This window comes from Oncorhynchus keta, unplaced genomic scaffold (genome assembly GCF_023373465.1).
Source record: "Oncorhynchus keta strain PuntledgeMale-10-30-2019 unplaced genomic scaffold, Oket_V2 Un_contig_28667_pilon_pilon, whole genome shotgun sequence".
NCBI lineage: Eukaryota > Metazoa > Chordata > Actinopteri > Salmoniformes > Salmonidae > Oncorhynchus > Oncorhynchus keta.
In genome coordinates this window covers 1-57,899 of record NW_026286158.1, presented here as the reverse complement: position 1 = coordinate 57,899, position 57,899 = coordinate 1, and the positions used below count along the sequence as shown (strand labels likewise).

Here is a 57,899-nt window from a genome sequence, read left to right as displayed (position 1 = left end):
GAGAAAAGAAGCAATGTTGTGTGAAGACCTAGTAATATTTTACATCAATAGCAGTCAATATTAATCGTCACCTTAATTCAGTCTCATCTGAAAGTTGTAAATTCTTGGTTATCTTCACGAACCCTTGCAAACAAATTGAATCAGCAATACAAAATTGGGTTTAATTATTAATTTACTAAATACATAACTGAACACACAGAATTACATACACATAATTAATCATACCTTGATTACAAATTACATCATGAAGGAAAACGTCCCTAGCGGGCGGAACAGATGTGACAGCTGGTTACACAAAAGAAAAGGGCTGGATTTGAGTGAAAGATCGGGAAGACAGAGACAAAGGGAGAAGCTGTGCTATCGTATATACAGTATTTCATGCATTCTAAATTACCGCCCATTTGGAAAAGGAAAATGCAATAAATATTTACTCTGAGCTGCGCTTCGCTAGGTTGGTGGTACATGTAAGGCCGTGTTGCCAAACCGAGTCCTTTGAAGAATGTCTTTGGTGGTCAATTGGATACGTTGTAGTAACGTCGTTGTGTGATAGACGGGATACTCTGTCTGTTCCTTCCTAACCCTCGTTTGCAGCTGCTGTTGATAACTCAACGGCTAGGAGGTATCACTTTTGTAGTGAATAAGAGTTCTAAGTTCTTTTTTTCCACCTTTATTTAACCAGGTAGGCTAGTTGAGAACAAGTTCTTATTTGCAACTGCGACCTGGCCAAGATAAAGCATAGCAGTGTGAACAGACAACACAGAGTTACACATGGAGTAAACAATTAACAAGTCAATTCCATTCGCAACCAAAGCTCACGCTGATGTTGGCTTCGTTCTGTGGCTTCATTCTATGAACCATTCTGACATCGGACCGTCGTCCTCACATCCTCGGAACAGGAGGTTACATTTTGTCATCAAGGCTTTAGATAGGAAGGGAGAGGAGGGCGTGTTTTAAAGGTTTTATAGCCATGTCCCTTCACAGGGGGGGGGGGGCAATGATTGAGCAGAGCCCTTATGAAAACCCCAGTCTCTCATTTGGAAGCTAAAAGTACATGTAATCTCTTCACCAATAATTGTTATAGTCAAACATTTAAATTGAACAACAATTCCATGTGAATCCGATAACTACAATGTGTAGACTTTCCACTGTAGAGTTTATGTCATCTTATCATTGATGAGAATGTCTCAGATGACAACCGAACTGACATCATATTCATTAAGTACCACTGCATATGTTCAATTGGTCAGATTACCAGAATATAGTTCATTTCCCCCCACCTTCTGATGTTCCCAGAATCTCTATGTTAACCAATGGGTTTTCAAATTTCACATCAGTAGGGTAGAGAGAGGAAAAAGGGGGGAAGAGGTATTTATGACTGTCATAAACCTACCCACAGGCCAACGTCATGACACCAGTAACTAATGGGAACTGTGTAATCCTGTTCTATACACCAGGTCATATTGTTTACCCAAACAAACCCATTGTGTTACCTCTCACCCAACCTACCCAGACATACCCATTGGGTTACCTCTCACCATTCTACCCAGACATACCCATTGGGTTACCTCCCACCATTCTACCCAGACATACCCATTGGGTTACCTCTCACCATTCTACCATTCTAGACATATACCCATTGACATCCCCATTGGTTACCTCTCACCATTCTACCCAGACCTGGGTTACTCACCATTCTATCCCAGACATTCTACCCATTTGGGTTACCTCTCACCATTCTACCCAGACATACCCATTGGGTTACCTCTCACCATTCTACCCAGACATACCCATTGGGTTACCTCTCACCATTCTACCCAGACATACCCATTGGGTTACCTCTCATTCTACCCCATTGGGTTACTCCATTCTAGACATACCCATTGACATACCCATTGGGTTACCTCTCACCATTCTACCCAGACATACCCATTGGGTTACCTCTCACCATTCTACCATTCTACCCAGACATACCCATTGGGTTACCTCTCACCATTCTACCCAGACATACCCATTGGGTTACCTCTCACCATTCTACCCAGACATCCCCATTGGGTTACCTCTCACCATTCTACCCAGACATACCCATTGGGTTACCTCTCACCATTCTACCCAGACATACCCATTGGGTTACCTCTCACCATTCTACCCAGACATACCCATTGGGTTACCTCTCACCATTCTACCCAGACATACCCATTGGGTTACCTCTCACCATTCTACCCAGACATCCCCATTGGGTTACCTCTCACCATTCTATCCCCATTGGGTTACCTCTCACCATTCTACCCAGACATACCCATTGGGTTACCTCTCACCATTCTACCCATTCTACCCAGACATCCCATTGACATTCTACCCAGACATCCCCATTGGGTTACCCATTGACATACCCATTGGGTTACCTCTCACCATTCTACCCAGACATCCCCATTGGGTTACCTCTCACCATTCTACCCAGACATCCCCATTGGGTTACCTCTCACCATTCTACCCAGACATCCCCATTGGGTTACCTCTCACCATTCTACCCAGACATCCCCATTGGGTTACCTCTCACCATTCTACCCAGACATCCCCATTGGGTTACCTCTCACCATTCTACCCAGACATCCCCATTGGGTTACCTCTCACCATTCTACCCAGACATACCCATTGGGTTACCTTAATGTCTCAAGATGAAAAAAACTCAAATAGGCCTATTTTTTTTTTTTTTTAAGGAAGTTTTCATATAAACTATTTGGTTTCAGGTGGCATAAACAAAAACCAAAATTCTCAGTCAAAAACAGAACACAGGCTCTATTCTCTCGTGTGGAGAGTGGTAGTGCTCCTCTTCTCTAACTGGTTAAAACATGTTCCACAGGAGGACCAGTGGTAGTGCTCCTCTTCTCTAACTGGTTAAAACATGTTCCACAGGGGGACCAGTGGTAGTGCTCCTCTTCTCTAACTGGTTAAAACATGTTCCACAGGGGGACCAGTGGTAGTGCTCCTCTTCTCTAACTGGTTAAAACATGTTCCACAGGGGGACCAGTGGTAGTGCTCCTCTTCTCTAACTGGTTAAAACATGTTCCACAGGGGACCAGTGGTAGTGCTCCTCTTCTCTGGTTAAAACATGTTCCACAGGGGGTGGTAAAACATGTTCCACAGGGGGACCAGTGGTAGTGCTCCTCTTCTCTAACTGGTTAAAACATGTTCCACAGGGGGACCAGTGGTAGTGCTCCTCTTCTCTAACTGGTTAAAACATGTTCCACAGCTGGACCAGTGGTAGTGCTCCTCTTCTCTAACTGGTTAAAACATGTTCCACAGCAGGACCAGTGGTAGTGCTCCTCTTCTCTAACTGGTTAAAACATGTTCCACAGCAGGACCAGTGGTAGTGCTCCTCTTCTCTAACTGGTTAAAACATGTTCCACAGGGGGACCAGTGGTAGTGCTCCTCTTCTCTAACTGGTTAAAACATGTTCCACAGCGGGACCAGTGGTAGTGCTCCTCTTCTCTAACTGGTTAAAACATGTTCCACAGCGGGACCAGTGGTAGTGCTCCTCTTCTCTAACTGGTTAAAACATGTTCCACAGGGGGACCAGTGGTAGTGCTCCTCTTCTCTAACTGGTTAAAACATGTTCCACAGGGGGACCAGTGGTAGTGCTCCTCTTCTCTAACTGGTTACCAGTGGTAGTGCTCCTCTTCTCTAACTGGTTAAAACATGTTCCACAGGGGGGGGACCAGTGGTAGTGCTCCTCTTCTCTAACTGGTTAAAACATGTTCCACAGCTGGACCAGTGGTAGTGCCACCCAGTGGTAGTGCTTCTTCTAACTGGTTAAAACATGTTCCACAGCTGGACCAGTGGTCCTCTTCTCTAACTGTGCTCCTCTTCTTCTAACTGGTTAAAACATGTTCCACAGGGGGACCAGTGGTAGTGCTCCTCTTCTCTAACTGGTTAAAACATGTTCCACAGCAGGACCAGTGGTAGTGCTCCTCTTCTCTAACTGGTTAAAACATGTTCCACAGGGGGACTGGGGGACCAGTGGTAGTGCTCCTCTTCTCTAACTGGTTAAAACATGTTCCACAGGGGACCAGTGGTAGTGCTCAACTGGTTACTCCCTAACTCTGGTTAAAACATGTTCCAAGGGGGACCAGTGGTAGTGCTCCTCTTCTCTAACTGGTTAAAACATGTTCCACAGGAGCAGTGGACCAGTGGTAGTGCTCCTCTTCTCTAACTGGTTAAAACATGTTCCAGACCAGTGGTAGTGCTCCTCTTCTCTAACTGGTTAAAACATGTTCCACAGCTGGACCAGTGGTAGTGCTCCTCTTCTCTAACTGGTTAAAACATGTTCCAAGGGGACCAGTGGTAACTGGTTAAAACATGTTCCTCCACTGTAGGGACCAGTGGTAGTGCTCCTCTTCTCTAACTGGTTAAATAAAACATGTTCCACAGCAGGACCAGTGGTAGTGCTCCTCTTCTCGAACTGGTTAAAACATGTTCCACAGGAGGACCAGTGGTAGTGCTCCTCTTCTCTAACTGGTTAAAACATGTTCCACAGCTGGACCAGTGGTAGTGCTCCTCATCTCTAACTGGTTAAAACATGTTCCACAGGAGGACCAGTGGTAGTGCCCCTCTTCTCTAACTGGTTGTAGTGCTCCTGTTATCTGTGAGTCCACTCATGTGACTCCAGACTCCCTAACCTGGCAAAAGTATTTTCATATTAGGAGCAGTGGAAAGGCTTTTCTCCAGAGTGTATTATTATATGTATTTTCAGGTTAACTAACATGGTAACACACTCTCCACTGTAGGGACATAAAGGCTTTGTTCTCAACTATCTTTCATACCATCTATTTGAGAGATCCCGTCACCACACTAAGAACATTGGGTAAGCTTTTCCCCTCTGTGTATTCTCTTATGGTTTTTTAGGTACCGTGACTTAACATAACTCTTTCCACATTGGGAACAGTGGTAAGGTTTTTCTCCTATGTGTGTTGTCTCGTGAGTTTTTAGGTCCCCTGATCGTGAAAATCTCTTTCCACAGTGGGAACAGTGATAAGGCTTTTCTTCTGTATGTGTCCACTCGTGCTTTTTTAAATGCCCCAATTGAGTAAAACTCTTTCCACAATGGGAACATTGGTAAGGCTTTTCTCCAGTGTGTATTCTCTCATGCCTTTTCAGGTTAGCTACCACGGTAAAACTCTTTCCACACTGGGAACAGTGATAAGGCTTTTCTCCAGTGTGTATTCTCTCATGAGCTTTTAGGTCCACTGACCGTGAAAATCTATTTTCACATTGGAAGCAGTGGTAAGGTTTTTCTCCTGTGTGCGTCCACTCATGCTGTTTTAGGTTCCCTAACTGAGTAAAACTCTTTCCACATTGGGAACAGTGATAAGGCTTTTCTCCAGTGTGTATTCTCTCATGTCTTTTCAGGTTAGCTAACACGGTAAAACTCTTTCCACACTGGGAACATTGGAAAGGCTTTTCTCCTGTGTGTGTCCTCTCATGCCGTTTTAGGTCCACTGACCAGGTAAAACTCTTTCCACACTGGGAGCAGTGATGTTTTCTTGCTGGTTTGGGCGTCTCTGGGTCTGGTTCCCCTGAAGGACTCTTCCCGCTGTCAGAGTGGGAGTCTGGTCTCTCTCCTGCCAAAAACAGACAGAGTATCTTGTTAAACAGAGACCCGAATGAAACCTTCATATGATAAAACTTCGTCTTCCTATGGAGGTTTAATCCAGACTAGATCCCTCAATAAAAGAGAGCGTGTAGTGACAAAGTGGTTGTAGGGTAAATCCAAATCATTTTTGAAAGCATCCCTTTCGATATATATATATATATATATCTAGAACTCAAACGGTAAGATGTGTTGGGATACATTTTGCCCTCACTATCCATTAGAAGCAGACTTAAACTGACCCTAAAATATGTATTTTTATTCTGTTAATGACTTATGCATTTTCTTTATTTTTTTAAATTAAATTTCCATACATGTTTGCCAATGGAAGTAGTGCTCAGAAAGTGACTTGTTGGACTGCCATTACAACAGCGTTTTGCCTACAACAAAATCCCCTCTTTTGCATACTAATAAGTCTTGTAAAAATGTGTTTTGTTTCGTTGCATTCAAAGTTGTTCATATCCACACCCCAGGAAGAATGTGACACTTTTTGTTTTACAATTTCTGACAAGCGAACACTTAGATATGGTCATTTTCACATTTTTTTATATAAATTCTTAGAATGTTTGGGAATTACCTAATTAACTAAGGCATGTGAACATTCTATAGCAAAACAGAATGTTTGGGAACTAAGGCATGTGAACATTCTATAGCAAAACAGAATGTTTGGGAACTAAGGCATGTGAACATTCTACAGCAAAACAGAATGTTTGGGAACTAAGGCATGTGAACATTCTATAGCAAAACAGAATGTTTGGGAACTAAGGCATGTGAACATTCTATAGCAAAACAGAATGTTTGGGAACTAAGGCATGTGAACATTCTATAGCAAAACAGAATGTTTGGGAACTAAGGCGTGTGAACATTCTACAGCAAAACAGAATGTTTGGGAACTAAGGCATGTGAACATTCTACAGCAAAACAGAATGTTTGGGAACTAAGGCATGTGAACATTCTATAGCAAAACAGAATGTTTGGGAACTAAGGCATGTGAACATTCTACAGCAAAACAGAATGTTTGGGAACTAAGGCATGTGAACATTCTATAGCAAAACAGAGTGGGAAAGGGGCCGTGTGTTAATAGACTCTGCAGTAAATAAAAACCTAATAAAAACACCTGTCTCGTCCAGGACCCAGAGTCTACGCGGTGCGCTATAGCCAATCAGAGCTACAGTAGATCTTTACACAGAGTCTACACGGTGCGCTATAGCCAATCAGAGCTACAGTAGATCTTTACACAGAGTCTACACGGTGCGCTATAGCCAATCAGAGCTACAGTAGATCTTTACACAGAGTCTACACGGTGCGCTATAGCCAATCAGAGCTACAGTAGATCTTTACACAGAGTCTACGCGGTGCGCTATAGCCAATCAGAGCTACAGTAGATCTTTACACAGAGTCTACACGGTGCGCTATAGCCAATCAGAGCTACAGTAGATCTTTACACAGAGTCTACACGGTGCGCTATAGCCAATCAGAGCTACAGTAGATCTTTACACAGAGTCTACACGGTGCGCTATAGCCAATCAGAGCTACAGTAGATCTTTACACAGAGTCTACACGGTGCGCTATAGCCAATCAGAGCTACAGTAGATCTTTACACAGAGTCTACACGGTGCGCTATAGCCAATCAGAGCTACAGTAGATCTTTACACAGAGTCTACACGGTGCGCTATAGCCAATCAGAGCTACAGTAGATCTTTACACAGAGTCTACACGGTGCGCTATAGCCAATCAGAGCTACAGTAGATCTTTACACAGAGTCTACACGGTGCGCTATAGCCAATCAGAGCTACAGTAGATCTTTACACAGAGTCTACACGGTGCGCTATAGCCAATCAGAGCTACAGTAGATCTTTACACAGAGTCTACGCGGTGCGCTATAGCCAATCAGAGCTACAGTAGATCTTTACACAGAGTCTACACGGTGCGCTATAGCCAATCAGAGCTACAGTAGATCTTTACACAGAGTCTACACGGTGCGCTATAGCCAATCAGAGCTACAGTAGATCTTTACACAGAGTCTACACGGTGCGCTATAGCCAATCAGAGCTACAGTAGATCTTTACACAGAGTCTACGCGGTGCGCTATAGCCAATCAGAGCTACAGTAGATCTTTACACAGAGTCTACACGGTGCGCTATAGCCAATCAGAGCTACAGTAGATCTTTACACAACACAATAGAGCCATTTGCTACACGGGCCCTGACATCATTCACTTTGAACTGGACTGTGTGTTTACAGGTAGGACCCAGAGTCTACACGGTGCGCTATAGCCAATCAGAGCTACAGTAGATCTTTATACAAACGAGCCATTTGCCCACACGGGCCCTGACATCATTCACTTTGAACTGGACTGTGTGTTTACAACTGTAGATCATTAGAACACATTTAGGCAAAAAGCCACAAAATGCAACTGAATGGATTTCTGTAACTATGGAAACACCACGGGAGTCCTCTTTACATTTGGGAACTTTTACAGTCCTGTTGATCAAACAACCATGAAAATGTAGGCTTATATTTCCCTATATAATAATAATAATAATATATGCCATTTAGCAGACGCTTTTATCCAAAGCGACTTACAGTCATGTGTGCATACATTCTACGCACAACAACAAGATCAACGACTAATTCTAGCCAGACCAAGGATGAGCTAAAAATCTAACGAAGAAACATGAGATAAAACTGACTGATATTATGATTGACTGTTTGCTTCATATCTGCAAAATAGTTTTTAAAAACATAAACAGTTCCATTTCAAAGTGGCAGAAAAAAAGATATATAAGTATAACACAATATAAGTGTTGATATCAGTTGGCCGTTACTTCAATATTGTGTTTTGATGTATTTCTGATACCTTCTATGGGGTCTCAGAGGTCCTCTAGGGTTCTCTAAGGTCCTCCAAGGTCCTCCAAGGTTCTCTATGGTTCTCTATGGTTCCCCTTTTCATCTGTTTGACAATAAGTCACTGCCTTTACTTATTCCTAATTTATAGGGAGGGAAAATGGTTGAAATGTATATAGGCCTTAATAACAAAATACAATATTTTAGCTTTCATTTGATACCCAATTTCACATGAACTTCTCGTTGGTGCTCACAGGTCCTCTCACAGGTCCTCTCACACGTCCTCTCACAGGTCCTCTCACAGGTCCTCTCACAGGTCCTCTCACAGGTCCTCTCACAGGTCCTCTCACAGGTCCTCTCACAGGTCCTCTCACACGTCCTCTCACACGTCCTCTCACAGGTCCTCTCACACGTCCTCTCACAGGTCCTCTCACACGTCCTCTCACACGTCCTCTCACACGTCCTCTCACAGGTCCTCTCACACGTCCTCTCACAGGTCCTCTCACAGGTCCTCTCACAGGTCCTCTCACACGTCCTCTCACACGTCCTCTCACACGTCCTCTCACAGGTCCTCTCACATGGAAATGACCATATCGGTTTTACCATTTAGAAATTAAATCACGATGTGCATCTAGTCTCCGCCATTTAAAAGGTGTCATGAGTACTTGGACAAATTCACTTAGGCCTGTACGTGTATTAAAGTAGTCAAACGTGTAGTGTTTGGTCCCATATTCATAGCACGCAAACATCCTCGTCAAGTTTGTGACTCAACAAACTTGTCGGATGCAAATTAGTTGTGCTTGTGTTTTAGATTATGTTGTGCCTAATATAAATGAATGTTAAATAATGCATTGGGTCATTTTGGAGTCACTTTAATTGTAAACAAGAATGGTATATGTTTCTGAACACTTCTACAATTCATGTGGATGCTACTATGGTTAAGGATCATCACGAATGAATCATGAATAACGATGAGTGAGAAAGTTAGAGGCATGAATATCATACCACACAAAAATACTAATTTCCCCTGTTATTGGTAATGGTGAGAGGTTAGCATGTCTGAGGAGTCTGAGGTTTATCCCTCTGTAATGGTGAGAGGTTAGCATGTCTTAGGGGGTCTGAGGTTTATTCCTCTGTAATGGTGAGAGGTTAGCATGTCTTAGGGGGTCTGAGGTTTATCCCTCTGTAATGGTGAGAGGTTAGCATGTCTTAGGGGGTCTGAGGTTTATTCCTCTGTAATGGTGAGAGGTTAGCATGTCTTAGGGGGTCTGAGGTTTATTCCTCTGTAATGGTGAGAGGTTAGCATGTCTGAGGGGTCTGAGGTTTATCCCTCTGTAATGGTGAGAGGTTAGCATGTCTTAGGGGGTCTGAGGTTTATGCCTCTGTAATGTTGAGAGGTTTATTCCTCTGTAATAGTGAGAGGTTAGCATGTCTTAGGGAGTCTGAGGTTTATTCCTCTGTAATGGTGAGAGGTTAGCATGTCTTAGGGAGTCTGAGGTTTATTCCTCTGTAATGGTGAGAGGTTAGCATGTCTTAGGGAGTCTGAGGTTTATTCCTCTGTAATGGTGAGAGGTTAGCATGTCTGAGGGAGTCTGAGGTTTATGCCTCTGTAATGGTGAGAGGTTAGCATGTCTGAGGGAGTATGAGGTTTATGCCTCTAACTTTCTTAGTCGTCAATATTCACAATTCATTTTTATGATAATCTGTAATCCTGGTAGAATCCACATTCATGTAGAAACACGATGTATTCTTGTTCAAGAATAAATACCCTGCAACAAAAGGTTGGAGGGTATTCTGTACTGTCATCTCATGAAACAGCTCAAATCCAAAATGGTGGAGTATCGAGGCTAAATTAAACGTTTTAGCGTCACTGAGCAGTAGTGAAATGTATGTAAGTAAAAAATACTTTAAAGTACTACTTAAGTAAAAATACTTTAAAGTACTACTTAAGTACTTTTGGGGGCTATCTGTACTTTACTAATTTTACTCCACTACATTCCTAAAGAAAATAACGTACTTTTTTACTCCTGATGCTTAAATGAACATGTTACATTTCGAATGCTTAGCAGGACAGGAAATTGGTTCAATTCACGCACTTATCATACTGCTTCTGATCTGGTGGACTCACTAAAACACAAATGCTTCGTTTGTTGGAGTGTGCCCCTGGTTATCAAAAAATGTATTAATTAAATTGACAATTGTGCCGTGGTGGTTTGCTTAATATTAGGAATGTGAAATGATTTAAATTTTTACTTTTTTTACTTACGTATATTTTATCAATGACATTTACTTTTGATACTTAAATTATTTGGTTTTTATATTTACTTAAGACTCTTATTCAAGTAGTATTTTACTGGGTTACTTTCACTTTTACTTGAGTAATTTTCTATTAAGGTATCTTCTCTTTTACTCAAGTATGACAATGGGTACTTTTTCCCACCACTGTCACTGACAGATGAGCAGAAAGGAAACCACCTCTCAAATTCATAGACAGAGCCATGGATGCAAGGACTGACCACGCCTGAGATCAAAATGACCATTTCAACCACGTTTTGAGGCTATACAGTGTTAGTTTACAATTACATTGTTTACACACAATGGAGTACACCAAGTTTGGGTTCTGGTGAGGTAGAACAGTTGAACTAAGCTCATTTGGGTATTTCTAAGTTATATTCTCTAAGAATCAATGGCTAGGCCTCTATATGGGGCGGCAGGGTAGCCTAGTGGTTAGAGTGTTGGACTAGTAACCGGAAGGTTGCAAGTACCCCCGAGCTGACAAGGTACATCTGTCGTTCTGCCTCTGAACAGGCAGTTAACCCACTGTTCCTAGGCGTCATTGAAAATAAGAATTTGTTCTTAACTGACTTGCCTAGTTAAATAAAGGTCAAATAAATAAAAAAAAGATATCATTAATTTAAAAGTCCAAACATGTAAGTACCAATCGCAGATTTCCTATTTATCACTTCCTACAGTACTGAACAACATATTTCATTGTAAAACTATGGTGGAAGGCCCCCTTGGCTTTAGAACCATACATTAATTCAACAACTGAGTTGTGTCCGTGTTTAAGACAATACTCACTAGTGTCAATCAGATCTCCAGTCTCCACTTCCTCTCTTTCCTCCTCATCCCTTTTCACTCCCAAAACATCTTCCTCCTCTTCTTTTATTGAGATAGCCTCATCTTCCTCTTTGGTGGCAAAAGGTCCTCATCTCTCCCAACGTGGTCTTTCTCTGTTTTATCCCCTTACCCATCTGTCTATTGCTCTCTTCCTTTCTAATTCCAATGTTCAGACCCAGAGCTTACTCAGCCCTTTCAAGGATTGGACATCTTTGTGAGTTCATTTATGGGCTACCTAAAGGTTCCCTTGGCTCAGTTAATCAATGAACAAATGATGCCAATTTTAACAAGCTCCTTTCACCGAGATCAATCACCAAAAATGGTCACAGTTCTGTTCCGATTTTAACCTCCCCGACGTCTACCTTTGACTCATTCCTCTCTGCCTCCTTCTTTCCACTCCTCTCCTCTTTTGAACCTCACCCAATAAATGTCACCTTCCCCCACTCACAAGGCAGGCAATAACTCCTTATACCTCATCTTTACTAGATGCTGTTCTTCCACTAACCTCAATGCAAACTCCCTCAAGTCTCCGACCACTACCTTTTATCCTTTTCCCTCTCGCTCTCAGGCCAACAGCCTTCCCATCACTGCCACCTCTCTGATGGTATCTCGCCGTCCCAAATACCTTCTGCAGCTCTCTCCCCCCGCTGTTCTCTCCTCTTCCATCCTATCTTCTCTTCCCATCTGCTGTAACTTTCTCCAACCTATCTCCTGATTCTGCCTCTCTTAACCCTCCTCTCTCCCTTACTTTGTTTTATCCTTTGACTCCTGTACATATGTCCCCTATCCTCCAGGACCGAAAAGAGCTTCTGGACCTCCCCTCCCACCTCCGTGGCTCGAAGAGTTTTTCATTGCGAGCTCACAGAAACAGGCCTCGGGCATCATTCGAGAAGGAAATGGATTTTTCGGAAAGAGATCCCGCCTTGTGGAGGACCTGGCATCCTTTCACTCCCTCCTCTCCATTTTGCTCCTCTGTCTCTGCTGGGGGAAAATAAAGCCACTTTCTAAAAACTGTATTCTAAGTTCCAAGCATCTGCCTCTAACCCAGGAAGCTCTTTGCCACCTTCTCCTCCCTCCCTCCTGAATCCTCCCCCCTCCCTCCTCCCCTCTCTGCAGATGACTTCGTCAACCATTTTGAAAAGACACAGGGCGATGACATCATCCTCGTTTGAACTAAGCCTCAAACGACACCGCTATGTTCTGCTCATCACTGCCCTACCCTATGCTCTGACCTCTTTCTCCCCTCTCTCTCCAGATGAAATCAGCCTCTTGTGAAGACACAGGGCGGGGGACCCAACAACCTGCCCAGCCTCTGGTAAGACCCTATCCCCTCCTCTCTTCTCCAGACCATTTGGAGACCTTCTCCTATGTTACCTCACCTATCGCTCATCAACTCATCCCTGACCACAGGGCTGGGGACTACGTCCCTCCCAGGATCTTCAAAGACACAGGGCGAGGGACTATGTTGCACCCTCTTCTGAAAAAACCTAGCAGCCTCTGGTAAAGACCCTCCGGGACTGTCATACAACTACAGACCAGTATCCACAGGGCTCTATTTTACTCTCCAAAACTCTTGAGCGTGCCGTCCTTGGCCAGCTCTACAGCAGCTCTCTCAGAATGACCTTCTTGATCCAAACCAGTCAGGTTTCAAGACTAGTCATTCAACTGAGACTGTCTTCACTGTATCACAGGAGAACAGCGCTCCGCACTGCTAACTATGTTAACTCTCTCTCCTCTGCTCTCATCCTTCTAGACCTATCGGCTGCCTTCGACACTGTGAACCATCAGATCCTCCTCTCCAGCACCCTCTCCGAGTTGGGCATCTCCGGCGCGCAGCCCACGCTTGGACACAGCGTATGTACCTGACAGGTAGAACAGCTCTGGTAAAGACCAGGTGGCGGGCGAGAATACTGTCTCCTCACCACAGCTCTCTCACACACTGGTGTCCCCCAGGGCTCTGTTCACAGGCCCTCTCTTATTCTATCGCTATAGAACAGCAGCCTCTGGTAAGTCACAGGGCGGCTCTGTCATAACCTCACATGGTCTCTCCTATCATTGCTATGCAGACCTCTGACACACAACTTAATCTTCACTTTCCCCAGCCTCTGATGACCAGGTGGGGGACTATGTTATACACTCTCTGCATGTCTGGCAGACATATCAGTGTGGATGACGGATCACCACCTCAAGCTGAACCTCAGCAAGACGGAGCTCCTCTTCCTCCCGGGGGACTATGTTACTGCCCACTCCATGATCAGCAGCCATCACGGTTGACAACTCCACTATGTGTCCTCCTCCCAGATAGCGCTCTGGTAAGAACCTATGGCGTGATCCTGGGCAACACAACAGCGTTCTCTGGTAACACAGGGCGGGGGACTGTCCCTTCCTGGATAGGTTCATGCTCTGGTAAACATCCGGGCAGGGGACCCTGCACTCACACAGGATAGAACAGCAGCCTCTGGTAATCACAGGCACTTGTCATCTCTCTATCGTCTTGATTACAGCAGCCTCTGGTGACACAGCTGGGCTCCCTGCCTGTGCCATTAAACCCCTACAACTCATCCAGGATAGAACAGCAGCCCTGGTCTGGTGTTCAACCTTCCCAAGTTCTCTCAGCGCCTCACCCCGACTCCTCCGGGGGACTATCTCCACTGGCTTCCAGTTGAAGCTCGCAGCCGCTGGTAAGACCATGGTGCTCGCACTCTACGGCAGCTGTGAGGGTAAGAACAGGCACCTCAGTTACCTCCAGGCTCTGATCAGGCCCTAGGATAGAACACACCCAAACAAGGGCACTGCGTTCATCCACCTCTGGCCTGCTAGAACAGCCTCCCTACCACTGAGGAAGGGACTATGTTATACACAGCCCAGGATCAAAACTGTTCGCTGCTCTGGCCCCCAATGGTGGAACAAACTCCCTCACGGGCGCCAGGACAGGCAGGAGTCAATCACCACCTTCCGGAGACACCTGAAACCCCACCTCTTCAAGGAATACCTAGCCTCTGGTAAGACACAGGGTAGGTAATCCTTCTCCCCCAACAAGATTTAGATGCAAGTGGGGACTGTTCCACTGGTTGTCATAAGGTGTATGACACAGGGCGGGGTAAGTACACTCTGGACAAGAGCGCCTCTGCTAAATGACTTAAATGTTAAATGTAAAGCCTGTAAATACTCACTAGTGTCAATCAGATCTCCAGTCTCCACTTCCTATCTTTCCTCCTCATCCCTTTTCAGCAGCCCAAAACATCTTCCTCCTCTTCTTTTATTGAGATAGCCTCATCTTCCTCTTTAACTCCAAAAGGTTCTTGTTCTCTTCTTTCACTATAACATCCTCTTCTTTCAACGTGATAGCCTCCTCTTCCTCCTGTTTTATTCTGAAAGCTTCTTCCTCTTCTTTCACTGTAATATTCTCCTCTTCCTCTTCTTTCACTGTAATATTCTCCTCTTCTTCTTTTACGACAATGTTCAGACCCAGAGCGGGGGACTATTCTCCGTCCAGGAGACCCAGCCTCTTTAAGACAGGGCGGGGGATCTTTGTGAGTTCATGGTTGGGCTACCTAAAATTAGCATTAGCCTAGTGCTTAGGCTCAGGATAATCAACCTCTAACAAATGTGTACACTTTTAAACAGCAGCAAACGACACCGAGATAAATACACACAAAAATGGTCTAAAGCAGCCTTTCAATGTTCAGGGGATTTTACGTTGGCTACCGAGTAGGATGGCGACCTCTGAATGAATCAGTGGCCGTGTTGTTGTTGAAGAACAGCAGCCTCTGTGACACGTGATCCACTAGATTCTTCACTCTTCTTCGGATGTGGTTTAACGGCAGTTGGCATCCAATAAATGTTGCATTACCAGCCTCCTACTAGGGCGGGGAGTATATACACTCTTATACTTTGCTTTATTAGATTTTTTTTATAAATAAATAAATCAAATACCCTACAATCACAAACAACCCACCACCCTACTCCACTATTTAAATATATTTAGTCCTAGCCTCTGGTAGACCAACAGCCTGAAAGGATGGGACATCACCACTTAACACACACTCTTTTGATGTCAAGTCTCGCACACCCAAATAGCAGCCTCTGTAGCTGCCACCACAACCTCAATGTTCTGTGTCTTAAGACACAGTGTCCATCCCTGCAGTACAGTTTGATAACCATTGCTGTACATTTGAGGATGGCAGCCAGAGGAGATGGCTGCTGTTTTACTGTCTCTAACCGACCGTTCTATTTGGTTTGTTTTATCGCAGCCTCTGTTAAGACACAGGGCATTTGTTCTGTACATAATCTGGTAAGACACAGGGCTGGGGACTATGTCACTCTTATGACCGAAAAGAGCTTCTGGACATCAGGGCGGGGGACTAGCGATTACTCACTCAGGCAGGATAGAACAGAGTTTTTCTGGTAATGAGTCGGACTGGGGGACTATATACAAACACCCAAACAGGCCTCTGGTCATCATTCAGGGCGAGGGAAACTGAGATTTTTCGGAATAGAGACAGCAGCCTTGTGGAGGACACAGGCAACGAGGGCTGATCTGCCTTTACCCTCCATACTGGATAGAACGTTCAGCCTCTGGGGGAAAAAGGGACAAACGGACTATGTATATCCTTCCAACGGGACATTAAAAACTGTAATATCTATGTTTACACCTACTCAGGATAGCAGCAGCCTCTGGTAAAGACACAGGGCACTAACATACAGCTGGCGGGTTATACACTCTATCGGCAGGATAGAACAGCAGCCTCTGGTAAAGACACAGGGCGGGGGACTATGTTATACACTCTATCGGCAGGATAGAACAGCAGCCTCTGGTAAAGACACAGGGCGGGGGACTATGTTATACACTCTATCGGCAGGATAGAACAGCAGCCTCTGGTAAAGACACAGGGCGGGGGACTATGTTATACACTCTATCGGCAGGATAGAACAGCAGCCTCTGGTAAGACACAGGGCGGGGGGACTATGTTATACACTCTATCGGCAGGATAGAACAGCAGCCTCTGGTAAAGACACAGGGCGGGGGACTATGTTATACACTCTATCGGCAGGATAGAACAGCAGCCTCTGGTAAGACACAGGGCGGGGGACTATGTTATACACTCTATCAGCAGGATAGAACAGCAGCCTCTGGTAAAGACACAGGGCGGGGGACTATGTTATACACTCTATCGGCAGGATAGAACAGCAGCCTCTGGTAAAGACACAGGGCGGGGGACTATGTTATACACTCTATCGGCAGGATAGAACAGCAGCCTCTGGTAAGACACAGGGCGGGGGACTATGTTATACACTCTATCGGCAGGATAGAACAGCAGCCTCTGGTAAGACACAGGGCGGGGGACTATGTTATACACTCTATCGGCAGGATAGAACAGCAGCCTCTGGTAAAGACACAGGGCGGGGGACTATGTTATACACTCTATCGGCAGGATAGAACAGCAGCCTCTGGTAAAGACACAGGGCGGGGGACTATGTTATACACTCTATCGGCAGGATAGAACAGCAGCCTCTGGTAAAGACACAGGGCGGGGGACTATGTTATACACTCTATCGGCAGGATAGAACAGCAGCCTCTGGTAAAGACACAGGGCGGGGGACTATGTTATACACTCTATCGGCAGGATAGAACAGCAGCCTCTGGTAAAGACACAGGGCGGGGGACTATGTTATACACTCTATCGGCAGGATAGAACAGCAGCCTCTGGTAAGACACAGGGCGGGGGACTATGTTATACACTCTATCGGCAGGATAGAACAGCAGCCTCTGGTAAGACACAGGGCGGGGGACTATGTTATACACTCTATCGGCAGGATAGAACAGCAGCCTCTGGTAAAGACACAGGGCGGGGGACTATGTTATACACTCTATCGGCAGGATAGAACACAGCAGCCTCTGGTAAGACACAGGGCGGGGGACTATGTTATACACTCTATCGGCAGGATAGAACAGCAGCCTCTGGTAAGACACAGGGCGGGGGACTATGTTATACACTCTATCGGCAGGATAGAACAGCAGCCTCTGGTAAAGACACAGGGCGGGGGACTATGTTATACACTCTATCGGCAGGATAGAACAGCAGCCTCTGGTAAGACACAGGGCGGGGGACTATGTTATACACTCTATCGGCAGGATAGAACAGCAGCCTCTGGTAAAGACACAGGGCGGGGGGGACTATGTTATACACTCTATCGGCAGGATAGAACAGCAGCCTCTGGTAAAGACACAGGGCGGGGGACTATGTTATACACTCTATCGGCAGGATAGAACAGCAGCCTCTGGTAAAGACACAGGGCGGGGGACTATGTTATACACTCTATCGGCAGGATAGAACAGCAGCCTCTGGTAAAGACACAGGGCGGGGGACTATGTTATACACTCTATCGGCAGGATAGAACAGCAGCCTCTGGTAAGACACAGGGCGGGGGACTATGTTATACACTCTATCGGCAGGATAGAACAGCAGCCTCTGGTAAAGACACAGGGCGGGGGACTATGTTATACACTCTATCGGCAGGATAGAACAGCAGCCTCTGGTAAGACACAGGGCGGGGGACTATGTTATACACTCTATCGGCAGGATAGAACAGCAGCCTCTGGTAAAGACACAGGGCGGGGGACTATGTTATACACTCTATCGGCAGGATAGAACAGCAGCCTCTGGTAAAGACACAGGGCGGGGGACTATGTTATACACTCTATCGGCAGGATAGAACAGCAGCCTCTGGTAAGACACAGGGCGGGGGACTATGTTATACACTCTATCGGCAGGATAGAACAGCAGCCTCTGGTAAAGACACAGGGCGGGGGACTATGTTATACACTCTATCGGCAGGATAGAACAGCAGCCTCTGGTAAGACACAGGGCGGGGGACTATGTTATACACTCTATCGGCAGGATAGAACAGCAGCCTCTGGTAAAGACACAGGGCGGGGGACTATGTTATACACTCTATCGGCAGGATAGAACAGCAGCCTCTGGTAAAGACACAGGGCGGGGGACTATGTTATACACTCTATCGGCAGGATAGAACAGCAGCCTCTGGTAAGACACAGGGCGGGGGACTATGTTATACACTCTATCGGCAGGATAGAACAGCAGCCTCTGGTAAGACACAGGGCGGGGGACTATGTTATACACTCTATCGGCAGGATAGAACAGCAGCCTCTGGTAAGACACAGGGCGGGGGACTATGTTATACACTCTATCGGCAGGATAGAACAGCAGCCTCTGGTAAGACACAGGGCGGGGGACTATGTTATACACTCTATCGGCAGGATAGAACAGCAGCCTCTGGTAAGACACAGGGCGGGGGACTATGTTATACACTCTATCGGCAGGATAGAACAGCAGCCTCTGGTAAGACACAGGGCGGGGGCCTGTGTATATTTGTAAACAACAGTTGGTGCACGATATCTAAGGAAGTCTCAAGTTTTGGCTCGCCTGAGGTTGGCTGGATATCCATTGGTTGGTTCTTGACACACTCAAACCGGTGAGCGAGGCACTTACTACCATATCCCATTCAAAGGCACTTAAATCTTTTGTCTTGTCCATTCACCCTCTGAATGGCACACATATACAATGCCTCAATTGCCTCAAGACTTAAAAATGCTTCTTTAACCTGTCTCCCCCCTAACAAGTGACATCAATAGCTTTCAACTGGATTCACCAGTCTATGTCATGGAAAGAGCAGGTGTCCCTAATGTTTTGTACATGAGCATTATAACATGATTATAACCAGAAAATAAATGTGGAATAGCATGTACATTACCGTTCAAAAGTTTGGGGTCACTTAGAAATGTCCTTGTTTTCCATGAAAACATACATGAAATGAGTTGCAAAATGAATAGGAAATATAGTCAAGCCATGGACAAGTTTATAAATAAAGATGTTTAATTTAAATAATAATTGTGTCCTTCAAACTTAGCTTTTGTCAAAAAAAAATCCTCCATTTGCAGCAATTACAGCCTTACAGACCTTTGGCATTCTAGTTGTCAACTTGTTGAGGTAATCTGAAGAGTTTCCATACGATCAAGCTGCTCCCACAACAGCTCAATCGAGTTGAGATCTGGTGACTGTGCTGGACACTCCATTATAGACAAAAAACCAGCTGAATGCTTCTTCCCTAAAAAGTTATGTCATAGTTTGGAGCTGTGCTTTGGGTCATTGTCCTGCAGTAGGAGGAAATTGGCTCCAATTAAGTGTTACAAACTGGAGTGATAGCCTTCCTTCTTCAAGATCCTTTTTACCCTGTACAAATCTCCCACTTTACCACCACCAAAGCATCCCCAGACCATCACATTGCCTCCACCATGCTTGACAGATGGTGTCAAGCACTCCTCCAGCATCTTTTCATTTTTTCTGCGTCTCACGAATGTTCTTCTTTGTGATCCGAACACCTCAAACTTAGATTTGTCTGTCCATAACACCTTTTTCCAATATTCCACTGTCCAGTGTCTGTGTTCTTTTGCCCATCTTAATCTTTTCTTTTATTGGCCAGTCTGAGATATGTCTTTTTCTTTGTAACTCTGCGTAGAAGGCCAGCATCCCGGAGTCGCCTCTTCACTGTTGACGTTGAGACTGGTGTTTTGCGGGTGCTATTTAATGAAGCTGCCAGTTGAGGACTTTTGAGGCGTATGTTTCTCAAACTAGACACTCTAATGTACTTGTCCTCGTACTCAGTTGTGCACCGGGGCCTCCCACTCCTCTTTCTATTCTGGTTAGAGACAGTTTCCACTGCTCTTTGAAGGGAGTAGTACACAACGTTGTATGAGATCTTCAGTTTCTTGGCAATTTCTTGCATGGAATAGCCTTAATTTCTCAGAACAAGAATAGACTGATGAGTTTCAGAAGAAAGTTATTTGTTTCTGGCCATTTCGAGCCTGTAATCGAACCCACAAATGCTGATGCTCCAGATACTGGTCTAAAGAAGGCCAGTTTTATGGCTTCTTTAATCAGAACCACAGTTTTCAGCTGTGCTAACATAATCGCAAAAGGGTTTTCTAATGATCAATTTGCATGTTAAAATGATTAATTTGGATTAGCTGATACAACGTGCCATTGGAACACAGAAGTGATGGTTGCTGATAATGGGCCTCTGTACACCTATGTAGATATTCCATTCAAAAAGCAGTCGTTTCCAGCTACAATAGTCACTTACAACGTTAACAATGTCTAAACTGGATTTCTATCTGATGTTATTCTAATGGACCAAAAAATGGCTATTCTTTCAAAAACAGAGAAATTGTGACCCCAAACTTTTGAACAGTAGTGTATATAGAAATAAGTGTTTGTTTCTGGAATGGAGGTGTGAAGATGACAGCTGCATATTAGCCCACACATATAGCCTAGCCTACACATATAGCATAGCCTACACATATAGCATAGCCTACACATATAGCATAGCCTACACATACAGCATAGCCTACACATATAGCATAGCCTACACATATATCATAGCCTACACATATAGCATAGCCTACACATATAGCATAGCCTACACATATAGGATAGCCTACACATATAGGATAGCCTACACATATAGCATAGCCTACACATATAGCATAGCCTACACATATAGGATAGCCTACACATACAGCATAGCCTACACATATAGCATAGCCAATACATATAGCATATCCTACACATATAGCATATCCTACACATATAGCATAGCCTACACATATAGCATAGCCTACACATATAGCATAGCATACACATATAGCATAGCCTACACATATAGGATAGACTACACATATAGGATAGCCTACACATATAGGATAGCCTACACATATAGCATAGCCTACACATATAGCATAGCCTACACATATAGGATAGCCTACACATACAGCATAGCCTACACATATAGCATAGCCTATACATATAGCATAGCCTACACATATAGCATAGCCTACACATACAGCACAGCCTACACATATAGCATAGCCTACACATATAGCATAGCCTACACATACAGCACAGGCTACACATATAGCATAGCCTACACATATAGCATAGCCAATACATATAGCACAGCCTACACATATAGGATAGCCTACACATATAGCACAGCCTACACATATAGCATAGCCTACACATATAGCATAGCCTACACATATAGCATAGCCTACACATATAGGATAGCCTACACATATAGCATAGCCTACACATATAGCATAGCCTACACATACAGCATAGCCTACACATATAGCATAGCCTACACATATAGCATAGCCTACACATATAGCATAGCCTACACATATAGCATAGCCTACACATATAGCATAGCCTACACATATAGCATAGCCTACACATACAGCATAGCCTACACATATAGCATAGCCTACACATACAGCACAGCATACACATATAGCATAGCCTACACATATAGCATAGCCTACAAAGGTCTTCTACCTTGATGTTGCGGCAGATGGCACAGTGCCCCCCGGCGAGGTCTGCTACCTTGATGTTGCGGCAGATCTCCTTGTCCTTCTTCTCCTGGTCCAAATGTTATTTGTCAGATACACACGGTTAGCAGATGCTAATGCGAGTGTGGCGAAATGCTTGTGCTTCTAGTTCCGACAATGCAGGAATAACCTGCGCCTCACGGTCGGCTGCTGCTGCTGAACCTGTTCGCCAAGATGGGAGGCATCAGGACGTTTGCCAGCCTCGCTGAGACAATGGCTGCAGTCAACGGGTGTACACACAGGTGGATTGTATTTATCATCATTAGTCATTTAGGTCAACATTGGATCATTCAGAGATCCTCACTGAACTTCTGGAGAGAGTTTGCTGCACTGAAAGTAAAGAGGCTGAATCATTTTGCACGCCCAATTTTTCAGTTTTTGATTTGTTAAAAAAGTTTGAAATATCCCAAAAATGTAATTCCACTTCATGATTGTGTCCCACTTGTTGATTCTTCACAAAAAAATACAGTTTTATATCTTTATGTTTGAAGCCTGAAATGTGGCAAAAGGTCGCAAAGTTCAAGGGGGCCGAATACTTTCGCAGGGCACTGTATATACTGTACTCTATATCATCTACTGCATCCTTATGTAATACATGTATCACTAGCCACTTTAACTATGCCACTTTGTTTACATACTCATCTCATATGTATATACTGCACTCAATACCATCTACTGTATCTTGCCTATGCCGCTCTGTACCATCACTCATTCATATATCCTTATGTACATATTCTTTATCCCCTTACACTTGTGTCTATAAGGTAGTAGTTTTGGAATTGTTAGCTAGATTACTTGTTGGTTATTACTGCATTGTCGGAACTAGAAGCACAAGCATTTCGCTACACTCGCATTAACATCTGCTAACCATGTGTATGTGACAAATACAATTTGATTTGATTTAGTTGACCTGGAAGTATTACGTTTTTTTGGGGCGCTAAAATAAGGTAAATTGTACGGACCAGGACCAAGGCGATGTACAAAAGTGAGTGAGTTTACGTTACATAATGGTTGGATTCCAAACTAAATGGTGACTCATCCAGTTGATGAGTATTTCTATATCACACTACAATTTCAAAATGTTCAACAAGAATGTACTGGGTTGGTTGAAAAGAGATAGTAAACTGGCATACCGTGTACTATTTAGACATAGTGGAAGATATACTGAATTGATACTGTTTTTCATACTGAGATGGACCAAGATTTGTGTTGCTTTTGCACATATTTCATCATTGGTTTTGATTGAGTTTGTTGATTGGTCGGTGGTTGGGTTCATTTGTTTTACAATATGTTCAAATCAAGCTTTATTGATACAGCACATTTCAGACATGGATGCAACGCAATGGATTCACAGGAAAAAAAACACACAAATAAAAACGATGAAAATAAAAACTACACTAAATATTTACACCACAACAAACATTAGGAATAACAATAAAAACTGAAAGACTAATGATCATTCTAAGGAAATGACTAAAATGGCAAGAATAGGATGTAATATCCAACCAGAAATATAAGCTAGTTTTACTTACTACATTGTTAGTAAACAAAAAAAATGTCAGTTGGTTGCATAAATAATTATGATTACTAAATGCTACATGATAAACAACAACAATACATCACTGATATCGATTAGGGGGGAAATCAGGTTGTAGGTGCTGTTAAAACTAACACAACTATTAAACAAAACATGGAAATGGGAGATATATTTTACCTCACTGGTTAGAGGACAACCTGCAGAAGACAGTTAGCTACATTTTGGAGTGATGCATTTAAATTTAGAATATGTAAATGTGGGGGTCGCTAAAACTAAGAGAAACGCAACACATTTTTGTCATCACTCATTTCGATATCAAGTTGAAATCAATTGCGCGAGAGGGCGGAGATGAGGTTTCACGTCCCGTTAAAACGAACAGCTAAAACTCCACACGGAATATGGGAATAATGTGTACATCCCTGGTTAGAGGACAATTTGTAGAAAATAGCTAGCTACATTTTGAAGAGATGCATTTTGATTCAGGTGGATCACCGACGAGAAGTGTAACGCAACACTTTTTGTTAATCAACTAAATAGGACTCTTTCATTTCAGAGCCTGGATTTTCCCCCTAATGAGGCTAATATCCATGTCATGTTGAAATCAATAGATCAGGGGGCAAACGTTTAGGGTTCTACATTGTGACATCATTCAAATACTCCTACTACAATGTTAAAACATTCTACATTGTGACATCATTCAAATACTCCTACTACAATGTTAAAACATTCTACATTATGACATCATTAAAATACTCCTACTACAATGTTAAAACATTCTACATTGTGACATCATTAGAACACTCCTACTACAATGTTAAAACATTCTACATTGTGACATCATTAAAATACTCCTACTACAATGTTAAAACATTCTACATTGTGACATCATTAGAACACTCCTACTACAATGTTAAAACATTCTACATTGTGACATCATTAGAACACTCCTACTACAATGTTAAAACATTCTACATTGTGACATCATTAAAACACTCCTACTACAATGTTAAAACATTCTACATTGTGACATCATTAGAACACTCCTACTACAATGTTAAAACATTCTACATTGTGACATCATTAGAACACTCCTACTACAATGTTAAAACATTCTACATTGTGACATCATTAGAACACTCCTACTACAATGTTAAAACATTCTACATTGTGACATCATTAGAACACTCCTACTACAATGTTAAAACATTCTACATTGTGACATCATTAGAACACTCCTACTACAATGTTAAAACATTCTACATTGTGACATCATTAGAACAAACATTCTACATTGTGACATCATTAGAACATCCTACTACAATGTTAAAACATTCTACATTGTGACATCATTAGAACACTCCTACTACAATGTTAAAACATTCTACATTGTGACATCATTAGAATACTCCTACTACAATGTTAAAACATTCTACATTGTGACATCATTAGAACACTCCTACTACAATGTTAAAACATTCTACATTGTGACATCATTAGAACACTCCTACTACAATGTTAAAACATTCTACATTGTGACATCATCCTATTAATGTCGTGAAACAACTCCTTCATACATGTATTTTCTCTGATGTTTAATCAGAGATACTTTACCAGCGTCTCTCTTTCCACATCGATCACAGCTACGAGGTGTCTCTCCTGTGTTCTCTGGTGTGATAGCAGGACGTTTGGCTGAGTAAAACTCTTCCCACATTGATTACAGCTACGAGGTGTCTCTCCTGTGTTCTCTGGTGTGATAGCAGGACGTTTGGCTGAGTAAAACTCTTCCCACATTGATTACAGCTACGAGGTGTCTCTCCTGTGTTCTCTGGTGTGATAGCAGGACGTTTGGCTGAGTAAAACTCTTCCCACATTGATTACAGCTACGAGGTGTCTCTCCTGTGTTCTCTGGTGTGATAGCAGGACGTTTACTACATCATTAGCTGAGTAAAACTCTTCCCACATTGATTACAGCTACGAGGTGTCTCTCCTGTGTTCTCTGGTGTGATAGCAGGACGTTTGGCTGAGTAAAACTCTTCCCACATTGATTACAGCTACGAGGTGTCTCTCCTGTGTTCTCTGGTGTGATAGCAGGACGTTTGGCTGAGTAAAACTCTTCCCACATTGATTACAGCTACGAGGTGTCTCTCCTGTGTTCTCTGGTGTGATAGCAGGACGTTTGGCTGAGTAAAACTCTTCCCACATTGATTACAGCTACGAGGTGTCTCTCCTGTGTTCTCTGGTGTGATAGCAGGACGTTTGGCTGAGTAAAACTCTTCCCACATTGATTACAGCTACGAGGTGTCTCTCCTGTGTTCTCTGGTGTGATAGCAGGACGTTTGGCTGAGTAAAACTCTTCCCACATTGATTACAGCTACGAGGTGTCTCTCCTGTGTTCTCTGGTGTGATAGCAGGACGTTTGGCTGAGTAAAACTCTTCCCACATTGATTACAGCTACGAGGTGTCTCTCCTGTGTTCTCTGGTGTGATAGCAGGACGTTTGGCTGAGTAAAACTCTTCCCACATTGATTACAGCTACGAGGTGTCTCTCCTGTGTTCTCTGGTGTGATAGCAGGACGTTTGGCTGAGTAAAACTCTTCCCACATTGATTACAGCTACGAGGTGTCTCTCCTGTGTTCTCTGGTGTGATAGCAGGACGTTTGGCTGAGTAAAACTCTTCCCACATTGATTACAGCTACGAGGTGTCTCTCCTGTGTTCTCTGGTGTGATAGCAGGACGTTTGGCTGAGTAAAACTCTTCCCACATTGATTACAGCTACGAGGTGTCTCTCCTGTGTTCTCTGGTGTGATAGCAGGACGTTTGGCTGAGTAAAACTCTTCCCACATTGATTACAGCTACGAGGTGTCTCTCCTGTGTTCTCTGGTGTGATAGCAGGACGTTTGGCTGAGTAAAACTCTTCCCACATTGATTACAGCTACGAGGTGTCTCTCCTGTGTTCTCTGGTGTGATAGCAGGACGTTTGGCTGAGTAAAACTCTTCCCACATTGATTACAGCTACGAGGTGTCTCTCCTGTGTTCTCTGGTGTGATAGCAGGACGTTTGGCTGAGTAAAACTCTTCCCACATTGATTACAGCTACGAGGTGTCTCTCCTGTGTTCTCTGGTGTGATAGCAGGACGTTTGGCTGAGTAAAACTCTTCCCACATTGATTACAGCTACGAGGTGTCTCTCCTGTGTTCTCTGGTGTGATAGCAGGACGTTTGGCTGAGTAAAACTCTTCCCACATTGATTACAGCTACGAGGTGTCTCTCCTGTGTTCTCTGGTGTGATAGCAGGACGTTTGGCTGAGTAAAACTCTTCCCACATTGATTACAGCTACGAGGTGTCTCTCCTGTGTTCTCTGGTGTGATAGCAGGACGTTTGGCTGAGTAAAACTCTTCCCACATTGATTACAGCTACGAGGTGTCTCTCCTGTGTTCTCTGGTGTGATAGCAGGACGTTTGGCTGAGTAAAACTCTTCCCACATTGATTACAGCTACGAGGTGTCTCTCCTGTGTTCTCTGGTGTGATAGCAGGACGTTTGGCTGAGTAAAACTCTTCCCACATTGATTACAGCTACGAGGGTTCTCTCCTGTGTCTGCTGGTGAACAGTCCGATGGCTATAGATGTAAGCATTTTCCCACATTGATCACAGCTGTACGATATGCCTCCTGTGTGTGTTCTCTGGTGTATAGTCAGACTGCTAGATGTGACACATCTCTTCCCACATTAATCACAGCTATAAAAGATTTCTCTCCTGTGTGTGTTCTCTGATGTACCTTCAGCAAGCTTGAGTGATTAAAACTCTTCCTACATTGATTACAGCTATAAAGTTTCTCCCCAGTGTGAATTGTCCGGTGTAATTGTAATGTATATAATTTTGAAAAGGTCTTCCCGCAGTCAGAGCAACTAAAAGATTTCTCCCCTGTGTGTGTTGTCTGGTGTGTTTTCAGGCCGCTTCGAACATTAAAACGTTTCCCACATTGCTCACAGCTATAAGGTTTCTCTCCTGTGTGTGTTCTCTGGTGTATAGTCAGACGGCTAGATGTAACAAATCTCTTCTCACATTGATCACAGCTATAAGGTTTCTCTCCTGTGTGTGTTCTCTGATGTACCTTCAGGCAGCTTGAGTGCGTAAATCTCTTCCCACATTGTTCACAGCTATAAGGTTTCTCTCCTGTATGGATTCTCTCATGTCTTTTTAGGTCTGCTGAAGAGGTGAATTTCTTCCCACAGTCAGAGCAGTGAGCTGTATCGCCTGTGTGAATTCTCTGGTGTACTTTTAGTGAATCTAATCTTGAGTAACTCCTCCCACAGTCAGAGCAGCGGTGAAGTTTCTTCCCTGTGGGTTTCCGTTGGTGTTTCTTGAGGTGTGCTGATGTGGAGAGACTCTCCTCTGCCTCTTCAGCATCATGATGTTGTTGAGGCTCCCCAGAGGATCCACAATAGTCACGTCTCTCTCCTGTGTGAACGACAAAGTCAGACAGACGGTTAAAGGCCCACAACAGCAGAAATCCACTGTATCTTTCAGCTAAAAGGTGATGCCTAGGATGTTGAACAACAACCTATAATGAATATTGAAATGCTTTGATAAACTTAATGAACAATTATCTTAATATGACAGTCAGTGATCAACAACAGTCATATTTTGTGTTATTTTTTTTCACTTTAGTCGTAAATCGGGAAAAAAAAACTCTAGGCTAGAATTATAGTCCCCTTTCTGTGCTATAATTGCCTCACGAGGGCGATGCACACAGAATTTGATTGCAGAAACTCCTCCCTGCTAATACAGAAACCACTAGTTATGGATGTAGTATATCTGCATGGATGCAAAAATGGTTAGTGAAGATTTTAGTTTTTCCACAATGTATTCTGTATATTACCACACATTTTCTGAGCAATATTGGGAGTGCTACTCAAGGAAACTCACATTAAACTCTGTCGCTATTCACTAATTCGCCCTCATGGGGGGGAAACTCAGGGGAGTCCTCATAGGCTGACAGCAAAAATATCCTTCATTTCCAGGTTGCTTATGAGAGCATTTCACACTACTTTGGATTATAATTGTAAGGCTCGTTTGAATGTCCTGGTTAATATAATGTTTGTGCCATCGTCGCAAATCAGCTGCTTTCTACTTAAAAAAACGCCTCAACCTCAATCAGTAAAATGCTCTTTGGTTTGCTTTGCTACCAGCATGTCAATGAGCATTAGCATGCAAGCTAACAACTAGTGCATTCAAAATAGGTATTTTGCAAATATCAAAACCAAATATCTTAGCGGCTCAAGAAATCATCAACTCCAAAAAGTAATGACCTGGTAAATGTAGACTGTTGAATGGTCCCAGATGGTGAACAGTTTATTTAGTAATAACCTGGTAAATGTAGACTGTTGAATGGTCCCAGATGGTGAACAGTTTATTTAGTAATAACCTGGTAAATGTAGACTGTTGAATGGTGCCAGATGGTGAACAGCTTATTTAGTAATAACCTGGTAAATGTAGACTGTTGAATGATGCCAGATGGTGAACAGTTTATTTAGTAATAACCTGGTAAATGTAGACTGTTGAATGGTGCCAGATGCTGAACAGTTTATTTAGTAATAACCTGGTAAATCAGACTGTATGGTGCCAGATGACAGATTTAGTAATAACCTAAATCAGACTGTTGGTCCCAGAGCTGACAGATATCAGTAATCCTCAAATCAGCTGTGAATGGTGTCAGAGCTAACAGTTTATTTAGCCTTCCTCAAATCAGCAGTGAATGGTGTCAGATGGTAACAGATATTTAGTAATAACCTCAAATGTAGACTACAGAATGGCCTTCCTCATCAGCGGTGAACAGTTTATTTAGTACAGATAACCTGGTCATCAGCTGTGAATGGTGCCAGATGGTGAACAGTTTATTTCAGTAATAACCTGGTAAATCTAGACTGTGAATGGTCCCAGATGGTGAACAGTTTATTTAGTAATAACCTTCCTCAATCAGCTGTGAATCAGCCTTGGTGCAGATGGTGAACAGTTTATTTAGTAATAACCTGGTAAATCTCAGACTGTTGAATGTGTCCCAGATGCTGACAGATATCAGTTCCTCAAATGTAGACTGGTGAATGGTGTCAGATACAGATTTAGTAATAACCTTCCTCAGACTGTGAATGGTGCTAGATGGTGAACAGTTTATTTAGTAATAACCTGGTAAATCTAGACTGTTGAGATAACAGTCAGCCTTCCTCAGAGCGGTGAATGGTGACAGATGGTGAACAGATTTAGTAATAACCTTAAATCTCAGACTGTTGAATGGTCCCAGATGATATCAGCCTTCCTCAGTAATAACCTGGTAAATCTAGACTGTCCCCAGATGCTACAGTTTATTTAGCCTTCCTCAGAGCTACAGAACATTATGAACACCTGCTCTTTCCTCAGAGCTACAGATGAATCCAGGTTAAAGACATGATCCTTATCGATGTCACTTGTTAAATCAAGTCCAAATCAGATGAGGGGGGAGGAGACAAGTTAAAAACCCCTTAGAGTTGTCGTCTACACACCCACTCAAAATGTAATTAGTATAACACAACATTCCCCAAAAGAATCTGTCTGTCTAAGCTACAGATATCTGCATATAGGCCGTGTCTCAATCCCACTGCCTCCAGATATCAGCCTTCCTCAGAGCTACAGATATCAGCCTTCCTCAGAGCTACAGATATCAGCCTTCCTCAGAGCTACAGATATCAGCCTTCCTCAGAGCTACAGATATCAGCCTTCCTCAGAGCTACAGATATCAGCATTCCTCAGAGCTACAGATATCAGCCTTCCTCAGAGCTACAGATATCAGCCTTCCTCAGAGCTACAGATATCAGCCTTCCTCAGAGCTACAGATATCAGCCTTCCTCAGAGCTACAGATATCAGCCTTCCTCAGAGCTACAGATATCAGCCTTCCTCAGAGCTACAGATATCAGCCTTCCTCAGAGCTACAGATATCAGCCTTCCTCAGAGCTACAGATATCAGCATTCCTCAGAGCTACAGATATCAGCCTTCCTCAGAGCTACAGATATCAGCCTTCCTCAGAGCTACAGATATCAGCCTTCCTCAGAGCTACAGATATCAGCCTTCCTCAGAGCTACAGATATCAGCCTTCCTCATCAGCGGTAAAAGGTGTCAGAGCTACAGATATCAGCCTTCCTCATCAGTGGTGAAAGGTGTCAGAGCTACAGATATCAGCCTTCCTCAGAGCTACAGATATCAGCCTTCCTCATCAGTGGTGAAAGGTGACAGAGCTACAGATATCAGCCTTCCTCATCAGTGGTGAAAGGTGTCAGAGCTACAGATATCAGCCTTCCTCATCAGCGGTGAAAGGTGTCAGAGCTACAGATATCAGCCTTCCTCATCAGTGGTGAAAGGTGTCAGAGCTACAGATATCAGCCTTCCTCATCAGTGGTGAAAGGTGTCAGAGCTACAGATATCAGCCTTCCTCATCAGTGGTGAAAGGTGTCAGAGCTACAGATATCAGCCTTCGTCAGAGCTACAGATATCAGCCTTCCTCATCAGTGGTGAAAGGTGTCAGAGCTACAGATATCAGCCTTCCTCATCAGTGGTGAAAGGTGTCAGAGCTACAGATATCAGCCTTCCTCATCAGTGGTGAAAGGTGTCAGAGCTACAGATATCAGCCTTCCTCAGAGCTACAGATATCAGCCTTCCTCAGAGCTACAGATATCAGCCTTCCTCAGAGCTACAGATATCAGCCTTCCTCAGAGCTACAGATATCAGCCTTCCTCAGAGCTACAGATATCAGCCTTCCTCAGAGCTACAGATATCAGCCTTCCTCATCAGTGGTGAAAGGTGTCAGAGCTACAGATATCAGCCTTCCTCATCAGCGGTGAAAGGTGTCAGAGCTACAGATATCAGCCTTCCTCATCAGTGGTGAAAGATGCCTTCCTCAGAGCTACAGATATCAGCCTTCCTCAGAGCTACAGATATCAGCCTTCCTCATCAGCGGTGAAAGGTGTCAGAGCTACAGATATCAGCCTTCCTCATCAGTGGTGAAAGGTGTCAGAGCTACAGATATCAGCCTTCGTCAGAGCTACAGATATCAGCCTTCCTCATCAGCGGTGAAAGGTGTCAGAGCTACAGATATCAGCCTTCGTCAGAGCTACAGATATCAGCCTTCCTCATCAGTGGTGAAAGGTGTCAGAGCTACAGATATCAGCCTTCCTCAGAGCTACAGATATCAGCCTTCCTCATCAGCGGTGAAAGGTGTCAGAGCTACAGATATCAGCCTTCCTCATCAGTGGTGAAAGGTGTCAGAGCTACAGATATCAGCCTTCGTCAGAGCTACAGATATCAGCCTTCCTCATCAGTGGTGAAAGGTGTCAGAGCTACAGATATCAGCCTTCCTCAGAGCTACAGATATCAGCCTTCCTCATCAGCGGTGAAAGGTGTCAGAGCTACAGATATCAGCCTTCCTCATCAGTGGTGAAAGGTGTCAGAGCTACAGATATCAGCCTTCCTCAGAGCTACAGATATCAGCCTTCCTCATCAGCGGTGAAAGGTGTCAGAGCTACAGATATCAGCCTTCCTCATCAGTGGTGAAAGGTGTCAGAGCTACAGATATCAGCCTTCCTCATCAGTGGTGAAAGGTGTCAGAGCTACAGATATCAGCCTTCCTCATCAGAGGTGAAAGGTGTCAGAGCTACAGATATCAGCCTTCCTCATCAGTGGTGAAAGGTGTCAGAGCTACAGATATCAGCCTTCCTCAGAGCTACAGATATCAGCCTTCCTCATCAGCGGTGAAAGGTGTCAGAGCTACAGATATCAGCCTTCCTCAGAGCTACAGATATCAGCCTTCCTCATCAGCGGTGAAAGGTGTCAGAGCTACAGATATCAGCCTTCCTCATCAGCAGTGAAAGGTGTCAGAGCTACAGCGGTGTTGTAAAAATCAGTCTTCTCATGGAAAAAATAAATAAACTTTGTAGCGTCCAAACAGTTTGGGCTCCAAAACTAATATGATCCCTCTGTGGAAAGGAGGAGGAGTCTCTGGTGACTACAACACTAAAAGGAGGAGGAGTCTCTGGTGACTACAACACTAAAAGGAGGAGGAGTCTCTGGTGACTACAACACTAATATGATCCTTCTGTGGAAAGGAGGAGTCTCTGGTGACTACAACACTAAAAGGAGGAGGAGTCTCTGGTGACTACAACACTAAAAGGAGGAGTTCTCTGGTGACTACAACACTAATATGATCCCTCTGTGGAAAGGAGGAGGAGTCTATGGTGACTACAACACTAATATGATCCCTCTGTGGAAAGGAGGAGGAGTCTCTGGTGACTACAACACTAATATGATCCCTCTAGCTGGGTTTTCAGCATCGACAGGACAGAACACAAGATCAGGGGGGGGGGGACTAGAGGGAAAAGAAACACTAGATCACTTTTACTCCACTCACAGAGACACATACAAAGACCCTCCCTCACCCTCCCTCTGGTGATTATGAACAAAACTCTATGCTCCTGATTCGTGCTTATAAGTCAAAATAGGAAGGACCAGCTCAATACTGAAGTGTTCCGATGAAGCGGTTGCTAAGCGACAGGACTGTTTGATTAGCACAGACTGGAGTAGGTTCAGGGATCCATCCGGTGTCATTCAGGAGTTTAACCACGTGAGTCAACGGCTTCATGTATCGACGACATCGCCGCCACAGTGACGGAACGTACATACGTGTATATTTGCGACTGTTCGACTAAAAAAATCATAATCTTGGTCGACCAACAGCCTTTAGACCGAAAGAAAACCGACCAGACGACTAAATGGGGTCAGACATTATATCATTATGACGTCATAATAGCCATTGATTCCTGAAGAATAGAACTTATAAATGACTCAAATGTTTCAACTGTATTTCCCCATCAGAAACCAAAACATACTTGTATAACCCCACTGTTTGTAAACAAACACTGTAGAGCCTCAAAATCTGGTTAAAACTAGAATCTTCACCTTATGGATGGCCAGTCCTTGTATTTATAGTGTAGTGAATTCAGGGGAGGCCCTGAGCAGGATTCCAATCTGAGTCCAGCAACTGTCAAGCCAACACCTTATAACTGTTATGCCAAGATGTCTGAACTTCTTGATGAGGTCACTAGGTTTTGGGTTAAGGTTGCTACAATAGCTTTCTCTATGAATTTGAGAGTGGTTACATTTCTCCATCCCTCAGCCGTTTACCAAACCAAGTCTCTGAGCAGCCATTTTGTTGCTGTTTAAATCCTCGGTTCCCTTTAAAAAAGCCCTATCAACCAATCTGCAGTTCAAACAATAACACAGCTGTCATTCCATCACTGTTTTGGTAATAAGATGAGGGATGGGGCTGGAGAAATGTAACTACTCTCAAATTCATAGACAGACCTATGGATGCAAGGACTGACCATCCATGATATCAACATTATAGTTTTAACCATGTTGAGGCTATACAGTGTTGGTTTACATTGTTTCTAAACATTGGAGTAAAAAAAGCTTATTTTGGGGTTCTGATGGGGTACAACAGTTGAACTAAGCTCATGAGGCATGTGTTATATTCTTCAAGAATCAATGGCTATAAATAAATAATTTAAAAGTCACAACATGGGATGTAGCTAATGCAGATTTGCCCTTTAACACCAAACATCAGTTCAACAACCGCAGAGTTTGTGCCTCTGTTTTTAAGACAGTACTTACTAGTGTTAATCTGGGCCCGGTTTCTCAAAAGCATCTCACGGCTAACTTCATCATCAATACTGGATGCCTTAAGATGGCTTTGGGGAACCGGGCCCAGATATCCAGTTTCCTCCTCTTCCTCCTTTTTCGATGTGACAGTCATCTCCTCCTCCTCCAATTTCACTCCAAAAACGGCACCTTCCTCTTCTTTTACTGTAACATCGTCTTCCTCTTTCACTCTGAACGCGTCTTCCTCCTCTTCTTTTACAGTAACATCCTCCTCTTCTTTTACAGTAACATCCTCCTCTTCTTTTACAGTAACATCCTCCTCTTCTTTTACAGTAACATCCTCCTCTTCTTTTACAGTAACATCCTCCTCTTCTTTCACTGAAACGTCTTTCTCTTCTTGTTTCACTGTAACAGCCTCACCCTCTACTTTTACTGTAACATCGTCTTCCTCTTTCACTCTGAACGCGTCTTCCTCCTCTTCTTTTACAGTAACATCCTCCTCTTCTTTTACAGTAACATCCTCCTCTTCTTTCACTGAAACGTCTTTCTCTTCTTGTTTCACTGTAACAGCCTCATCCTCTACTTGTTTTTGTATTGTAACAACCTTCTCTTCCTTCTCCTCTTTAACGAGAGCTTCTTTCTCCGTCCAGCAGACCTCCTCTTCTGTAGCTGGAGGGGAAGCTTCTTCCTCCGTCCAGTCTTTAGCAAGACGAGAGTCGTTTAGTGAACTCATGGTCGGGGATGTTAGCTAGCTAGGCTAACGCTAACTACTAACGCTAACTTAACCAGCCAGCTTGCTGACGAATAACAACGTAAACATTTTAAATAAATGGGATAACGGACTAGACGACAGAAGTGGGTTTAAAACACAGTGGCTAAAATACACGAAAGCGTCTAAAGAGCTTTATTGGTTCGTCTATTTTGTCTATCAAGCTACCGAGGTGTCTGACTCACTGTTGCTGCTGATGAAAGAAGAGTTCCGTCCACTACATTATACGTCACACCAGCAGCATCGCCTTAAAGTCTCAGATCGCCATCTGCTGACTGGAGTGGGTAACGCAGTTGAGATAAACGTATATTTTATTTTCAGACAAGTTAACGGTTAGGAAGCATTCGTTTTTACCCACCAATTTAACAACAGTGTGGGTAAAATGCAATATTTCGCAACGTCATATTGATTTACTCTGTACTATCAAGTTTGTATGCTTCATGTTGGTTTGCAATTATAATATTGAGAAAGTTCCAGTGAAACTCTCTGCTTTATATCGGCAGCTTTTCTTGTTATGGACCTTAATTTATAAGCATCATTTTTCTCCACACAGATATTACATATGGAATCGGGACATATTGTATAAAAAAATACTTATTTGTTTTTAGAATATTACCTACGATTAACTCCGTTGACTCATCGGTAGGAAATATTTGTTTTTATTTCAGTCCATTCAACAACAATAGAGCTATACGAGCCTTGACTCATTAGGAAAGATTTGTTTTTATTTCAGTCCATTCAACAACAGTAGATCGTTGTGTATCTATACCTTGTCATGTCAGTCCATTCAACAACAATAGAGCTATACGAGCCTTGTTTCAACGGGATGTTGTGTCGATACCTTGTAATGTCAGTCCATTCAACAACGGTAGAGCTATACGAGCCTTGTTTCAACGGGATGTTGTGTCGATACCTTGTAATGTCAGTCCATTCAACAACAGTAGAGCTATACGAGCCTTCTTTCAACGGGATGTTGTGTCGATACCTTGTAATGTCAGTCCATTCAACAACAGTAGAGCTATACGAGCCTTCTTTCAACGGGATGTTGTGTCGATACCTTGTAATGTCAGTCCATTCAACAACAGTAGAGCTATACGAGCCTTGTTTCAACGGGATGTTGTGTCGATACCTTGTAATGTCAGTCCATTCAACAACAGTAAGCTATACGAGCCTTCTTTCAACGGGATGTTGTGTCGATACCTTGGAATGTCAGTCCATTCAACAACAGTAGAGCTATACGAGCCTTGTTTCAACGGGATGTTGTGTCGATACCTTGTAATGTCAGTCCATTCAACAACAGTAGAGCTATACGAGCCTTGTTTCAACCTTATGTTGTATCTATACCTTGTAATGTCAGTCCATTCAACAACAGTAGAGCTATACGAGCCTTGTTTCAACGGGATGTTGTATCTATACCTTGTAATGTCAGTCCATTCAACAACAGTAGAGCTATACGGCCTTGTTTCAACGGGATGTTGTATCGATACCAATGTCAGTCCATTCAACAACAGTAGAGCTATACGAGCCTTGTTTCAACGGGATGTTGTGTCGATACCTTGTAATGTCAGTCCATTCAACAACAGTAGAGCTATACGAGCCTTGTTTCAACGGGATGTTGTGTCGATACCTTGTAATGTCAGTCCATTCAACAACAGTAGAGCTATACGAGCCTTCTTTCAACGGGATGTTGTGTCGATACCTTGTAATGTCAGTCCATTCAACAACAGTAGAGCTATACGAGCCTTGTTTCAACGGGATGTTGTGTCGATACCTTGTAATGTCAGTCCATTCAAAACAGTAGAGCTAGAGCCTTGTTTCAACGGGATGTTGTATCTATACCTTGTAATGTCAGTCCATTCAACAACAGTAGAGCTATAAGCCTTGTTTCAACGGGATGTTGTATCTATACCTTGTAATGTCAGTCCATTCAACAACAGTAGAGCTATAAAAGCCTTGTTTCAACGGGATGTTGTATCGATACCTTGTAATGTCAGTCCATTCAACAACAGTAGAGCTATAGAGCCTTGTTTCAACGGGATGTTGTATCGATACCTTGTAATGTCAGTCCATTCAACAACAGTAGAGCTATACGAGCCTTGTTTCAACGGGATGTTGTATCTATACCTTGTAATGTCAGTCCATTCAACAACAGTAGGGCTATACGAGCCTTTTTCAACGGGATGTTGTGTCGATACCTTGTAATGTCAGTCCATTCAACAACAGTAGAGCTATACGAGCCTTGTTTCAACTGTTGTATCGATACCTTGTAATGTCAGTCCATTCAACAACAGTAGAGCTATAAGCCTTCTTTCAACGGGATGTTGTATCGATACCTTGTAATGTCAGTCCATTCAACAACAGTAGAGCTATACGAGCCTTCTTTCAACGGGATGTTGTGTCGATACCTTGTAATGTCAGTCCATTCAACAACAGTAGAGCTATACGAGCCTTCTTTTCAACGGGATGTTGTGTCGATACCTTGTAATGTCAGTCCATTCAACAACAGTAGAGCTATACGAGCCTTCTTTCAACGGGATGTTGTATCGATACCTTGTAATGTCAGTCCATTCAACAACAGTAGAGCTATACGAGCCTTCTTTCAACGGGATGTTGTGTCGATACCTTGTAATGTCAGTCCATTCAACAACAAGAGCATACTCCTCCTTGTTTCAACTGTTGTATCTATACCTTGTAATGTCAGTCCATTCAACAACAGTAGAGCTATACGAGCCTTGTTTCAACTCTTGTTTTACCTTGTAATGTCAGTCCATTCAACAACAGTAGAGCTATCCGAGCCTTGTTTCAACGGGATGTTGTATCGATACCTTGTAATGTCAGTCCATTCAACAACAGTAGAGCTATACTCCTCTCTTTCAACTGGATGTTGTGTCGATACCTTGTAATGTCAGTCCATTCAACAACAGTAGAGCTATACGCCTTCTTTCAACTCATGTGTCGATACCTTGTAATGTCAGTCCATTCAACAACAGTAGAGCTATACGAGCCTTGTTTCAACGGGATGTTGTATCTATACCTTGTAATGTCAGTCCATTCAACAACAGTAGAGCTATACGAGCCTTCTTTCAACGGGATGTTGTGTCGATACCTTGTAATGTCAGTCCATTCAACAACAGTAGAGCTATACGAGCCTTGTTTCAACGGGATGTTGTGCTACCTTGTAATGTCAGTCCATTCAACAACAGTAGAGCTATAACCAGCCTTGTTTCAACGGGATGTTGTATCTATACCTTGTAATGTCAGTCCATTCAACAACAGTAGGCTATTTGAGCCTTCTTTCAACGGGATGTTGTGTCGATTTGTAATGTCAGTCCATTCAACAACAGTAGAGCTATACGAGCCTTCTTTCAACGGGATGTTGTGTCGATACCTTTAATGTCAGTCCATTCAACAACAGTAGAGCTGCTGCCTTCTTTCAACGGGATGTTGTGTCTATACCTTGTAATGTCAGTCCATTCAACAACAGTAGAGCTATACGAGCCTTCTTTCAACGGGATGTTGTGTCGATACCTTGTAATGTCAGTCCATTCAACAACAGTAGAGCTATACGAGCCTTGTTTCAACGGGATGTTGTATCTATACCTTGTAATGTCAGTCCATTCAACAACAGTAGAGCTATACGAGCCTTCTTTCAACGGGATGTTGTGTCGATTTGTAATGTCAGTCCATTCAACAACAGTAGAGCTAAACGAGCCTTGTTTCAACGGGATGTTGTGTCGATACCTTGTAATGTCAGTCCATTCAACAACAGTAGAGCTATCATTTTTTGTTTCAACGGGATGTTTGTATAATCTTGACAATGTCAGTCCATTCAAAACAGTAGAGCTATACGAGCCTTGTTTCAACGGGATGTTGTGTCGATACCTTGTAATGTCAGTCCATTCAACAACAGTAGAGCTATACGAGCCTTCTTTCAACGGGATGTTGTGTCTATACCTTGTAATGTCAGTCCATTCAACAACAGTAGAGCTATTTATACCTTGTAATGTCAGTCCATTCAACAACAGTAGAGCTATACGAGCCTTCTTTCAACGGGATGTTGTGTCGAAACCTTGTAATGTCAGTCCATTCAACAACAGTAGAGCTATACGAGCCTTGTTTCAACGGGATGTTGTGTCGATACCTTGTAATGTCAGTCCATTCAACAACAGTAGAGCTATACGAGCCTTGTTTCAACGGGATGTTGTATCTATACCTTGTAATGTAAGTCCATTCAACAACAGTAGAGCTAACAAGTTCTCTTTCAACGGGATGTTGTGTCGATACCTTGTAATGTCAGATTCAACAAAGTAGAGCTATACGAGCCATACAACAACGGGATGTTGTGTCGATACCTTGTAATGTCAGTCCATTCAACAACAGTAGAGCTATACAGCCTTCTTTCAACGGGATGTTGTGTCTATACCTTGTAATGTCAGTCCATTCAACAACAGTAGAGCTATACGAGCCTTCTTTCAACGGGATGTTGTGTCGATACCTTGTAATGTCAGTCCATTCAACAACAGTAGAGCTATACGAGCCTTGTTTCAACGGGATGTTGTATCTATACCTTGTAATGTCAGTCCATTCAACAACAGTAGAGCTAAACGAGGCCTTCTTTCAACGGGATGTTGTGTCGAAACCTTGTAATGTCAGTCCATTCAACAACAGTAGAGCTAACAGCCTTGTTTCAATGGATGTTGTGTCGCCTTGTAATGAATCAACAACAGTAGAGCTATAAAAATTTCAACGGGATGTTGGAGCAAAATAAATAAATTAATCCATTCAACAACAGTTGAGAACGAGCCTTGTTTCAACGGGATGTTTGTGGATAAATTAATGTCAGTCCATTCAACAACAGGTAGAGCTATACTGAGCTGCTCTTTCAACATGTTGTGTCTATACCTTGTAATGTCAGTCCATTCAACAACAGTAGAGCTATACGAGATAAGTTGTTTCAACGGCATGTTGTATCTATACCTTGTAATGTCAGTCCATTCAACAACAGTAGAGCTATACGAGCCTTGTTTCAACGGGATGTTGTGTCGATACCTTGTAATGTCAGTCCATTCAACAACAGTAGAGCTTACGGCCTTGTTTCAACGGGATGACTAGATGTCGATACCTTGTAATGTCAGTCCATTCAACAACAGGTAGAGCTATGGTACGAGCCTGTTTCAACGGGGATGTTGTGTCGATACCTTGTAATGTCAGTCCATTCAACAACAGTAGAGACATGCCTTGTTTCAGGGATGTTGTGTTTTGTAATGTCAGTCCATTCAACAACAGTAGGGCCAGCCAACGACGAGCCTTGTTTCAATGGGATGTTGTAGTATACCTTGGGTCAGTCCATTGGTGACAAAGAGATTGCGAGCTTGATTCAACGGGATGTTGTATCTATACCTTGTAATGTCAGTCCATTCAACAGGCTATTGTTTCAAATGTTTGGTGACTGATACCTTGTAATGTCAGTCCATTCAACAACAGTAGAGCTATACTAGCCTTGTTTCAACGCATGGATGTTGTGAAGGATGCTTTGTAATGTCAGATTCAATACAGTAGAGCTATAATTCTAGATTTAACTTTGGATTTGTGTCGATGTTTGATAATGGGTCTGGAGTAGGCTAGAGCCTTACAGTCTTGTGTCAGACACCTAAGTTATTAGAATGGGTTTCATTGATCACATCTGTTGGGAAAAAGTACCTACTTATTAACAAAATTAAGGAAGTTTCTTTTAAAATTACTCAGAAATATTATCCTGACAACCACTAATATGAAGAAGTTTAAGGAAAACATCAACTCCAATTGTACCTTTTGTAATGACCACCCAGAAACAGTGTTGTACCTTTTGTAATGACCACCCAGAAACAGTGTTGTATCTTTTGTAATGACCACCCAGAAACAGTGTTGTACCTTTTGTAATGACCATTTAGAAACAGTGTTGTATCTTTTAATGACCACCCAGAAACAGTGTTGTACCTTTTGTAATGACCACCCAGAAACAGTTTGTATCTTTTGTAATGACCAAGAAACAGTGTTGTACCAGATTTAATGAAAAAACAGTGTTGTGACCTTTTGTAATGACCACCCAGAAACAGTGTTGCATCTTTTGTGGTATTGTATTCATGTAAGGAATCTGTGGTAAGACACCAGTAGATTTATAATTGCACACATTTATGAAGATGTTACACTATTATGGAGAGATGTACTGCTTGGATTCTTCACTTACGATAGAAATAAGAAGATTTTACACCATTATGGAGCCCAGCTCCGCCCGTATCCCATATCCCCGTCCCCAGCCCAGCTCTGCCCGTATCCCATATCCCCGTCCCCAGCCCAGCTCCGCCCGTATCCCATATCCCCAGCCCAACTCAGCCCAACTCCCCGCCCCCAGCCCAGCTCCCCCGTATCCCCGTCCCCAGCCCAGCTCCGCCCATATCCCATATCCCCGCCCCCAGCCCAGATCCGCCCGTATCCCATATCCCCGCCACCCAGCCCAGCTCCGCCCATATCCCATATCCCTGCCTCCAGCCCAAATATCCTTTGTATATTCTTTATTCAAGCTGGCTAACGTCCGCCACACCCCATGCTCTTCACAGACTGTGTGGCCAAATATGTTTTATAACTTACCCAATGATAGGCTCTGTTCTATCGTTTCCAATGGAAGCAAATTAATCATAGTGGGCAGAACAAGCGAGGAAGTGGGCAGAGCCAAGCAGGAGCAAGAGAGATCCTATTGGTGCATTCTAGAATTTATTTGCATATTTTCGTTAGGTAACGCCTACTGTGTGAAATGAGCGTGTGCAACAACTCAATACTCAACTTGCTCTCCTTGTAAACAAACTTTGGCAAATGGTAAAGTCTACAACGTTGTCCACTCTGTTTGTTACAGATTATAGTTATGGAAAAATAAAACTGTTTTGAAATCAAAGGATAAAAAAACTAAAGAATAACAAAAAAAAACTGAAAGACTAATGATCATTCTAAGGAAAAGCTTGTTTTATTCCATTCATTGTAAACAATTTAATTTGAACCCCCAAAACATTGTCAGTTGGTTGCATAAATAATTAAGATTACTAAACGTTACATGAAATGCAAATATGATGAAATATCAAAACAGAATGTTAATATGTATTGGCAATAATTCACTTAATTAATAGTGAGGAATGGAATTATTAAACATTTATATTTTTTCAGGCTGAATGTTTGAAATATGAATAATATTTATATTAATAAAATATGAGTAGGTGATTTGAGTCATACTTCTTCAGTAGTGGAATAAGGACGTCTAGAACTAGAATGTTGTAAATAAATATTGGAGTGATGTCACAAGATGATGTCAATGGTTGAATTCAACTACTACTCAAAGCTTTGTCTATTTCCCGAAGGTTGTAAGGCTTCAGTTAATAAAGAAGAAGACAAAGTCTCAGATTCTGCAATAGCTCAGTCCTTTATTCAGAGAGCGCTCTGATTTCAAAATGAGAACACAATCTTTGCACCCACACACAAATTAACTCACATCAGTAGAAACTCCACCTCTCTTTAGGTGGGCTGTATTTTTCCGAAGTTCACATACATAGTTTATCACACTTCTGCAACATGTTTCATCATCTTCTGCAAGCCTAGCCATTTCTAACAGTTTTTCTCCTCCCTAGGGAGGGGAGGCCTCTTTCCAGTTATTAGTTTCACCGTTATCACAAGTCGACAGTTCAGTTGTCCTTGAATGGCTCAACTATACCCTGCTCATATTGTGAAATAGTAACACAATGGCCTAGTCTTAAAAAGTCTAGTCACACACATTATTGGATTATGACTCTAACACATTTCATACAATTATATGGTTTCAGGGTGGAATACTTTAGTCATTATCTTAAACATACACAAGATTCTATCAAGTGATGTAGGATTGTTCATAAAAATTGTTCGTAGAGTAATTTTTTATATACTGCATCCATGTGCATAGGCTGCAAGTACGTTGAATTATGTTGTTTTCAAGTCGTTGAAACAAAGACCTGAAAAATACATATTTTCAACTTTCAACCAAAACCGAACGTAGTTTGGACCTCTGGCATAGTCTTCATGTCTTTTCAATGTCATTTTGCTAGGTGGGAGAGCCCAATGTCAAAACAGTTTTAACGTGTCCTAACCAACATGCAGAAACAGTTTGTGATATATTGACAACCTAAACAGGAAATGTACGATCGACACAAACACAACAGTAATCATATTACTTTAAAAAAATGTCAACGAGCACCTTCTAAACTACACCAAAAACACTGCTTTAACAACTGGCAATAAATCACTGATAATGATTAGGGGGGAAATCAGGTTGCACATGCGGTTGAAACTAACACAACTAAAAAACACATGGGAGATGTCTAACCAGTGAGGTAAAAGATAACAACCTGAAGAAGACAGTCAGCTACACTTTGGAGTGATGCATTTAAATATAGGGTCCCCAAAACTAAGAGAAACGCAACACTTATTTGTCATCATTCATATGGATATGAAATCAATGGTGGCGAGAGAGGGGAGATGAGGTTGCACGTACGTTTAGAACAGTTTAAAAAACACATGGAATCTGGGAATGAAGTGTACATCACTGGACAACCAGTAGAAATCAGCTCGCTACAGTTTGAAGTGGTGCATTTTGATTTAAGTGGGTGGCCAATGTAAGTGTAATGCTTTATTTGACAATCACTCTTTGTTAATGACATTAAATAGGACTCTTTCAATTCAGAGCCTGGAGTTTTCCCCTGATGAGGCTAATATCCACATCACGCTGAAATCAATAGAAAAGGGGGAAAATGTTTAGGGTTCTACATTGTGACATCATTAATTAAAATACTCATACTACAATGTTAAACATTCTACATTGTGACATCATTAATTAAAGTACTCACACTACAATGTTAAACATTCTACATTATGATATTATTTAATTTTTTAAAACTACTTCATGTATGAATTTTCTGATGTTTAATCAGAGATCTTTTATCAGAGTATCTCTTGTCACATTGATCACAGCTATGACACTTCTCTCCTGTGTGTGTTCTCTGGTGTGATTTTAAACATCCTGATGAAACAAAATGCTTTCCACAGTCAGAGCAATGATAAGGTTTCTCTCCTGTGTGTGTTCTCTGGTGTATAGCACAACAGCTAGATGTAACAAAACTCTTCCCACAGTGATCACAGCTATAAGGCTTCTCTCCTGTGTGTGTTCTCTGGTGTCTTTTCAGGCTACCCGATGTAACAAAACTCATGCCACAATGATTACAGCTATAAGGCTTCTCTCCTGTGTGTGTTGTCTGGTGTACTTTTAAATGTCCTGTCGAAACAAAGCTCTTTCCGCAGTCAGAGCAGTGGTAAGGTTTCTCTCCTGTGTGTGTTCTTTGGTGTATATTACGACTATTAGATGTAACAAATCTCTTCCCACATTGATCACAGCTATAAGGTTTCTCTCCTGTATGGGTTCTCTGATGTACTATCAGGCCACCTGAGTAACTAAAATTCTTCCCACATTGATCACACCTATAAGGTTTATCTCCTGTGTGTGTTCTCTGGTGTAATTTTAAATGTCCTGACAAACCAAAACACTTCCCACAGTCAGCGCAGCTATAAGGTTTCTCTCCTGTATGGATTCTCTGATGTATTTTAAGGGCTGCTGAAGATGTGCACCTCTTCCCACAATGAGAGCAGCTATGAGATTTCTCTCCAGTGTGTATTCTCAAGTGTGATATCAGTGTGTTTGAGTGAGCAAAACTCTTCCCACATTTATGACAGCTATAAGGCTTCTCTCCTGTGTGTGTTCTCTGATGTGATTGTAAATATCCTGAGACAGCAAAACTCTTTCCACAGTCAGCGCAGTGGTAAGGTTTCTCTCCTGTGTGTTTTCTCTGGTGTATAGTCAGCTGGCTAGATGTAGTAAAACTCTTCCCACATTGATAACAGCTATTCGTTTTCTCTCCAGTGTGAATTCTCTGGTGTACTTTTAGTGAATCTAATCTTGAGTAACTCTTCCCACAGTCAGAGCAGTGGTGAGGTTTCTTCCCTCTGGGTCTCTGCTGGTGTTTGAGCCATTCTGATGTGGACAGACTCTTCTCTGCCTCGTCAGCTTCATGATGTTGTTGAGGCTCCCCAGAGGATCCACAATAGTCACGTCTCTCTCCTGTGTAAACAACAAAGTCAGACAGATGGTTAAAGGCCACAACAGTAGAAATCTACAGTTTATTTTGGCTAAAAGGTGATGCCCATGATGTTGAACAACAACTTACAACTGTAATGTATGTTTAAATGCTTTTATAAACTTATTTGAAAATAGTCTAAACTAAAACAGTCAAGTGAGCAACAACAGCCCATATTCTGTCTTGTTTTTTTATATTAGTAGTATAGTGGATGATTCTACGCTATAAACAAGTTATTAAAGTTGCTGAAACCCTAAGCAGTGTGCCAGACGACTGTCGTGGAAATTTCCTCTATTTACCAAATCATGAGAGCAAACCACACACAAGTCAGAGTTAGTTATCACAAAGTCCATCTTTAATTATATGAGCTCTATCACAACCCTGTGACTCTCAGATCAATTCAGGGTCTATCAATGAATTCTCCGAGAGTCCTTTACACATTGCAACTGAGATCCTTTATAGCAAAGACACACATAGCCAGACAGCATTGGCCATAATTTATCGTTCAGCTTTGTCTCCTAAACTATGTTCTTTTCTCAAACTCAGAACCATAAACCAATCCTCCATATCAACAGCCATATATCAAATCCATCCTATCTTGACAAGATCACAGAGACACATTTACTGGCACACAGACATTGTGGAGCCAAGAGATCCACGCTTAACCTCTCCCCTCTCTCCGGCCCAAACAACTTAGTCTTGGCATAGAACAGATACTGCAACCCCGCCACAGTATTATACAAAAATAACATTCTGATGAGAAGTAACTTACAAACATATGATGAATATAAAACATCTTACCTATGTTACCAACCAATTCTGATTATTCTCCAACACGACTCTTGGTCACCAATATAGGCCCCTCCAATATATGCCCCTCCAACATAGGCCCCTTTCTTGTGATTACAAAAATTGCAGCATTAAGATCTGCGCTGTTATTCACTAATTCCCCAGGGGGGAAATCTCAGGGGAGTTCTCATAGGCTGCCAGCAAAAATAGCCTCCATTTCCAGGTTGCTTATGAGTCCATTTCACACTACTTTTGAATTACAATGTAAGGTTCATTTGAAAGTCCTGCTTAGTATAATGTTTGTTTCATCGTCGCAAATCAATTGCTTTATACTTAAAAAAACAACAACACTTGCTCTTAGGATGGTAGCAAAAGCTAACCAATGTCAATGAGCGTTAGCATTCAAGCTAACAACCACTATCAACTTAAAAAGCACTTGCTCTTTGACTAGATTTGCAACCAGCCTGTCAATGAGCGTTAGCATTCAAGCTAACAACCACTATCACAACTTAAAAAGCACTTGCTCTTTGGCTAGCTTTGCTACCAGCCTATGTCAATGAGCGTTAGCATTCAAGCTAACAACCGCTACATCCAAAATACATATTTTGCCACTATCACAACTTCAAAAGGCACTTGCACATATGAGCTGATCTTTTGTTTCAATGGAGAAAATAATAAGAAACTCCCACACTGCTCTTTATTAAGCTTTACGTATCGGCCTCAGTGGAATACCATGAGAGAAAATAAGAAACATCAGAAAGACACTGAGCAGCTCATGTTATAGACAGAAGCTACACGGCAGACCAATCTGAACTCATCTCTCGGCATGTCCAGCCCATCATTTATCTCAGCCAATCGTGGCTAGAGGAGGGAAGGTTCCTGTCTTTTTCCGTTGGCTAAACCAACTAGGCTCGTAGTTTAACAATTGTATTGGTATTTACAGATGGCATACAAGTCTGTTATTAAGGCACATGAAAGTTCACATGTTCACATGCATGACCTCCGTGTTGCTCTGTCAAAACCAGAGTCCAGAATAGACAAGCTTGTTGAAAACTTCAACCTGTGTGGTTTGATCTGTTTATTCCAGTTCAGAATAATACAAATAGTTTTTGTATTTTAACAGAAACAGTTCCTACTTAAGACTTTTTTTTCAACAATACTTTCCACAGTAAGATGTACGGTAGGCCTGATCATTTCTCATCTGTACTGTTACTTAGGTTCGCACTATCAAAAACTGAGCCTGTGTGTGTGTGTGTTCTGTTCTACATCTGTGTGATGTGATCAATCAGTTTACTCCCAGTTCAGAATGAAAATGATTTATTGTATTTTAACAGCAACAGGTCCAACCTAGACAGATATGTAAGAGGTTTTTTTAAAGAATAAACATGATTAGTCTTTTTATGGGTATTTCATATCATTGTTATATGTTTTTGTTTATCTTACATTTGTTTAAGGCATAAAGGGCAATGAAATCAACCAATATTTTACACATAGTTGCATATTTTAATAAGCTTGGGTCCCAGGAAAACACAGAATTTTTAAAATTTGGGTCCCAGTCTGAAAAAGGTTTAAGAACCCCTGGTGTAAAAAGGGTGGGCACAGTCAGACAGGATGGACTTCCCACTGTCAAGACCAACTAGTCTGATCTGGAACTGCTATCATTGTCCTTGGTTGTCATGGGGATGATGATTGTGAGGTTGATGGTGGTGAAGACTGATGATGATTTTGGCATGTTTACGTTTCGTCACCATCTAAACAAATAATAGTCGTCTTGGACTGGCCGACCAAGAGGTCAAGAGGTCAAGGCCCTGGAACGAGGTAAGGTTGCCGTCTCCCTGGGAATTCAACACCTGGGTCCATGAACTGATTTGTCACATAAATGCATACATTCATTCATTCAGGTTACAGACCATCAAATCAAATCAAATGTATTTATATAGCCCTGTTCGCACATCAGCTGATATCTCAAAACAGCAAGCAATGCTGTGAAGCACGTTAAACAGGCTTTCCACCCCAGACAAAGCATCAACTCCTCTTGATTTGGTAACAGCATTCTGGATCCATACGTGTTAGACATAGAACATCAACTCCAAAAGCTCTTGATTTACAGGCATCTATGGGCCAAATGTCCGAAAGTGTAAATATGCAGAAATCATAGCAATGGAACTAAAATGGGAGCAGTGGAAAGGCTTCACACCTATATGTTTTATTTCATGTGATTTACAGGTGCTTAACTGGTTATAACTCTTTCCACATTGACAAAATCAGTACTTTTCTCCTGTGATTTACAGCATTCCCTAACCCCTAAAACTCTTGCCACAGTGGGACATTGGTACTCCTCTGTGATTTACAGCATTTTAGGCTCACAACACAGTAAAACTCCACACTGGGAACATTGGAAAGGCTTTCTCAGCATTCTCTCATGTTGCTTTAAGGTTCAACCACCAAAACTCCTTCCACAGTTACAACATTCCATCTCCAGAATGTATCAACTCATGTTTCTTGATTTAAATGGGTATTCCACACAGGACAACTTTTCTCCTGTTTCGTCTCTTGATTTACAAAAGCCTTTCCACACTGAGAGCAATGGTGGGGTTTCTCCCCTGTGATTTACAGTTCATGTTCCTTCAGACTCTAACTGATAAACTTTCCACTTGAACACTTTACAGCATTCATTCCAGACAATTCATCATGCTTTTTCAGGTTCCCTAACCGGTTAAAACCCTTTCCACACTGGGAGCAGTGGTGAGGCTTCTTTCCTGTGTGTATCATTGTATGTTCTTTCAGGCTCCCTAACCGGTTAAAACCCTTTCCACACTGGGAGCATTGGAAAGGCTTTTCTCCTTTGTGTGTCCTCTCATGCTGTTTTAGGTTCTGTAACTTGGTAAAATGCTTTCCACACTGGGAGCAGTGGTGCCGTCTGGCTGGATTTGGCATCTCTGGGTCTGGTTCCCCTGAGGGACTCTTCCTGTTGTGAGAGTGTGGTCTTTCTCCTGTCAAAGACAACAGATTATTTAGTTAAATAGAGAGACCTGAATGAAACCTCCACATGATAAAACTGTCTTCCTGTGAGGTTTAATCCAGACTAGACCCCCCCCCCATAACCTGAGGTCAGGTTTCAGAAAATGGCCCATAATTTTCTAAAACACTAAGGCAGTTGTATGGAACCATCACACATCATCGCTTTAATACATAAGCGATTCCACACCATCGTAAAAGTGAAATAATTGTTTTCTCAGATTGGCAATTCTCACATGTAAACTTAATTACAATGAAGGGTACTTTAGAAAGAGAGATTTATAATAATACGTACTATTTATAATCTTATTTTATCTTAATATTTAGTCTTTATATTAATCTAATATATAAATGAATGAGAATTAAAGGTGTATTTCGGAATATAGAAATACTCCATATTCCATATAGAAATACTCCATATAGAAATACTCCATATAGAAATAAACCATATAGAAATACACCACATAGAAGTACCCCATATAGAAATACTCCATATTCCATATAGAAATACTCCATATTCCATGAAATACCAGAAATACTGAGCTCTAGAACAGTCATGTAGAGAATGTTACTGCTACAGCCACTGAGCTATTCTGAGATCATGTATACACAGGTCCCATCCACAGAACGACATCCAGAGATCCAGAACAGTCAGCTGAGAGAATCCCAGGTGCTCAGCCAGAGAGCTATGCTGAGATATATAACACACAGGTCCCATCCAACAGAACGACATCCAGAGATCCAGAACAGTCAGCTGAGAGAATCCCAGGTGCTCAGACAGAGAGCTATGCTGAGATATATTACAACACACAGGTCGCATCCAACAGAACGACATCCAGAGATCCAGAACAGTCAGCTGAGAGAATCCCAGGTGCTCAGCCAGAGAGCTATGCTGAGATATATTAACACACAGGTCCCAGCCAACAGAACGACATCCAGAGATCTAGAACAGTCAGCTGAGAGAATCCCAGGTGCTCAGCAGAGAGCTATGCTGAGATATATTACAACACACAGGGCCTGTAAACCCTGCAGCATCAGAACGTAATCAGACACCTCCTGAACATCATCTGGAATCGAGTGAATAATTTAGTTGGATTCGTTTAGTTGGAATCGTTTAGTTGGATTTGTTTAGTTGGATTCAAAATCTTGCAACCTTACGGTTTACTAGTCCAACGCTCTAACCACCTGCCTCACATTGCACTCCACGAGGAGCCTGCCTGTTACGCGAATGCAGTAAGAAGCCAAGGTAAGTTACTAGCTAGTATTAAACTTATCTTATAAAAAACAATCAATCAATCAATCATAATCACTAGTTAACTACACATGGTTGATGATATTACTAGTTTATCAGTGTCCACTGAGCTCTGATATAATCATGTATAGCTGTGTTACTGTACAACCACATCAATGACTTTCTGAAAATCATGTATATATTTTTAAACCTGTATTTAGTTACCTGCTAACAGAATTTCAACTGAGCTCTGACAGAGTCAGGGTATAGCAGTTTGTTACTGTAAGACCATTTCTGAGCTCTGACATAATGTAACAAAAGCGCATTTGTGAAAAAAGCACAATGTAGCACGACTGTCCCTAAACATAAACACTGCAGCTCTGAAATCAATACACAGAAGTATATATTTTTAAACCTGCATACTTAGCTCTGACATCATGTTATAGGCAATATTACCAGGTGAAAGTGTCACTGAGCTCTTGCACATCATGTATAGATGTTACTGAACAGCATTGAAGGTTTAACTGAAAGCTCTGACATCAATGATATAGCTCGTGTTCTGTGTGTTATCATGTTACTGAGTCTCTGACATCATCTGTAGATGGTAGCAGTGTTACTGTCACAGCCACTGAGCTCTTGAGCATCATGTCAAGCATTGAGCTGTTTTACTGTACAGCCTAATGGCTGGTGAACCATGTAAATGGCTAGCTGTTACGGGGTGCACGCTAATGAGCGTTTCAAACGTCACTCGCTCTGAGACCTGGAGTAGTGTTCCCCTTGCTCTGCAAGCAGCTGAGCTCTGGCTGTCATGTGTTCCTGGTTCAACTGCACCGTCCACAACCACAGGGCTCTCAGAGGGTATGCGGTCTGTAAGCATCACTGGGGGCAAACTACCTGCCCTCTAGGACACCTTCAACAACTGAGCTCACAGGAAGGAAAAAAAGATAATCAAGGTTACTGTACAACCACTGAGCTCTGCCTGTCATGTATCCAGAAGGCGTGTTAGGACAGTGCATCAGACCAACTGAGCTCTGACTCATGTATTTACGTGTTCCACTACAGACATCATCAACTCCTCTTGATTTACAGCATTCCACTCAGACAACATCAACTCCTCTTGATTTACAGCATTCCACTCAGACAACATCAACTCCTCTTGATTTACAGCATCCCACTCAGACCACATCCACTCCTCTTGATTTACAGCATTCCACTCTGACCACATCAACTCCTCTTGATTTACAGCATTCCACTCAAGACAACATCAACTACTCTTGATTTACAGCATTCCACTCAGACAACATCAACTCCTCTTGATTTACAGCATTCCACTCAAACAACATCAACTCCTCTTGATTTACAGCATTCCACTCAAGACAACATCAACTCCTCTTGATTTACAGCATTCCACTCAGACAACATCAACTCCTCTTGATTTACAGCATTCCACTCAGACCACATCAACTCCTCTTGATTTACAGCATTCCACTCAGACAACATCAACTCCTCTTGATTTACAGCATTCCACTCAGACATCATCAACTCCTCTTGATTTACAGCATTCCACTCAGACAACATCAACTCCTCTTGATTTACAGCATCCCACTCAGACCACATCCACTCCTCTTGATTTACAGCATTCCACTCAAGACAACATCAACTCCTCTTGATTTACAGCATTCCACTCAAGACAACATCAACTCCTCTTGATTTACAGCATTCCACTCAAACAACATCAACTCCTCTTGATTTACAGCATTCCACTCAAGACAACATCAACTCCTCTTGATTTACAGCATTCCACTCAGACAACATCAACTCCTCTTGATTTACAGCATTCCACTCAAGACAACATCAACTCCTCTTGATTTACAGCATTCCACTCAGACAACATCAACTCCTCTTGATTTACAGCATTCCACTCAAGACAACATCAACTCCTCTTGATTTACAGCATTCCACTCAGACAACATCAACTCCTCTTGATTTACAGCATTCCACTCAGACAACATTAACTCCTCTTGATTTACAGCATTCCACTCAGACCACATCAACTCCTCTTGATTTACAGCATTCCACTCAGACAACATCAACTCCTCTTGATTTACAGCATTCCACTCAGACATCATCAACTCCTCTTGATTTACAGCATTCCACTCAGACCACATCAACTCTCTTGACAGCATTCCATTTTCAACTCTCTTGATTTACAGCATTCCACTGTAACAGACAACATCAACTCCTCTTGATTTACAGCATTCCACTCAGACATCATCAACTCCTCTTGATTTACAGCATTCCACAGACATCAACTCTTCAGCTTCTCCTCAGACATCATCAACTCCTCTTGATTTCAGCATTCTCCGTCCATCAACTCCTCTTGATTTACAGCTTCCACTCAGACAACCACTAATGTTCAGAAGTGTGCCCTCATTAGCGGTCGAGGAAGTTAGCTCTACGCTCCATTAGCGATAGACTGGCTGTCAGTCAAATTTAACCAACCAGCACAGCAGAGAAAGTGAGCCCTGACGTCATGTATAGCGTGTTACTGTACAGCAACTGAGCTCTGACATCATGTATAGCGTGTTACTGTACAGCAACTGAGCTCTGACATCATGTATAGCGTGTTACTGTACAGCAACTGAGCTCTGACATCATGTATAGCGTGTTACTGTACAGCAACTGAGCTCTGACATCATGTATAGCGTGTTACTGTACAGCAACTGAGCTCTGACGTCATCTATAGCATGTTACTGTACAGACACTGAGCTCTGACGTCATGTATAGCGTGACAAAATCTGATTTCAACCCATAAACTGGATGACATATGGGCTGTGAGTGATGGAAAGGGCTACTACATCTCTTATTCACAATAACTTTTTTAATAAAATAGATTTAAATGCCTTTAATTTTTTGATGTCTTTCTATCAAATCAATGATTCACTCTCTTTTTTTCCAAATCAAAGGTTGTGAAAGTAGAATATTGGTTCTGAGGTTTCTATGACAACCCATGAAAAAAGTTATTGCAGATCAGAGATTTAAATGTGATTCTATCAAATCAACACATCGATGCAAATCAAAGGTTGTAAAGGTAGGCATTTAATATAATGTGAATATATTTTAATGTTGGAAATAAAACCAACTTTACTTCGATGACTTACTGGTGTTAATCAGATCTCCTGTCTCCTCTTCTTCTTCTTTCAATGTGACAGTTATCTCTCCCTCCACTCCAAAAACTGCATCCTCCCCCTCTTTTTTTACATCACAGATATACATATCTTTGGTAACATCTCCCTCCTCTTTCACTCTGAACTCTCCTTTGTCTTCATTCACTCTAACGTCCATCTCTTCTTCTTTCACTGTAACAGCCTCATCCTCTACTTCTATTTTAACTGCGACATCATCCTCTTCCTTCTCCTCTTTCACCAGAGTTTCTTTCTCCGTCCATCCGACCTCTTCTTTAGTATGGGGGCAGTATCTTTGTGCGCTCATGGTCGAGGAAGTTAGCTAGCTAGTTAGCATTAGCGATTAGACTGGTGATAGGCAAATTTAACCAACCAGCTAGCGAACAACGTAAATATGAAATTAAATTGGGTAACTGGTAGACGTGTGTTTATAACACAATGGCTAATATACACCGAAATATTATAAAGACCTTGAATATTTCGGCGAGGTGGCTAACTGTTGTTGAAGTGTCGCGTCCCCGTCAACTAGATTATACGTCACGCTAGTAGTATCGCGAGAAAAACGATCATCGCTAACGGCTTACTAGAGAGTGGGTAACGCAGTTACGTAAAATATTTTATTTTCAGACAAAAAGTTTATTTTAGAAGTCAATATTATATGGAAACGTACAAACAAAGAGAAGCATGTTTTGATTCATTAGTGCAGATTTTTATTGGGTGAGAATTTAAATACTAGACTACTGCACATCTGCATTTAAAATCATTTCATGTTAATTACAATATATGTTTAGGTGAATTAACAAATATGTCCATACTGCTCCCTACATGGTGTAACAGTACATCATGTAGATGTACACTACCAGTCAAATAGTTGACACACCTGCTCATTCCAGGGGTTTTCTTTCTTTTGACTATTTTCTACATTGTATAATAGTGAAGACATCAAAACAATAAAATAACACATATGGAATCATGTAGTAACCAAAAAAAAGTGTTAAACCAATCAAAATATATTTTATATTTGAGATTCTTCAAAGTAGCCACCACTTTGCCTTGATGACAGCTTTGAACACTATTGGTATTCTCTCAATCAGCTTCACCTGGAATGCTTTTCAACTGTCTTGAAGGAGTTCCCACATATGCTGAGCACTTGTTGGCTGCTTTTCCTTCACTTGCCGTCCAACTCATCCCTTTTGCCTCGATGACAGACTATTGTTTGTTTTTAATACACTGCTATGATCCCTCTTCAACATGAAAGGGGTGGGGCTAGCCCTTTAAATGCCCCCCACCTAGAGTCATTAGTCCTCTCTCAACCCAACCAGCATGGAACCCTAGAGATGTGTTATTGACTGTGACTATGGAACCCTAGAGATGTGTTATTGACTGTGAGTATGGACCCTAGAGATGTGTTATTGACTGTGACTATGGAACCCTAGAGATGTGTTATTGACTGTGACTATGGAACCCTAGAGATGTGTTATTGACTGTGACTATGGAACCCTAGAGATGTGTTATTGACTGTGACTATGGAACCCTAGAGATGTGTTATTGACTGTGACTATGGAACCCTAGAGATGTGTTATTGACTGTGACTATGGAACCCTAGAGATGTGTTATTGACTGTGACTATGGAACCCTAGAGATGTGTTATTGACTGTGACTATGGAACCCTAGAGATGTGTTATTGACTGTGACTATGGAACCCTAGAGATGTGTTATTGACTGTGACTATGGAACCCTAGAGATGTGTTATTGACTGTGACTATGGACCAGCATGGAGCCAAAGTTTTGACTGGAGGAGGAATAGCATGGAACCCTGGAGATGTTTATTGACTGTGACTATGGAACCTACAGTAGATGTTATTGACTGTGACTATGGAACCCTAGAGATGTGTTATTGACTGGACATGGAACCCTAGAGATGTTTATTAAACAAAGACTGTGACTATGGAACCCTAGAGATGTGTTATTGACTGTGACTATGGAACCCTAGAGATGTGTTATTGACTGTGACTATGGAACCATCAGAGATTCATTATATCTTTATGTACATATTCTTTATTGACTTACACTTGGAACCCTAAGATAGTCGTTTTGACTTGACTAGCTCAGCGATGGAACCCTAGAGATGGTTATTGACTGCACTATGGAACCCTAGAGATGTGTTATTGACTGTGACTATGGAACCCTAGAGATGTGTTATTGACTGTGACTATGGACCAATAAACCCTAGATTTGATGTGATTTTCATTGACTGTGATGTATGGAACCAGTGAGAGATGTGTTATTGACTGTGACAATGGAACCCTAGAGATTCTATGCTTCCACTTGTGGCACTAGTTATGGAACCCTTTGTGTTATTGACTGCATGAGCATGGAACCCCAGAGATGTGTTATTGACTGTGACTATGGAACCCTAGAGATGTGTTATTGACTGTGACTATGGAACCCTAGAGAGAGTTATTGACTGTGACTATGGAACCCGTAGAGATGTGTTATTGACTGTGACTGGAACCCTAGACCCAATCAACCAACTGTGACTAAACCCTAGAGATTGTTCTCTGTGACTAATGGAAGCAAGGAACCCTAGAGATGTGTTATTGACTGTGACTATGGACCAGCATGGAGCCAAAGTTTGGTGGAGGAGGAATAATGGTGTGGAGCTGTTTAACAAATATGGCATAGGCAAGATACAGTAGATGGTATTGAGTGCAGTATATACATATGAGATGAGTATGTAAACAAAGTGGCATGTATCACTAGCCACTTTAACTATGCCACTTTGTTTACATACTCATCTCAATGTTCTGCACTCACATCTACTGGAAAGCCTTCCCAGAAGAGTGGAGGCTGTTATAGCATCACTGTTCATATATCTTTATGTACATATTCTTTATCCCCTTACACTTGTGTCTATAAGGTAGTCGTTTTGGAATTGTTAGCTCGATTACTTGTTGGTTATTACTGCATTGTCGGAACTAGAAGCACAAGCATTTCGCTACACTCGCACTAACATCTGCTAACCATGTGTATGTGACAAATAAAATTAGATTTGATTTGATTTTTCATGGTTCGGGTTATGTCCCTTAGTTCCAGTGAAGGGAAATCTTAATGCTACAGCATACAATGACTTTCTAGATGATTCTGTGCTTCCATCGTTGTGGCAACAGTTATGGGAAAAGGCCCTTTCCTGATTCAGCATGAGCATGCTCCCCAGTGCACAAAGCCAAGTCCATACAGAAATGGTTTGTCGAGATCGGTGTGGAAAAACTTGACTGGCCTGCACAGAGCCCTGACCTGTTAACCCAATGTTCACCATTGGGATAAATTCCCAAAGAGACTGGAGCCTGTTAATCAGCCAACATCAGTGTCCAACACTATTGTTCTCTTGGCTGAATGGAAGCAAGTCCCTAGCAGCAATGTTCCAACATCTAGTGGAAAGCCTTCCCAGAAGAGTGGAGGAGGCTGTTATAGCAGCAATGTTCCAACATCTAGTGGAAAGCCTTCCCAGAAGAGTGGAGGAGGCTGTTATAGCAGCAATGTTCCAACATCTAGTGGAAAGCCTTCCCAGAAGAGTGGAGGAGGCTGTTATAGCAGCAATGTTCCAACATCTAGTGGAAAGCCTTCCTAGAAGAGTGGAGGCTGTTATAGCAGCAATGTTCCAACATCTAGTGGGAAAGCCTTCCCAGAAGAGTGGAGGAGGCTGTTATAGCAGCAATGTTCCAACATCTAGTGGAAAGCCTTCCCAGAAGAGTGGAGGAGGCTGTTATAGCAGCAATGTTCCAACATCTAGTGGAAAGCCTTCCTAGAAGAGTGGAGGCTGTTATAGCAGCAAAAGGGGGTTACCAACTCCATATTAAAGCCCATGATTTTGGAATGAGATGTTTGACAACAGGTGTCCACATACTTTTGGTCATGTAGTGTAACTCTTTAGTTTTGTTATTATCACCTCGGATTAAGAGTTCTACATAATATTCAAAGCCCATTTACTGCTAGAAACCTTACCAAGTGTTGATTCATATTGTGTGTGTATATATATATATATATATATATATATATATATATATATATATATATATATAGATTGGAACTTTGATAAATATATAAATATAATATATATATAATAAAATATGAATAATTTTGCACACCCAATTATTCAGTTTTTGATTTGTTAAAAAAGTTTGAAATATCCAATAAATGTCGTTCCACTTCATGATTGTGTCCCACTTGTTGTTGAATCTTCACAAAAAAATACAGGTCCGAATACTTTCGCAAGGCACTGTAACTGCCAAAATATTTACTGCTACAAACCTTACCAAGTGTTGATTCATATTGTGTGTATATATATATATATATATAGATGTGCAACTTTGTTGTAGTGTATTTCATGTAATGCCCATGTAGATATGCCTTGTTTGACACT

At 42.2% G+C, this 57,899-nt stretch overlaps 2 protein-coding genes and 2 long non-coding RNA genes across 19 annotated transcripts; all 4 read right to left on the bottom strand.

Moving 5' to 3' along the window:
* Positions 1-6: 6 nt before the first annotated feature.
* Positions 7-2,655, bottom strand: LOC127923174 (uncharacterized). 14 transcript variants are annotated; one of them, XR_008113540.1, is made up of 5 exons: positions 2,403-2,648; positions 1,984-2,242; positions 1,902-1,938; positions 1,726-1,836; positions 7-1,602 (listed from the first exon to the last, which is right to left on the bottom strand). It is a non-coding gene; the product is annotated as an uncharacterized LOC127923174 (long non-coding RNA). The 14 variants fall into 14 exon arrangements; XR_008113542.1 differs by having other exon boundaries at positions 7-1,565; XR_008113545.1 differs by having other exon boundaries at positions 1,763-1,836.
* Positions 2,656-4,378: 1,723 nt separating this feature from the next.
* Positions 4,379-16,171, bottom strand: LOC127923172 (zinc finger protein 501-like). Its single transcript, XM_052507112.1, has 5 exons — positions 16,165-16,171; positions 14,239-14,377; positions 13,855-14,042; positions 11,576-11,701; positions 4,379-5,618 (listed from the first exon to the last, which is right to left on the bottom strand). Exons 1-5 carry the CDS (start codon positions 16,169-16,171, stop codon positions 4,849-4,851), a joined length of 1,230 nt encoding a protein of 409 aa, XP_052363072.1. The 3' UTR covers positions 4,379-4,848.
* A 7,205-nt stretch (positions 16,172-23,376) lies between these two features.
* Positions 23,377-25,523, bottom strand: LOC127923173 (uncharacterized). Its single transcript, XR_008113537.1, has 2 exons — positions 24,932-25,523; positions 23,377-24,854 (listed from the first exon to the last, which is right to left on the bottom strand). It is a non-coding gene; the product is annotated as an uncharacterized LOC127923173 (long non-coding RNA).
* Positions 25,524-25,583: 60 nt separating this feature from the next.
* Positions 25,584-54,019, bottom strand: LOC118382113 (zinc finger protein 501-like). Of its 3 annotated transcripts, none has more exons than XM_052507116.1 (2): positions 53,453-54,019; positions 25,584-28,079 (listed from the first exon to the last, which is right to left on the bottom strand). In XM_052507116.1, exons 1-2 carry the CDS (start codon positions 53,781-53,783, stop codon positions 27,313-27,315), a joined length of 1,098 nt encoding a protein of 365 aa, XP_052363076.1. In that variant the 5' UTR covers positions 53,784-54,019; the 3' UTR covers positions 25,584-27,312. The 3 variants fall into 3 exon arrangements, with proteins under 3 accessions (XP_052363076.1, XP_052363075.1, XP_052363074.1); XM_052507115.1 differs by lacking the exon at positions 53,453-54,019 and adding an exon at positions 34,316-35,279; XM_052507114.1 differs by lacking the exon at positions 25,584-28,079 and adding an exon at positions 42,502-45,237.
* Positions 54,020-57,899: the final 3,880 nt, after the last annotated feature.

Excerpts from the sequence above, each read along its gene's own strand:
- LOC118382113 (XM_052507114.1), bottom strand. The coding sequence starts at position 53,783 with ATGAGCGCACAAAGATACTGCCCCCATACTAAAGAAGAGGTCGGATGG. Across the intron at positions 45,238-53,452 it reads AGGAGATCTGATTAACACCA|GAGAGAGACGTGACTATTGT; the intron begins GTAAGTCATCGA and ends TTGTTTACACAG.
- LOC127923172 (XM_052507112.1), bottom strand. Across the intron at positions 14,043-14,238 it reads AGTCCCCCGGAGGAGTCGGG|GGTCCCCTGCCCGGATGTTT; the intron begins GTGAGGCGCTGA and ends GTGTGAGTGCAG. Across the intron at positions 11,702-13,854 it reads TGCTGATCATGGAGTGGGCA|GACCTTTTGCCACCAAAGAG; the intron begins GTAACATAGTCC and ends GGGAGAGATGAG.